Here is a 72,089-nt window from a genome sequence, read left to right as displayed (position 1 = left end):
TAGATACATTTAATTTTAGTAGGTTTTAGATCTCCATGTCACAAAATCTTACCTTCTATCCAGGATATATTGCATATAAACAGTATTAACCAGGCATGTAAAATACAAAGATTCTTTTTTAAATAAATAAGTACAATTGGGCATATAGTTTTTGTTATAAAAGTACCTTCATCTAGTCGAGAGAAAACCCAACCCATTTCCTTCTGCAGCTGTTACGGGTAGCTCCAGGTATCTTTAGTTTCCATTCTTCTTCACCTTCTTCGTAATGTAAGTGCAAAGTAGCAGGGGCTGCAAAGAACCTGGACGAACACCTAAGCACTAAAGCTGCTTTTAAAAGGCTTAGAATTTTACATGAAAAACAATGTTAGACAAGAATGCTGTTTGTGTGTTAGAAATAATTAGCTGACAAGACTGTCGTTTCTTTGAGGCGAGGCATGATTTCAGTTCTGCCTCAGCAACTCTTCAGTAGATTCTGCTTCACTGAGTAGAGCGGCAGCCTAGCAATCTGTCTGAAACTGTCTTCAGGAGAATATTAACATTCAAAAGTAGTGCAGGAAATAAATAAAAAAAGCATAGCGCATTCCCATATCTTTGCTAAAACAGAAGCCATAAATATACCAGTATTTCCCTTTTTACTGTAAGGATTGCTGTCAGTATTAGACAAATAGCATTCATCAGCCAATCTGATTACAGTTTGTGACCTTCAGGAAAACTCCTTAATTAGAAGACTTCTAAAAAACAATGTGTGAGAGTAATTCTCGACTACATTTACTATATAAAAATAACCTGCCAGCAACTTCATCTGGCATGCACCCGTCAATGTAGCTGTTGATTGTTTTTAAAAACTTATTTTGATTAATTTCTTTTTTCCTGGATGCCATATTTGTTTTCAAGCCATGTGCAAAAGCTTCCCTTAATAAAGTAGCTGCTTTATTTGAGGAAAAAACACTCTGTAAAGCAACATGGTTCTTATTTTCCCTTCCTGAAAGAAAACAACGCTAGTTTTAAAATGGTGTGCCAAGTAAATGACACTGATTTAAACACTGTTTTTCCCCTGGTTTCCACTTTTTCTGAAGGGGCTCAGGGGGGCAGGGGAAAGGATGAACAATTTATAGTTAGATAGGGCATTTGTGCTACAGTCCTGTGTAGGGGACAATGTGGAAACAATCCCTCCAGCAGCAGCATCATAGGACAATTTGTTTCCCATCTAAGGCACAATCCGTTTCCCAAAGTGCCTTGATGGTTATTGAGGGAGGCTCTTTGTGGTCCCCCTTCCATCCCTGCAGGCCCATGTGAGGACTACACGCACTCTGGCCTTTAACGCTTTGTCTGATTTCACCATAGTAAACAAAGAGGAATAATATCTTCACTCTTTCATCACACACACATGCAAAATTCCACATACATTGCTATAAGAGCCCAGTGGCTCCAGGTGGGGAGGAGCGGCAGCATGAATGCAGAAACAGGGGTTGTACTGAGCTTTAGTCCTGGTCTACGCACAGCTTTTTTACAGGTGTACCAATTTCAGTTATGGGTATGATTTTTTTTTTTAACTGAAAGAGTTATACCAGTACAAATCCTAGTGTGGATGCAGTTATACTGAAATAACAGTGTTATACCAGTGTAAACCTAATTATACCAGTATAACTGTGTACACACTAGGGTATTGTGCTGCTTTAATAATACTGGAAAGTGGTACAACTTATACGTGTAGCTAGCCAAGGCCTTACAGTGTTGGTAGCACAGAGATAGTACACTACTGCCTCACTAAAACTGAATTACTAAAAAGAGCCCAATTCAGGACAGCTTTGTGATCCCAGCAAAGTTATGTGGGTTATCGGGAGGTACTTTTGTGTTTTCAAAGAATAAACTGTTTCTGCTGAGCACTTCTTATTGAATTATTCCCTTTGTGACACCAACTTCAGCCTTTGTATACTAATCCACTCAGTTTCTCTCCCAGCTAGAGGATCAGCATGAATATACACAACAACCAAAAGATAAAGGCAGGATGGAAGAGGTTTGTTAGATCCAAGAGGAAACTGTATGTGAGAGGCTGTTTTACTATATTAAACAGAGTTGTAGATAGGTTCTAAATAATTGGAAAATGTCATTAATGAATGTTTTTTCTTTTGGTCTGCCCTTCTTTGCAGAGATTCACAACTCTGAAAGCTCCAATGAATGCACAGTTTGTGGCTAATAAACATGGGGACAGAGAGAATTGATGAAACAATGGGTTTAAAGATTCATTTTATCTTTTTTTGTTTTGTATTTTATAAAAGTCTTACAAACAGATGACAACAGTGACATTCATTTAAGGCCCAATAAAGTCCATGGGAGTCTTTCCAGTGAGTTTATTGGGCTTTAATGCAGTGGCCTTGCGTACTATTGATATCAGTAATAACATCACTGTGCTGTAGTTATCAAATTAACAATACCTCCTACAATTGTCCAATAGTATTTACTATGGGCTTAAATCCTTATGTCCTTACTCTATTGTGCTCACACTTTACTGCACTTTGGTTTGCCATAGCAAGGACCTCAAGCTTTCTCTTTGTAACTATGGCATGGCAGAGCTGTGCTTGTGAAGATTACATACATCACATTTGGTGAAAACACTGTGTAGGAACAGCAAGGTAAAAATCTATTATAGCCATTTTAGTCAATTGCTCTCCAGAGGTAACACTCAAACCATCCCACTAATTAATTCTCATTACAGTACTAAACTACAGCATCTCTATATCTGACTCTATTTGGTGTTCAAGGGATGTTCGTGGTGTGATTTTATTAATAGGTCTGAAGGTATCGTTTTAAGTTAGCTGGTTATTATTGCACAACCTTTCCAAAAGGCTATGAAAAAATAAAATGTCATCCAGAGATCCAATGAAACCTCTGCACCAATACTTACCATGAATCCGCCACATCACTGGAAGAATCCTACTCATTTTGATTCACTCTTCACCCTGCCATGTCACTCAAAATGAGCTGTGCAAAACTGACAGCTCTGAAAGTCACAGAATATTGCAAACATTCTGTAAGAACACATCTAGAGAAGTTTCTAAGATATGCAAGCAGGTCTGAGACTACCAATTCTTCTGTCTCCGACCGACTGAATCTCTGACAGTGAGCAAGAGAATGAAAGAAAAAAATCAATAGCCCATTCATCTCCAACTCTCTTTCTCAGATACACCTCTACCCCAATGTAACGCTGTCCTCGAGAGCCAAAAAAGATCTTACCACGTTATAGCTGAAACAGAGTTATATCGAACTTGCTTTGATCCACCAGAGTGCGCAGCCCCGCCCCCTTGGAGTGCTGCTTTCCTGCGTTATATCCGAATTCATGTTATATCGGGCCGCGTTATATCGGGGTAGAGGTGTATCTGGGGATTACAGACTTCTTTGCTGTTAGACTCTACACCTATGTGAATTGACCGAAGGGAAGCCAGAGGAACATGCCAATGGCTTGCTCTATTTCTCATTGTCATGTATCTTGTCAGACTGGCTGCTAGGCATGCATGTTCCAGCAGTGGCTGATCCTAAAGCAGGACTGAGCACTAACCTTGTAGCAGATAAACATGTTAACTCTGACATTCTGAAAATAGGCTGCGTGCCAGATTCACTGAAATGGATGCAGGGAGATGTTATACTTCCCTGAGCCAGCTTGGCCCCCTCTGTGCTCCAAGTCAGATCCATCTTAAATGAGGGCAGGAGCTAGCTTCACATCTACCTTTACCTCATTGTTTTCTTGGGGGAAAGGGAGATGGGGAAGAGAGAGAAACTATTTTTAAGAGGTGAAATCCACTGGAGCTCCCCTGGCAGATGCTGTGAGGGGCACAGTGTTCTAATGCATCCCTGATGACTCTCCCCATGGTACCCCTCAGGCCAAAATTTTCTACATGCCCCCTAAGAATGGCAACGTTTTTTTGACACTTGCATCATCCTGGTCTGGTGGACTTTCTGTTGTCATGAGTCTCTGAGACTGGTCTAGAACTCGAGCTAACCCTACAGTTCCATCTGGTAGCTTTTCTGGACACACTCCTCTTGCCCATCCATCCAGACTCTAAAACACTGAATCTCTTAATATTGAAGGGATTTGAGTGCAAGTTAAATAGAGCTGTAAATTATGGTTATAAAATGTCAAGTAAAATGCAATATAATTAACTTTAAAATAATTCATTATACTTACTCCTAGCATGCTTGTTATCTATTTGCAATGGTAGAAAAAGGATAAAAAATAATAGGTATAATTGGTCAACAATTTTCTGCAAGAATAGTTTTCAGATGATAAATGCAGTTTCTGCAAAAAATAAAAAATTTCCACAAGAAATTTGGATTGTGTTCAGTTGTGCTGAAATTTTTCAATTTTCTGTCAGGAAAATCAAAATGAAATATTTTGTTTCTGCTCAGTTCAGTCTGAACTGGAATATTTCATTTTATTGAACTAATCTGAAACCTTCCATTTTGAATCAGTTCAGAAAAAATTAAACGGTATTTCCCTAGTGCATTGTGCTTTTGTGTTCTTCACAGTTTTTCTAGGATAATACCATTGTCATATTTTCCATATTCTTAACTTGTTTGGATGTGAAGAGCTACACTACTCTTGACAACTCCTATAAAAAGTGGTTTAATTATAATTATGATCTATACTTATATGGGCATCATTTCTGAAATCAGTGTACATTCAAAGATAGACACAAGCATATTTTTAAATGTAACTATAAAAGCAATCTTTCATAGTCACTTCGATTTTGAGCAAAAACCCACAAGTGTGAGGATTTTAGCAAAAATGCCTCATTCACTGAGATTCAGTGACATTCCTGCCAGTTCCACCACAAGTGTAAAACTATGTTTTGCATAAGTAAATTAATTTTTTGTCTTTCATTGAAAGTTGGCCTTTAGGCCTCTGGCTGGCTCAGACACCTGTAAGAATCTATCCCCATTATGTATTTGTCTGGCACCATGAGAATATTCTGGCACATATATTATAAACATTGCGGATCACGTTTTGGTTCCAAAAACAAAGCTGGAATTGGGATGTTTATAGGTGCTTGGAGAACATGGTGTTTTCCCCCTACTCCTTCCTCCCAGGCCACAAAGCTCTAGTACTGGCACACCCTTAAGCCCTCTATAGAGCTGATTTTGAAAAGTAGATCTGTACAATCATAGATCTACTTTCTATACTTCTGCTTCTTCCCAATTATCCCCTCCATCCTGTTGCGTGTAGAGGTGTGTGTGCACACATGTGTGCGTATTTCCTCCTCATTACATTATGGCCCTGTAGCTCCAAAATAACAGGATAGTTTAGGCATTTTTAAAGAAACATTTTGATCACATAAGCAGCAGTGACTCAAAAGGATGTATTTATTCTCTCTACTTACATCTATCTAACTCAAACATTGTTCCCTTTGGAGTTGGGGAAATTGTACCTCTAAATGAAAATATTTATTCAGTGTTCTTTTCCTGTCCAGATATGGAAAACTTATCACAGTTTTACTAACACTCATGATTTTATCACAAGTATCACAATATTTGCTGTTTTAATTAAAGCCCCAATTCCTGGAATCAGGTGATTGTGAGTATTTCAACTTTAATTTTAAAAAAATATTTATGGTGGCAGAGAAAAGCTTCAAAGTGGGAACCCTTAAAGACTCAGAAAACACAAGACAAATAGAAAGAACCCAAATTTATTATTTTGGAAATCTCATGATTTTAAGCCATGTAGGGGATTGAGGGTGGGGGTGGGGACTGACTCTGGGGTTTTGAATGTGTGGAGTTGGCAGTACTGTATAAGTCCCAGTTATGGATGGATATAGGGCCTGAAGCAGCAATCACAGAATCATAAAAGTATAGGGCTGGAAGAGACCTCGTAAGGTCATGTAGTGCAACCCACTGCACTGAGGCAGGACCAAGTAAACTTAGGCCATTCCTGACAGGTGTTTGTCCAATTTATTCTTCCAAACCTACAATGACAGGGATTCCACAGCCTACCTTTGAAGCCTATTTCAGTGCTTAACTACCCTTAAAGTTAGGAAGTTTTTCCTAATATCCAGACTAAATCTGTTGCAGATTAAGTTGATTAATCCTTGTCCTGCATATGAACGACAGCTGATCACTGTCCTCTTTATTACAGCACTTAACATATTTGAAGACAGTTATCAGGTCCTTCCTCAGTCTTCTTTTCTCGAGGCTAACGCTTTTTAACATAGGTCAGGTTTTCTAAATAGTTTATCATTTTTGCTGCTCTTCTCTGGACTCTTTCCAATTTACCTACATCTTTCTTAAAGTATGACACCCAGAACTGGATACAGTACTCCAGCTGAGGCCGCACCAGTGCTGAATGGAATAGGACAATTACTACCCATAATTTGCATTAAGTCATAGAGTTTAAGGTCAGACGGGACCACCAGATCCTCTAGTCCAACCTCCTGTATATCACAGGCCACCAATACCACCCACACACTAAACACAGAAACTAAAATTAGACCAAAATATTACAATCTATAGAAGACTGGACTATTATGTGCCACAGGCAAAGAACAGGCGGGATGGAGATGCACCAGTGACAGAGGCCCCCACAATGGCAGAGAAATGATTAAGTTAGATATGTCTGATAATCTGACCAAGTTAAGTGAAGAGGGTAAAATGTCAACATGGCTTAGGGAAAAGCCACATTTTAAACTGAATTTATTCTGGATATTGTGCTTTTTCTCGTTTCTAGTTGACCTGCCCTGACCATTTTATAATAGCTTAAACAGTCACCACTTTTATACCAGCCGGCATACAGATACATCAATGAGACTAGTCTAAATCCTGTTTATACGGTCATCATCTACCAAGGATCTTAAAATTTGGTTCAGGTAGAGGAGGGAATCACATTTCATCTTTTCATTAAGCATTTCTGTATACAGAGAAAGTTGAGGAAGGGAGACGACAAGAATCACCACTGGGGTGAGGTGAGCATGACTGGAAGTTACCAAAGAGCTAAGATTTTCTAAGAGGTTATGAAGCACTCTCTTACATTTTTGTTTGTTCATTTTAAGTTTAAGCATGTATGGCCTAGGCGATAGTATTGCCAATTTCAAGCACTATTCATAAACAGTTCAATTATGGCACTTCTACAAAAATCAACAAAAATGTCTCCTGTTGCAAATCACATTGAGGTTACCATACCATTTTTAGAAAGTGCTATAGATGAGAACCTTAATCCAAAGGTGGTGTTTAATACACTAGCTCATTTCAACATGACAATTCAGAAGATGGACTTGCATATTATGCTGCACTACTGATTCATTTATTTTCAACTTGATTTGCACTCATTGTTTGTGCTGTAGGGGTATCAAACAAAAAGAGAGCTCCACAATATCATTTAAATAATTCATTATAAAATCAACATTTCAAACTGAATTTACTTTATTTGCATTCCTCTGTTTCTTTTAATGCAGCCTGGAAGTGTGGTCTAACATAACACAACACATTTCTGCTGCCAAAACAAAGATTATTGTAAAAAAAAAAATTAAACATTTCCGCTTTCCCCTCCCTCAAAAAACATAGTGTTTTATGTAAATTGCTGTGTAAAAATCTGAAAGCAATACAGCAGTGATAAATGCTGGTTGCATTTAAAAGGGTACTGGACAACTCATGACAGGCAGCTCTGGAAGAAAACAACTACTTAAAATTACAGCCCACGTGTCCATGGCAGAATAAAAGGGCATGAATAATTCCATTTTTTCATTAGTACATTTTATTAACCAATAACTAGCAATGTGAAATTTTACTGCTGTTGCTCTCATAATTAAAATACTGAATTAGGATCTATATCCTTAAAGAGAGCATTACAGCATATTAAATAAGAACCATGATACATTTCAATTATGTCAGCTAGTGTGCCTTCAAGCAGCATTTTATGTCCAAGTGACACACACACACACAAACTGTAACAGCACTGAACAGACTTTATTGTTTAAAAAAATATAATTCCTCCCTAACATTCCTAATTCCATTAGCTAATAGTCCCTGAAAGTCCTTTCAGAATAATATAAACAGCCTTGTAGCATCAAACAAGAATACAAGTGGGGGAGAGGTAAGGGACAAAACACTGACTTTTCTGCTAGATGATTTTTATTCTGATTTTCAATAACTCAGTAGAACAGACAGCTAAAGGTCAGAAATGAGATGGTATTGTCTTAGTAGCAATAGATATAGTAGATATAAGTGCTGGCACATGGAGAAATTTGAATGACAGTACGTTTTTCTCCTTCAAGATTTCCGTCTATGGTGCAAGAGTTGTCCCTTTTCACAACCATGTAACCTTTTCAGGATTGGGAGGGGGAGAGAGAAAGAAATGTCTCTAACAATAAACCCATTCTGTTGAAATTTTATGCAGTGCTCCACCTAGGTTTCAGCAGAGGATGCTGGTACCAGCCAAATAATTCTCCCCTGCTTTCTAAAAAACTATTATTATTATTATTTAAAATAAGCCACTTACTTTTGGGGGTGGGAATGGGATGAAAGCGTCCTCTTGCTGGCTCTTCCAGAAATGCAAAAGGCCAGCTCTGCCCACATTGCTTTTTCTAGTTAAAGAAGACAGTGTCAATTTGAAAATCAGATTTATTTGAACAATTTGTACTTGCTATATTTACAATAGCTGAGATTACCGTAGCTGAAAGAGAATAACTGGGAAATATTTTTCACAGCTCATATATTTCAGTTGCAGTACTCTTGTGTATGATTTATAACAATAGTAGGCGTAACCCTTCTGCCAGGCAGAGTTGACAGGAACAAGGGCCGTGTTCGATACATAGGGGTTCCCTTTCAACAATACAATGCAAAACCAGCTTGAGCCCCTGACCAGTGACCTGGGGAAATTACGCACACACCCCTGGGTGCCTCAAAGAGGCAATACTTCCCCTCTCGCAAGCACAGAGTCTTGGTGTAGCAAAAATCTTTAATAACAGGAGGTAAACAACTTAGCATTAAATTGGGAAAACACCACAACTAATGTCTGTAAACACAAACCATGAACCAGAAGACCCACTCACAAGTAGATTGGGCCATAACCTTTCCCTTTGGTTCTTGAGTCCAGCAACCCAAAAGTCACCTCACTCACAGTTTCTATCCATGGTCAGTGCAGCCCCAGAGTTCAAAAGTTCATCTGCAGAGTTTATCTCTCAGCCTGGGTGGAAGGGGAGAGGTATGGAGGCACTTTACATGCTCCGCTGCTCAGGCCCTCGACAGCTGATTGATACACTTCTCTGTAGGGTTCTGCTGCAGTCTTCACCGCCAGCCGCACCCCTCCACCAGCCGTTCTGCTAGTCACGCCTCACGGCCAGCCACTCAGCTGGCCACACCTCTCCACTAGCCACTCATCAATATGTCAAAATGCTGCTTGAAGGCACAGTAGCTGACATAATTGAAATTTATCATAGTTCTTATTTAATGTGCTGTAATGCTCTCTTTAAGGATATAGATCCTAATTCAGTATTTTAATTATGAGAGCAACAGCAGTAAAATTTCACATTGCTAGTTATTGGTTAATAAAATGTACTAATGAAAAAATGGAATTATTCATGCCCTTTTATTCTGCCATGGACACGTGAGCTGTCTTCAGCCTCCCCCTTAACATAGCTCTCAGTGATTTCAGCTGTTAGTAGGGGAGCCTCACTGCTGGTGCACCCAGCTAGTCTTCTGCATCAGAATCACTAGCCCAAAGAAGGTCTAATGCTTAGACCTAGGTATCAGTGATTTCAGCTCTGCAGCATAACACAACATTCCTAACTGAGTCAAACTTAGCTCTGTTATTACACAGTGGAGAGAGGAAGTGTCAAAGTGCTGTTTTGAGCCCTCAGAAGACACCCACATTATCAGATACAAATACCTATCCCCAACCTCTCTCAATTAACTGGGCTTTGGAACCCATGTCCCTTGCCTAGTGAGTGCTGCTTAGTCGAGGGCGAGTCCCTCAGTTATAAAATACCAAGTACAATTCTACTGTCCTTGATTCACATAACCTGGGTAACATTTTATTAATCTTGCCCCAATAACAAAGAGACTGGGGATCCCACAGCAGCCAAAGTGACCATTTAGGTAAGCAGTCCATCATGCTAGGCAGGGTGGGTGTGTCCATGCAAACGAGATCAGCCCCTGAAGTCCTTTTCCTCAGCTCACCACCGGATATCAGAGGAGAGCTCATTCTGACTCTGCTTACATAAGTAAAAAATGAAGACAGAAATTTGTGCCATTTTAATCCCTCAGAAATAATAGGCTGTAAACAGTTATTGAATAAATGTCATATGTGAACACAGTTAGCAGAGTTAACCTTAGGTGATAAAATATTCAGTTATCATCTTAGCTGGAAAAAAATATTTAAACCCCCAGTATTTCATAATTCTACATCTTCTTATGATCCAGTCTCATGGAATTTATGATTCTTTAAAACAGAATTAGTTCTATCAACTGAAGATGAAATTATATACATGAAAGAGATATTTAACACTATTGATTGTGTCAACACAAGAGAAACCTATGAACATTTGCCATAACTTGAGTAAAATGTTTGATTATATTTATTTATATTGATAAGCTTTTCTTTGAATGGTCCTTAATGTATTAATTAAAAATTAATTTGAAGAGTCCCATAAAGAAGCTGGATGTTCTATAATGACACAAACAAGGAAATGTATGCCAGCAAATGTATAAACAAATCTTAGATGGTACTGCACATAAGAAAGTTTATTTAGGCCTTACTCTGTTTTTTATATGCCAAAATAATTAATCCATTACAAGTTCATCTAAATATTTATATCCTTTGACCGGTGTTACATTATAACCACTAGCATGAAAGTGAAATTCATAAACATTTCTATTTTGAGCAGCAGTCATTTGTCCAGCCTTCTCCCATGTTAGCATATTCCACTTCACTCACCCTTGATGAAGTCAAGCTGCATCTTAGCTGAAGTCTGTCTTGCCCTGCTTTGAAGTGCAATGTATAATACAGAATCACCAGCAAAGAACCTAACAACATTTACATTGGATTTCAATAACCAAACTTTTACAAAGTTTTTTCTGTCACGACCATTGTTGTGAGCATGCCCGTCACCTCCCCAATTCTCTACCATAGCCTCCTCAGGCTCAGCCCCCATCACTGGCAGGCTTGTTAGTGGTGTTTTTTTTTTTTTTTTTAATCCTACTCTTCTAGCCTCCAGTCAGGAGGGGCTGTTGTGTTTCCTCTGTCTGCAGACAAGAAAAAACACCAAGGACAAACTCTCCGTCTTAAAGCCTTAGGAAGAAAGGTTTACATGGGCTATGACAATATGGTTGTGAAGATGGTTTGGGGTGGCTGGGTGGTACAGATACACAGGTAGCACATGGACTGGTGTTCATAGGGACTGGGTAACAGATAAAGTAGGGGTTGCAGATGGACCGTGGTCATAGGTGTTACAGATGAGATGAAGGTGCTAGAGTGCAGAAGAACTTTGGGTTGAAAGGACGAAGAGTGGTAAAGGAGGAGAATTGAGAAAGAAACCCAAACTGTAACTGAGGATGAGCAAGTGAGAGAGATGAGGAGACCATCATGGGAAGAATTAAAGAATATACGTTTTTAAAATGACAAAATGTTATCTCTTCTATACATAAAATGTTTGGGGAAATATTATATGAATTAAAAATATCAGTTACCATAACTCAGGAAGAGGACTTGAAGAAGATACTGGCTGCATAGGTTGACGTCTCACCTGGCCTACACACACTATATTTAACCCAAAACCTATTATCTTCCTGGCGTTTACTGTCAGTAATCAAAACAGCCTAAACTCTCTCCCCATGGCTAAAGTTTCCCTCCACCGACATCTCTGTCCTACTCCCTAGTTCCTTCTGTCTAAAGAGGCTACTCCCACCTCTCTCATCGTCCAGGTTGAGTTAATGGTGCTACATTTGCCATGATGGGTATGTCTACACTGCAATTAGAAACCTGTGGCTGTCCTATGCCAGCTGACTCAGGCTCAGGCTACAGGGTTGTTTAATTGCTATGTAGATTCCCGGTCTCGAGCTAGAGCCCAGGTTCTAGGACCCTGCAAAGTGGGAGGGTCCCAGAGCTCAGGCTGCAGCCTCAGTCGAAGTGTCTACACCACAACTATACAGCCACTTAGCCCAAGCCCTGCAAGCCTGAGTCAGATGGTACAGGACAGCCGTGGGCATCTAATTGCAGTGTAGACATATTCAATAAGTCAGCAGGAATCAATCTCCCTGCAGGATTCTAACACTTGCCAACGTGGTCAACAGAACAACCCTACCACTCTGTTAGGTTATGTCTTCACTGCAAAATTAATTCAAGTTATCTACTCTCCAGTTACATCTCTCAAGTGAAAGCAGCCATGCTGTGAAATAACACTTGAGCTGCTGTGTCCATAGTGGTGCTGCACTTACTTCTGAACAGCATTAAAACATATCCCTTGGTGCTGTGTGCTGCAGTAAAGCTCATCTTCCATATGAGTTTTTTCCCAGTGAGTTGTGGGAGAGCTTGTCCATCCTTTCTGGGCACATGGGGCAAACTGAGGGGAGGCATTAGAGGATAAGTGGCACTTGAGTGCAGTTAGCCTGCATCCACACTGCAAACTGGTTGTGTTAGCAGCTGGTGAGTTGTGCTCGCTCGAGCTTAGGTCTGTTCTACACTACAGAGTTAGCTCAATGCAAGGCAGCTTACGTTGACCTAACTAAAGAAGCGTCTATACTTAAATGTCACTCCTGCTAATGTAAGCATCCCACTACACTGACTTAATAACTCCATCTCCATGAGTAGCATAGAGTCAAGGTTGATGTAGTTAGTTTGGTACAGTGTTGGTGCAGATACTGCGTTGCCTATGTAGACTGTTACTGGCTTTCAGGTTCCACCTCACAATGACAGTACAATTGATACAAGCACTCCTGGTGAGGACATGCACTGCTGACACAAGGACCAAAGTCTAGACACACACAAATGATGTAATGCTGACGTAAGCTTCGTCAACTTAATTTTGTAATGTAGACATGGCCTTAGTCTATACCCTCTGAGCAGTCACCCAACTTGGGAGTTAACAGCACTACCACACTCAAGTTAAAGGATTTTTGTGTGTGGATGGACTTGAGTTAAGAGCAACACTTGAGGTATAACTCGAGTTAACTTTGCAATGAAGACAACCCCTTATAGAGATAACTAGCATTCAGATCCTGTGATTACCACAAATTTAAAATGTTTAAAACATGTTCCTGGCTGGACCAAACAGATTTGACAGAAGCATCATTCCTCAAAAAGATTATCTAACATGCATGGGTTGGGTCCAGATTTTAAATTTAACGTGGTCCAATCACAGTTACAGAAAGTGAAGGGTATGGTCAGACCCAGCCTAGATCCTTTAACAGACTCCATGCTAGCATTTTGATGAGCGTTGGTTTGTTTTGGAGGAGGGTGGGCACCATCGATCTTCTGTGCAAAGCAGTGTCTCAACCCATATACAATATATCACTTCCAGAATCCAGCATAAATACCTTAGTATTCAAGCTCACAGTTAGCTTTCAAGCTAAAGAAAGCAACCAGTGTAATTAAACCTGTATTTCAAGGCATAGGTTATTTCCTTGGATGATAGAAAAAAAATTCCCAACCTCATATTTCATAGGTCTCATTTACACTACAGACCTATATTGGTATAACTATGTCATTCAGGGGTGTGAAAAATCCACATGCCTGAGCGACCAACCTAATCTGCGCACCCCCCCCCATGTAGATAACACTATGTTGGCAGGAGAGCTTCTCCTGTCCACATCGTTGCTGCCTCTTGGGAAGGGTTAACTCCGCTGACAGGAGAGCGCTCTCCTGTCAGAGCAGTCTCTTCATTAAAAAGCTACAGCAGCTGCACCAGTGCATATGTGCTGATGCAACGTTTTAAGTGTAATAAGGCATAGTTCTCCAAGTGCAGTAGGGTGTGGTGGGGCAGGAGGGTGGCTCTTTGTTGTATTTTGATGCACCTGAGCAGCAGAGACCCATGCTGCATCTTCAGTACAGCCTCTCTGCCTCTGCTTCACTGTGCAGATAACATTTAAGTCAGCTACAAACATTCAGACTCTTTCCACACACTCAAAAGGAAATCACAGAATCCGTGACTCCCCTTGTGGCCAACCACTAGCACTGATTATGAGACTTCCTCCACATGGCCCAGTGTTTTAATGGCGACAGCCCTGGGGTTCACCAGGAAATCTGTCACCATCATCACACCCTCCCATGTGCCAGAGCTTCAAAATGTGAAAGTTATGGATATTTTATTTTAAACCATGAAAATCACAGGATCTGTGACTCTAGTGACAGTCATAACAAATATATAACCTTAGGGCCTTATCCTGCAACTGACATCAATCAGCCTTGAACAAGTAAATAATAATGAAAGGCTCAATGTTCACTCATGTGAGAAGTCCCATAACATGCCATTGCTTTTTAAGCAGACCCTCCCCCATTCGTTTCAGTGGCAGGAGTTAACCTAATGGGACTATTGACATGAGCTAAATTAATCACGTAAGTGTTTGTAGGATCAAGCCTAGAGAATTTCATCTCTTTTAGGGCCATCTTGCAATTTGCTACCAGGGGTATTAAAGTGCATTACAATGAGTCGTCCCTTTGAAGACAATGGGACTGCTCATGATTTTAAGTTCTACACTGAGGACTTGATGTTTGCAGGATCAGGACCCTAGACTGCAGTCTTTATTTTAATTTGTAGCATGTCAGTAATTGTGTCAATGATAAACACATATAAGTAAAATTACTTGCAGGAGTTTGCAGAATGGTGCAATTCATAAGCAATAATACATAAAAATAATAATCCAGAAAACCACATTATGGGCAATATATGCAAGCTATTATCGCTATGGCAATCTTCATTTTGCCTTTGCTGACTTATTTTGTTTCCTTATAATTATACTATAGTTCCACCTGCACCCCGGGGTTTTGAGGGGGGAACAAAAGGAGAAATGCTAGCTATCCCACTAAAGAATGAATCAACCATGCCTTATGCATAGATTTGAAACTACCTTGCTTGATATAGACTCTTGCCAAGACTTTAGGCCTCAGCCAAGCACTGACAAATTCATTGCTGGAAACCAGTCCAGCTCACCTGTGTGTTAGGATGGTTAAGATGGTTATTGGACTTATAACAATGCATGTAGTGTTCAGACTTTGTGAAATGCTCCTACGGTGCTACATGTATTAATCCTACTTATAATATCGTTATCACATGCTATAAGGTAATATTCAAGTTTTTGCTTTAAAAAATGTTTGCCCTGAAACTGTCAACCTGTCAGAAGGGATCATCTGCTCATTAAGAAGGCCTATCAAAACTAAGTGGGCCATCGTGGGACATCACAATGCAAATTCTTTAATTGCCTCTTCACACCCATGAATATGCTATGTGCAAAAGAGCTTGTCCCATCAGCTTAAATTTTGGAAGAAGGAAATTAAAGGTAGTGGACTAGAAAATTTTATCTCTCTTTTGCTGTCTGAACTCCCACTGGGCAGAAGCTACAAAACAGGGAGTAGAGATTTCTAGCGTCAACCTCAGTTATCCCTAGAAGACATCCATAGCTGACCTATTACTACAACTCTGTTTAAAGCCATAGACTAACTCACGTGTATATAAGTTTAACTTACACTGCCTGACCCTGTCATTCACCTAACTCCAATGACTGAATGGATTTCCTGCAAATTTTAAAAAAGAAGATGAAGTTTTGGGTGAAGCCAAACTAAATGAGTGAAATTAGGGGGTTATAAAAAAAGGCGAGTTGCAAACTTATTTATAATTCATGCCACTGCAAATATAATTATATCATAACATTGCATCAACATGCTTTAAAATTGAGAGAAAAGATTTCCCCTAGGTTTATATTGCTGTGATGCATTCTCAGGGCTCGAGAACTGGAGCGCATGATTGTTATCTGCAAGGCAAAGTGAGGCTAGCATTGGAGATTGTTTGGCTGGTTAATGCACTGGAGGTGTCAGGGAGCTAACACCCAGGTAAGCACAGATTATTCTTTCTCTAGCTGAAGGCAGGGAGATAATAAGGTGACATTGAGCCCTTGGCGCCCAAAGAAAGCATCACAAATGCCCATTACGTATTATCTAAAGAGTCTCTTTCTGTGTATGACTTCTCACCCCAAAAAAAGGATTTATACATTTTCATTATAATACTGAACTGGAAATGTGTATATCTCTTCCAAAAAGTTGACAGGCGGGGTGTTGGCTTGAAAGCAAGCACAAACATCATATATAAATATTCTTTTATATCTCTAATTGACATTTTATTTTAAAAGCATCTGAACACCTACTTTTACTTCAGCAGTATTTTCAATGTTAACCTTTCATGACCACTATCTCATTGTCCTCTTGCCTTTTATATTAAGCAGCATACCTAATTTTGTTTTCTATGATGTTTTTATTTGTTTTGTATATTAAATGGTGGATGCCTAATAGACAAAGGTATTATTATTTTTTAAGGATATGTATGCTTCATATTGCTCTGAGAAGGGTTACAGTCTTGTTTAATCACTGTTATAATTTAATCTAATCACTGTGAGATACAGTAAAAGTTCTGAAACTCTATTACAAAGCTGTTTCAGATATAAGTTTACTTTGAAGTACTCTGAACTTCACAACAAACAGCCTCCATAGCAGAACATGAAAAAGTCACGGAATTCCTTAAAGAGAAACTGAATGATACTTATCTTGAATTACTTTGTCTGACATGCTTTAAAGGATTGCTGCAAGGATCTCCATCAAAATAGCATGTCTTTTTACTGGGATTTTCAAAGCAGCCTAAGGAAATGAAGTGTTCAACTCTCACTGACTTAAAGCTCATAAAGTTAAACATGTGCATCAATCTTTGTAGAATTGGGGACTTGAAGGTTTATAGCTAGAAAATATTAAATGTTTTGAGTTTAACAGTCATAAAACTCTGCCCTTCTCTGTCCCCAGTATGCCTCCTCCAATCCCCTGCCCCATATCTCCATGCTTTGCCTGGATATTTGCACCCTGTGTCATGACCTCCAGCATCTTGCCACTCTTCCTTGACCTTTTTTGCATGTTCTCCATTCTTGTGCATCCCATTCAGTCACCATGCTTGACTCTCTAGCCTTTTGCTCCCTTTTTGTGTATCCCTCTTTTATATCTCCCCCAAGAACATGGGCTTCAAACACTACTTTGATGTCACCCCCTTCCCAGTATTGTCAACTGCAAGAGTGCAAAAATATGAGATTAAAAAAAAAAAAAAGATTTCGAGTGCTCCTCAGCTGTTCTACATCTCCCAGGGTGCAACACAGATATGAGCTTCCCAAGATACACCACACCACCTCACCAATAAATGAGACCATGGTGCATGTTGGGAGCAATAGGCTGGCCAGTGGGGCTGGCCCATATAGGATAATGGGGGCATGAAGCACCAGAACTACAATTATCATGAGACACCACAATTGCATTCCCCAATCAAAGTTTTTGGGTTTTCAGACAAAAATGTCCAGGTTTTGATTTTTTCCAAAATGGTAACATTTTCCCTGGAAAATTTTGATGAAAACAATTTTTTTAATTTTCAGAGACATTTTGCTTGGAGGACAAACCTATTTTCTGACCAACTCTAGATGGGAGAGAGAGATTTGGGTGGGTGGGAGCCGAAATCTGACACAGAAAAGTGTTGATAGTGAAGCTATTGCCAGAGCTGCTAAAGAAGAAGTTGGAGGAAAAGATTTAAGAGCAGAAAGTGCCAGGAATCCAAGGATGAGAGAGATTAATGAGGGAACAAATCAGCTGTCTCAGATGTTGGCTACACTGGAGAAATCCATCGTGTTAAGAAACATGTCAACTAATACCAAGTTAAACACGATTTTGTACTTTTTGTGGACAAGGACAGTCACGTTTAAAAAGGTCGTAGCTAAACATAGTTAACTCTGAGGTGGATTTAACCATGAGACGCTGACACATTTTTAAACACTTGTTTCATCTAGGGTAGGTGCAAAACTATAGGTTAAGAAATGTTAGTAAACATGATTATTATAAGCATCCCCTGAAATGCCATTCACCATAATCTCTAGAAACTTTTCACACCAGGAAACTATTTATATTGAAGCAAAATAAGTATTTGAATTTTTCGGTGAATTGTAAGTGTGCAAGTTGAAATTCATCTTATACTAAAATTTCTCCTGTGAAAAGAGTAAATTCACTAAAAGGTGAAGAAAGATAAGTATCTACTCCTTTATAAGATTGAATTAATGTCAGTACAGCCTCGAAAAAACCATAAAACTATAGAAAAGAGTGAGAATTTAAACTCTGTGAACTAATAAAAGGAGGAGATCACAATTTCTTTGTCAGGGATTTACAAAATCATAAATTATTGTTTTTCCTACCTCTTTGTCTTGTGTTTTCTTCACCAGAACATTCATTGGTTAGTATCAATCAAAATTATCTTTAAAAATCACCTGTGGATAAAATGTTATTTGATTCCTGAATTTATTTAACTGAAATATTTTGCTAAGTTTCACAGGACAAAATACCAGTTTCCAAACTGATAAGCTTTATATATTGTTGCATTTATGGCCTATAGTTGCAATTTCTGAATAGTGCGGTGTTTTTAAAAATGAGAATGCATTTTGGAATACGTGATTGCTCCCCCTTCCATTCTCACAATAAGCCTGTTAAAAATGTTTCATTTCAGGTTTGGTTGTTTGTTTCCTGTTTAAATGTTTTAAACCAAAGTTTTTATAATGTTATTCCTATGATTAGAGTTTATCTTATCCAGTTTAGTATTAAGTATTAAGCCACCAATATTTTATTTCTAATGATAAAATTGTGGAGAAATATCCACAGGGAATATGACTGTAGCCCTCATGCAAACATTTTCATAGCTTTAAAGAGAGAAATAAATTCTCTTTGACAGTTTATGTCCAGACTTTTTGATGTAGGACAGATGCATAGTCAATGTATTTCATCCTGATAGCATTGAGGGCATGAGGCAGAAATTCAGTAAAGCCACCAATGTAGCAACGGATGAAATAAAAAGTTATCCCAGGACAAGAGCACTTCACTGCCTTCACTGAAAAAACAGGCTTTAGATTACCATTTTATTTTTCTTCCACTGAATTTTGTATGCTATAGAAAGTTCTTCCTCTGTAAAAGCAGTTCTTAAGCATCTGACCATTTTGCAGTTTTCATTTAAAATAGATGTTAGCAAATGGTGTCCTAGATCAAACTGCCTTGGAATAGACAAGATGCACATGTTTCCTCACCAGCCACGTTTGGATACAGATGTTTCCTCTCTAACACTGCCATCACTGATTGTATCTGATTGTTTATTAACTGTACCTTGTGTTTCCATGGAACTGGCAGGACGGGAGTATTTGTCAGTGATAGTGGTGAAGTGGTCAGTTTTGCTTTGCTTCCTGAAAGCTTTATTCAGTGTTGAAGTAAACAGAAATGGTCATAATTGAATTTCAGATTTAACACCCTGTAGAAATCAGAGCTTGTGGACTGGATCCTTGACTAGTTTAAATCAGTATGGTGCCACTAAAATCAGTTGGAGTTCATGCTGATTTATACCAGCTGAGAATTTAGCTCATTGTTTCAGTTCATCTGTAGAAAATGTTGCCACAAATCCACTGGGAAGAGACAAAATCTTGGTGTCAGAGGTCACTTTCCATCTTCAGTTCAGTGAAGGCTGTGAAGTGCACATGTCCTGGGATAACTTTTTATTTCATCAGTTGCTACATTGTTGGCTTTACTGGGAGTAGTTACGCTGACATAGCTGCACTGGTGCAAACACATAGTGTAGACATACTGCATCCATACAGAATAGGAAACATTACAAAAAGGATAGGTAATAAGTCAGAAAATACCACAATGCTATTACATAAATCTGTTGTGCATCCGTACCTAGAATACTGCATGCAGTTCTGGCTGTCCCATCTCCAAAAAGATACATTAGAAGCTGGCACTGGATGATGGGGTGGATCACTTGTTGTGTTCATTCCCTCTGAAGAACCTAAGGTTGGCCACTGTCAGAAGGTAGGATACTGGGCTAGATGGACCAGTACGGCTGTTCTTACGTTATGTTATTATCCGTATAAACTGTGGCTTGCATGGCTTGCATCCATGGTCTTTTATCCTGGTTGGAAACAACATTGTAAGGTTAGAGAAAAAAAAACCCAACAAACTCACTGTGCTCTCTGGTGTTGCCCAGCCATCACTATTTCAATGACTTTCCCCAAGAGATGGAAGTTTGAGATTAGTGCATTCATTTGTTGAGATGAAGGGACAGCTTCATGGAGCCAAAGCAAGTTGCAGTTCATTGCTTTGTCAAGCTGTAACAAAATGAAATTAATAAAGCATTGGTCAGTTTCACTGCTCTTATCTGGAATTTGGCTGCAGGAAACTATGAATAATCATTTCAATTTCATTGCTGTGTTGCTCCTTGAGAAATCTCTAAGCAACAACAGACCTCTATTTCCTTCCGTCTTGTCTGTTTAGGCACTGGTGTTACTCAGAGGAAGCAGCTGTGAAGACTGAGGCTGGGAAAGGAGTAGAGCATAGGAAACCTTCTCTCCACACAGCAGACATGTGACAAAGGGAGAGACAGAGTAGCAAAGTCACTTTCTCTTTGCAGAAGCCAGAATGATACAAGCTTCACCTCTTTCAAGGGAGAGATCATGGAGTTACCTCTTCCTTATATAGTATTTACTGCCTTTAACAGACTTTGGGTGTGTCTACACTACGGGATTATTCCGATTTTACATAAACCGGTTTTGTAAAACAGATTGTATAAAGTCAAGTGCATGCGGCCACACTAAGCACATTAATTTGGCGCTGTGCGTCCATGTGCCAAGGCTAGCGTTGATTTCTGGAGCGTTGCACTGTGGGTAGCTATCCCGTAGCTATCCCATAGTTCCCGCAGTCTCCCCTGCCCCCATTGGAATTCTGGGTTGAGATCCCAATGTATGATGGTGCAAAAACAGTGTTGTGGGTGATTCTGGGTAAATGTCGTCACTCATTCCTTCCTCTGTGAAAGCAATGGCAGACAATCATTTCGCGCCCTTTTTCCCTGGATTGCCCTGGCAGACGCCATAGCATGGCAACCATGGAGCCCGTTTTGCCTTTTGTCACTGTTACCGTATGTGTACTGGATGCTGCTACAGATGTGGTACTGCAGCACTACACAGCAGTATTCATTTGCCGTTGCAAGGTAGCAGAGATGGTTACCAGTTGTTCTGTACCGTCTACCGCTGTCATGGGTGCTCCTGGCTGACCTTCGCTGAAGTCGGCCGGGGGGTGCAAAGACAAAAATGAGAATGACTCCCTGGGTCATTCCTTCCTTTATGTTGTATCTAAAAATAGAGTCAGTCCTGCCTAGAATATGGGGCAAGTGTACTACAGAACCAATGTACCAGAGAGCACAGCTGCTCCATGTCAGATCCCGCTGAAATGATGAGCTGCATGCCATTCTAGGGGATGCCCCTGCAAGAACCCGACCCGTTGCTTCCCTGCTCCCCCAACTCTCCTGGGCTACCTTTGCAGTGTCCCCCGCATTTGTGTGATGAAGTAATAAAGAATGCAGGAATAAGAAACACTGACTTTTTAGTGAGATAAAATGAAGGGGAGGCAGCCTCCAGCTGCTATGATAGCCCAGGCAGGATATTAAATGGTAGTGGGGAGAGGAGCCCAGCATCCCGCTGCTATGATAGTCCAGGCAGTACAGAATCTTTTCTTTAGACATGAAAGGGGGGGCGGGGCTGATGGAGCTCAGCCTCCAGTTGCTATGATGAAGATGGTTACCAGCCGTTCTGTACCATCTACCGGGAATGACCGGGAGTCATTCCTATTTTTACCCAGGCGCCCCGGCCAACCTCACCTGAGGCCAGCCAGGAGCACTCACGGGATGACGACGAGGACGGTTACCAGTACTTCTGCACTGTACCATCTGCCACCTGGGAAGGGTGGGGAGAGGATGTTGCTGTTCATTGCCGCAGCACCGCGTCTACCAGCAGCATGCAGTAGACATACGGTGACATTGAAAAAAGTCAAGAAATGATTTTTTTCCCTTTTCTTTCACGGGGGGAGAGGCAGAGTAAATTGACGAGATATACCCTGAACCACCCCGGACAATGTGTTTGACCCTACAGGCATTGGGAGCTCAGCCAAGAATGCAAATGCTTTTCGGAGACTGCGGGGACTGTGGGTCCTCGGTACCCTCTCCCTCCCTCCACGAGTGTCCATTTGATTCTTTAGCTTTCCATTACGCTTGTCACACAGCACTGTGCTGTGGACTCTGTATCATAGCCTGCAGATTTTTTTCAAATGCTTTGGCATTTCGTCTTCTGTAACGGAGCTCTGATAGAACAGATTTGTCTCCCCATACAGCATTCAGATCCAGTATCTCCCATATGGTCCATGCTGGAGCTCTTTTTGAATTTGGGACTGCATCGCCACCCGTGCTGATCAGAGCTCCACGCTGGGCAAGCAGGAAATGCAATTCAAAAGTTCGTGGGGCTTTTCCTGTCTACCTGGCCAGTGCATCCGAGTTCAGATTGCTTTCCAGAGCGGTCACAATGGTGCATTGTGGGATACCGCCCGGAGGCCAATACCGTCGATTTGCTGCCACACTAACCCTAATCCGATATGGTAATACTGATTTCAGTGCTACTCCTCTCGTCGGGGAGGAGTACATAAACCGGTTTAAAGAGCCCTTTATATCGATATAAAGGGCCTCGTTGTGTGGACAGGTGCAACGTTAAATCGGTTTAACACTGATAAATTCGGTTTAAACGCGTAATGTAGGCCAGGCCTTAGGGTAAAATCCTGACCTCATTGGGAGGCAGTGTAGCCTAATGGATAGCCTTGAGTTCTAGTCCCAGCTCTGCCACTGCCTCTAATGGGTGATCTTGGGCAAGCAACTTCAGCTCCCTGTGTCTCAGTTACCCCATCTGCAAAATGTGGATGAAAAAAACCTATATAAGGACTAGGTATTATTTTGTAGTCAATGGGAGTTTGGACATTGACTTCAATGGGGCCAGAATTTCACCTCTAACTTTATATAAATTATTTGATTATGACACTATACAAGGAAGAAGAGATGAAAATGAATAAATAACAATATTTAAGACTTATTGCCACCAAATTCTTGATGCAAATTGTTTGGTTAGCAAATTCTCCACACCTAGAAGAGAACACACTTGGACAGGTTCGTGAGCGGGTTAGAAAGGTCGGAGATTTACCAGTTAATGATGTGGATGAACTATATTTTCTGACCCACACGCTTTACAGTAGAGAATATATACGTTCTGGTTTGGGAGTGCAGGACATTTCCGAAGAGAAGTCAAAAGCAGTTCTATGGCCTGTGGCATGCAGGAGATCAAATTAGATGATTACAATGGTTCATTCTGGCCTTTGAATCTATGAACCTTCAAACAAACAAGTAATCAGTATTTCTAAAACTTGATTCAAAATAACTTTCCTTCTCCGAATGCATCACTGAGCACAACATGTAGTTCTATTCAAGAAGATGGCCTGTGGTTTGCATGCTTACTAGAGGTCCAGTAGGTGAGTGCTGCACTCAAGAAGTGTCTGAACACAAGTACCAGAAGTGCCATTGGACGCCATTCTGGCTCCTCAAGAAAGTTCTGGAACGGCATCCTAGAATTTTCCAGCAGGACTCAAGCACTGTATAGCTCAAACATTCAACCTGAAGATCTGAACTGAAAGGAATGAATGTTTATGCTTCATCAAATATCTTAAACTGAAGTCTGAAGACCCAAAAAATAGCCAAAATTTACTACATATAAAACAAACTTTGGGGGAAAGATTTGTCTCAAAAAAATAGTGGAGCAATGAATGTAAACATCTTTGTTGAATAGAGAAACAATATTTTGGATCATGAAATTCATCATATATAATTAACTGTCTAATTTTATGGTATACTCTAGTGTGTTTCATTAGGTGGATATACCACCAACCAGAATATTTATGGGAGTATCAAAGGGGTAGTTTTATATTTGTCCTCTCACTATATTGTTCCTGAGTTACGGAAATATTAACCATATCCTGCATGTTAGACATAATCAATGGCCAGTTAACAGCCCATTTAGCAAAGAGTCTTATGCAACCCACTATGACACACTCAGGACAAGTGCATCTGATGAAGTGGGTATTCACCCATGAAAGCTCATGCTCCAATACGTCTGTTAGTCTATAAGGTGCCACAGGACTCTTTGCTGCTTTTACAGATCCAGACTAACATGGCTACCCCTCTGATTCAGGACAAGTAATGTCTTCAGCACCAAAATACAATTGGTTTGTCTGTGCTAGCAACTCCACTTAGATATATTTACTGCAAGTTTTACTTTTATCTGTCTTTCTGATCACCAGAAAATGAATTTCTCTCAGAGCCAGGGGATCCTTGAAAGGTTCTAAGTTATTAGGCAGTATAAAACTCTTCAAAATGTTCTAATAGTTTGTGGGGGAAGAAAGCGCATTTCAAATGAAAGAGTTTGTTTTTTTCCCCTAGCACATATTGAACAAAATAAAAAAACAAAAAAGAGAGAGAGAGAGAAATGTTCTAGTTTTTTAGATTACAGGCCAGATCCTGCTCTGTGTTCAAGTTCCTCTCAGAGTTGGGTGGTGGTGGGTCATCAGGGAGCCAGTTACAGCTTCCTGTTAACCTATTTATGCCAGGCCCGGCCCTGGTGGGAGTTGAAGTAACCGTTTGCATAACCATTATTAATAAGAATCCCTTTTTTTAAAAAATTCAGCCATGAAAAGTATTTCCAGGACAATATAATTTCTCATACAAGCAGCAATTTTGTGTTACTTTCTACAAGTTATTATTTTTATAACTATTATTATATATTATAATAGGGAAGCACCGTTCAGGTTTCATGGGTGAATACCCACTTCATCCCGGGAGGTATGCTGCCTGCCAGGGGCCCGTATCCGAGATGTTACAGAGGCTTTGTCGAGGATTATCCGGCCTTCTGACTACTATCCCATGCTACTCATCCATGTGGGCACAAATGATACTGCGAGGTGTGACGCTGAGCAGATCAAGAGTGACTACAGGGCTCTGGGAGTACGGGTTAAGGAGTTTGGAGCGCAGGTGGTATTCTCTTCGATTCTTCCTGTTGAAGGTAGGGGTCCGGGCAGAGACAGATGCATCGTGGAGGTGAATGCCTGGCTGCGAAGATGGTGTCGCCAGGAGGGCTTTGGCTTCCTCGACCACGGGATCCTACTTGAGGAAGGACTGCTAGGAACAGATGGCGTTCACCTTTCGAAGAGGGGAAAGGCCTTATTTGCGCACAGACTGGCTAACCTGGTAAGGAGGGCTTTAAACTAGGTTCGACGGGGACAGGTGAGCAAAGCCCATAGGTAAGTGGGGAACAAGACCTGGGAGATGGGTTGGAAACAGGAGGGAGCACGGGCTATAATGGCAGAGAGGAAGGAGGGTCAGGGCAAAGCTGGGAGGCAAAATCAAACCAGTATCTTAGATGCCTTTATACAAATGCAAGAAGTATGGGTAATAAGCAGGAAGAACTGGAAGTGCTAATAAATAAATACAACTATGACATTATTGGCATTACTGAAACTTGGTGGGATAATACACACGACTGGAATGTTGGTGTGGATGGGTATAGTTTGCTCAGGAAGGATAGACAGGGGAAAAAGGGAGGAGGTGTTGCCTTATATATTAAAAATGTACACACTTGGACTGAGGTGGAGATGGACATAGGAGACGGAAGGGTGGAGAGTCTCTGGGTTAGGCTAAAAGGGGTAAAAAACACAGGTGATGTCGTGCTGGGAGTCTACTACAGGCCACCTAATCAGGCGGAAGAGGTGGATGAGGCTTTTTTCAAACAACTAACAAAATCATCCAAAGCCCAAGATTTGGTGGTGATGGGGGACTTCAACTATCCAGATATATGTTGGGACAATAACACCGCGGGGCACAGACTATCCAATAAGTTCCTGGACTGCATTGCAGACAACTTTTTGTTTCAGAAAGTTGAAAAAGCTACTAGGGGGGAAGCTGTTCTAGACTTGATTTTAACAAATAGGGAGGAACTTGTTGAGAATTTGAAAGTAGAAGGAAGCTTGGGTGAAAGTGATCATGAAATCATAGAATTTGCAATTCTAAGGAAGGGTAGAAGGGAGTACAGCAGAATAGAGACAATGGATTTCAGGAAGGCGGATTTTGGTAAGCTCAGAGAGCTGATAGGCAAGGTCCCATGGGAATTAAGACTGAGCGGAAAAACAACTGAGGAAAGTTGGTAGTTTTTCAAAGGGACGCTATTAAGGGCCCAAAAGCAAGTTATTCCGATGGTTAGGAAAGATAGAAAATGTGGCAAAAGACCACCTTGGCTTACCCTTGAGATCTTGCGTGACCTACAAAATAAAAAGGCGTCATATAAAAAATGGAAACTAGTTCAGATCACGAAGGATGAATATAGGCAAATAACACAGGAATGCAGAGGCAAGATTAGAAAAGCAAAGGCACAAAATGAACTCAAACTAGCTATGGGAATAAAGGGAAACAAGAAGACTTTTTATCAATACATTAGAAGCAAGAGGAAGATTAAGGACAGGGTAGGCCCACTGCTCAATGAGGAGGGGGTAACAGTAACGGGAGACTTGGAAATGGCAGAGATGCTTAATGACTTCTTTGTTTCGGTCTTCACTGAGAAGTCTGAAGGAATGTCTAGTATAGTGAATGCTTACGGGAAGAGGGTAGATTTAGAAGAGAAAATAAGGAAAGAGCAAGTTAAATATCACTTAGAAAAGTTAGATGCCTGCAAGTCACCAGGGCCTGATGAAATGCATCCTAGAATACTCAAGGAGTTAATAGAAGAGGTATCTGAGCCTCTAGCTATTATCTTTGGGAAATCATGGGAGACGGGGGAGATTCCAGAAGACTGGAAGGGGGCAAATATAGTGCCGATCTATAAAAAGGGAAATAAAAACAACCCAGGAAACTACAGGCCAGTTAGTTTAACTTCTGTGCCAGGGAAGATAATGGAGCAGGTAATCAAAGAAATCATCTGCAAACACTTGGAAGGTGGTAAGGTGATAGGGAATAGCCAGCATGGATTTGTAAAGAACAAATCGTGTCAAACTAATCTGATAACGTTCTTTGATAGGATAACGAGCCTTGTGGATAAGGGAGAAGCGGTGGATGTGATATATCTAGACTTCAGTAAGGCATTTGATACGGTCTCGCATGATATTCTTATAGATAAGCTAGGAAAGTACAATTTAGATGGGGCTACTATAAGGTGGGTGCATAACTGGCTGGATAACCGTACTCAGAGAGTAGTTGTTAATGGCTCCCAATCCTGCTGGAAAGGTATAACAAGTGGGGTTCCGCAGGGTTCTGTTTTGGGACCGGTTCTGTTCAATATCTTCATCAACGATTTAGATGTTGGCATAGAAAGTACGCTTATTAAGTTTGCGGACGATACCAAACTGGAAGGGATTGCAACTGCTTTGGAGGACAGGGTCAAAATTCAAAATGATCTGGACAAGTTGGAGAAATGGTCTGAGGTAAACAGGATGAAGTTCAATAAAGATAAATGCAAAGTGCTCCACTTAGGAAGGAACAATCAGTTTCACACATACAGAATGGGAAGAGACTGTCTAGGAAGGAGTATGGCAGAAAGAGATCTAGGGGTCGTAGTGGACCACAAGCTTAATATGAGTCAACAGTGTGATACTGTTGCAAAAAAAGCAAACGTGATTCTGGGATGCATTAACAGCTGTGTTGTAAACAAGACACGAGAAGTCATTCTTCCGCTTTACTCTGCGCTGGTTAGGCCTCAACTGGAGTATTGTGTCCAGTTCTGGGCACTGCATTTCAAGAAAGATGTGGAGAAATTGGAGAGGGTCCAGAGAAGAGCAACAAGAATGATTAAAGGTCTTGAGAACATGACCTATGAAGGAAGGCTGAAGGAATTGGGTTTGTTTAGTTTGGAAAAGAGAAGACTGAGAGGGGACATGATAGCAGTTTTCAGGTATCTAAAAGGGTGTCATCAGGAGGAGGGAGAAAACTTGTTCACCTTAGCCTCCAATGATAGAACAAGAAGCAATGGGCTTAAACTGCAGCAAGGGAGATTTAGGTTGGACATTAGGAAAAAGTTCCTAACTGTCAGGGTAGTTAAACACTGGAATAGATTGCCTAGGGAAGTTGTGGAATCTCCATCTCTGGAGATATTTAAGAGTAGGTTAGATAAATGTCTATCAAGGATGGTCTAGACAGTATTTGGTCCTGCCATGATGGCAGGGGACTGGACTCGATGACCTCTCGAGGTCCCTTCCAGTCCTAGAGTCTATGAGTCTATAAACAAAATATACAAGACCATCAATACAGTTTCCATCTCTCTTGGTCTCAGATTTACAAAGAAATGAATCCTTTCATGGGGTTCATGCAATCATATGCCCAAGCTAACAAAATGCCTGAGTGAATTCCCTCACTCAGTGCCATCAGCTCTCAAGAAACTTCTGTAGTAAAAGGAGAGAAAAGAGAAAGACCAAGTTCAGCTCAAATAGTAGGCTAGAAAGAGGTACCCTTTACAATAAGGGTATATCATAAATTAAACAGTCTTTAATCTGAGTGGCTCCAGAGTCTATAGCCTAGTTACAGCACTCACCTGGGATTCAGGAGACTGGAGTTCAAGTTCCTACTCAGAATCAGGCAGAGCACTGACTTGAAGAGCTAAGTCTCTCACTTCAAAAGAGCCCTGTTTGTCCCCGTGTGGAATAGGAAAACCCTGCCAATTTTTGAAGGCAGTGCTACATGTCAAGCTAGAGAAATGTTCTGTGAAGACCCCTCTAGCCATTAGTCATCAAGGTCAGTACGATGGCCACTAAGATTAATTGGCTCTGAAATGCCCACTGGAAATATCTGCAAATATATTTAGGAGTCCAGCCATGCCTATACATAAATTTCACCATTCAAACATCTGAGATTTTTGTGCTAGGCAAAACAGGTAGTTTCCTTTTATAAAAAAGCTGAGCTGTATAATTACATCCCCTGGGGTGCTGCACAGATACGCCCTAATGCTTCTACAGTGCAGATGAGCTTCTACAATGCAGAGGCACAACATGCCAATCATGGTAATCAGGTAGTGCATTCCTCCTACGCCAGGCCTTTGATAACTAATGCATATTCAACAGTTCTGTTTAAATAAATACAACAACTCCTCTTAGAAACATCATTCTGTCAGAAATTCCCCATATGAAAATGGTCTAATCAGCAGTGAAATGGTATCCATGCAGTGATTGTCTGTCGATTGGACAGGCACTCCTCCAATATTATCCTCCCACTGATGAATCATCTTAGTCAACCCCGCTGTTAAAAGTGCATAGACACCATTCAGGAAAACATAAAAGCTCCCCTGCTATAGGGACTTCACCAATGTGTCAGATGCTGGCTCTTTGAAGCAATCAATCTTTTCTTGTAATTATCCTCAGTGAGGGTACTAAGCATGGTACCTTGTCCTGCATTCATACATTTTCTAAATAAGAGGTTTGCTAAAACTCCCAACTCCCTGCTGGATCCCTGACACAACCGATTAAATACCACATCCACTCCAGCAACAGACTACCAAGCTAAAATCCTCCTCCCCTCAAAATGTGAACCAGGAGTTACACTCATGAATGGCACTAGCCATTTCAAGTCTGGGAAACAACTGCTTTATTTCCTATTGCCGATTTTCAGTCAAATACTAATACTGGCAAAAAAGCTGGTATTTATATGTGAACTGAATAAAAAGTTTTAATAACTAGAGGCTGAGCAGTGAAGGAGACAGTAGAATTTTCACCTCCATCAGAAAAACATTTTTAAAGAGGCTTGCATTTAAATCAGTTTAGCTACATTTTAGCGGCATTAAGGCTATTTCCTAGTGCCTTTTTTCTTGTCCTCCAGTAACAAAAGTAGACTCTAAAAAAGGAGTCATGGAAAGATTCCCATGACCTCAGCAGAAGTTGGATCAAACCCATACAGCAATGCTTCCATGGGCTCCTCAGGAGGGAAAAGAGCATCCCACTGGCTGAATTCCCAAAGGTAGATAATAAAAATACTTAGCCCATAGAGTATGGAGATCTCAGAGGGTTTCACAAAAGAGGACACATATTATGCTCTCCATTTTGCAGGTGGGAAAACTAAGGCACAGAGGTGTGAAGTGATTTGCCCAAGATATCGTAGAGCAGGCCAGTAACACTACTGAGGACAGAACCAAGGTCTCCTAACTCAGTCCCATGGCCTAGTCACTGGAGTGGGATCTCTCCTTTACTTTGTGATTCCTTTGCTCCCCTCCACACTATACAAACAGAGGAGAGCATAAAGATGTTGGTGAAAGAAAGTAAATTAAGACTCAGGCTGCAAGTTCCTCTTCAGCAATCTACTGCTCCTGAAATTCTATTCATCTGCAATCAATGATGTGCCACATTTATCATAGATTTCAGACTAGTGCAAAATAGTATTTAATGAGATCCTGTCAGGTACTAGCATTTTATAAAGATTAGCAGCTGTCAGCACATTCTCAATAAAACATGCAACACTTTGTACCCTGATGTTTCCCTTTAAGGGCTATCATCTGTGATGCTCCTCATAAATTGGATAAAATACATGTGAAACTACTTTAAAAATCATATAAGTAGAATTTGACTTTTGTGACAAACACTTTTCTGAGAGGAGACAAATGGCAGTGCTATAAAGAGGGGTTCACTGCAATTGGGCTCATAATTCTGCTGGCTTATTAGACAGGCTGTAACTTGAAGAACATTAGACATTCTGTACTCACTTCACTTCCCACAGTAAAAGCATGTTATGGTAGCAAAGGGAGCAAGTCAAAAAATTACAAAGTTATGGTTGCCTGCTTATGCCTACAGTGACTAATAAAGAATATAAAATTATTTGTGATTAAAAAAATTTGCATGATGATGCACACCTGGGGGCCCTAGAAACCCCAAGACTGTCCATCAGTTTTTGTGTATAGTAGTTCACATGACAGATTTAGAAGCCAGCAGCCAATCACACACAATTGAAAAATGAGATTTCAAAGGAACAAAGAATTTTCTAAATGAGCATCTCATTCTATTCGTTAATACTGTAATGAATTGGTTAGTGTGTGTGTGTGTATATATATGTTATAACATTGCCACCTTCTGGATACAATTAGAAATGCTTAATGAGGGCCATAGATAATTTATTATTATTTATATTATTGCAGTGTCTCAAAACAGCTGAAAAAGACTTCTCAATCGTTTTATGTGGAAAGGGCCTGTGTTTTTTAGAGCATGAATCCTAGCTTCTCTGGCACTGCAAAATGCTAAACAATCAAAAAGTCTGTAGCATTAATGACAACCATAAAGTTCTGGGCAGCCATGGATTTGTTACACTTAAACATTGCAAATAAGTTTTAATACATGTAAGCGAGACAATCTGAGATTAAATTATTAAAAATTGCTTTTTTAAAAGACGTATGTTAGAAGCAGAGGGTGCATCCTTTTGTCTAAGTCTTTAATTCACTGAAAACTTCATAAATGTGAAAATATCCCAGACTGCAGTCCCTTCTACAGTAAAATTACACCATAAATACTCCTTTGAATTATGGCTCCAAATGTTTGGGAGCATTAAATAGGAGTAGGTAGCATTCACTAGAAGTGTAAGTGGTTCCTTTCTGCCCTTGAATACCTTTTCAAATACATAATAAAAAGAATCAGAGGTGAAAAAACAAACCAGGCAAGATAGGAAACATTTAATATCTTGCTTTGAATGCTACATCCACATACATTGATGTTAAATGCTGAATGCAAAAACACAAAGGGGAGGGGCAACTTGCCTTCTCAGTTGATACACAGAGCCCCTGCTTCAAAGAGTAAGTGCAATGACTGGGTTTATGTCAACAGTAGGCGGAAGAGATGGAATCAGAAAGTTCAGAATGGCAGCCTGAGGGAATATGAAAGGTCTGAGGAAGATATAGTGACAGCAGCAGGACTTCCATTGAATGGAGAATGGTATGATCACTTTTATAAAGAAAAGTTTAAAGAAGAACCAAGTAAGAGAAGTGACTGTTTGGGAGGAAATGGGGAGAAAAAATATAGACAAAACGGAATGATGGAAGTACTGGAAAGCAAAAAAGGAAAGCTAAAAACAGAGCAAATCAGATGTCATCAGAACAGAGGCAATGACTTTAATCTCATGTTGTGCTGCCTGCTAAAGAAGTTTGAAGAAAATTAGGGTCAAAGCAGGGGAATCCAACTGTGGTACAGAGAAAATCCCTACAAAGAATCTTAGCAATAACAAGAACTGTTTCATTTTGAGACAGCATAACTAGTATGAGAGAGCTAGGAGTTGCAAAGTGATAGTCACGTTTTCACAAGCACCACACACTTTGTTTTTGTCTTTGATTTCAAGTTTTCATTATAAATTAATTGTACCAGCAGGATAATGGCAGCATAGTAGAAGTGACAGATGGCAGTTTCCTAAAATGTTGTTAGAAGACGTGATTGATTTAAGTATCTTTGGGGTCCATGGTATTAAATGAATAGTTTATGTATTACTATGAACCAGCGTCGTATATAGTCTCTCAAGGGAGAAGATGTGACAGTTGAGACACTGAGGAAGGGGTTCAAAGGACTCTGTTAAAACAGTGTGACAGACACTAATGGACTTTTGGAACAAAATGGTTTTTTCCAGGGGAATATCTGAAGGGAGGTGAATGCAACCTTTTGAAGCTATACCTGCAGTGGGGATCACTGTTGATCACCTATCACATGAGGCCAGGATCAAAGGCCCAAGCTGTATAAAGTCAAGACTGAACTATTCATGGTTGATCTGGTTCTGAACCTAAGACAGTTATGAACTTTTAACCACAAAGAAAACCCAGTTTAGGTTTTTAAGGACTGACATCTACTAGAACCTGAGGCTAGAATTGGGGTGACCTGGGGTAAGCTTTTTAGCATGGGTGTAGGTTCTTTTGTTGTTAATGTTTTCTCTGTAATGCTTTTACCTTATAAGCAAGCACATTTATTCTTAAAGAACTGTGTTAATTTATAATTGTGGGCCATCATATTGTTCACCTGAGAGACCAACCCTCTTCCCCCATGACACAGTCCCTATTACCATCAGCAGAAGAGCTGATGACAGATCTGAGGAATTGGAGCAGTTAGCAAGGTGTTTCTTATAAGGGCTCAGACTCTGCAATGGGCTTCCATGCTGGTCCAATATAGCCTAATTTGTCAGGTTTCAGAGCACAGTGCAGGGAGCTTGAGGTAGTGACTCATGTATGGGGGCATTACTATTTGTTTGAAGAGCTGCTGCTAGATATGAGTGAACTGATTGAAAATCAATAAAAATCAAACATTTCAATGTATTTGTACAGTGTTCAGCTATCATTTAAATCAAAATAAAATTTTAAAAAAATAAACCTTACACAGAACACCTTTCCCAACTTCATCGGGAAGTCTGCTGCATGCAAGTCTTCCACGGGCCCACTTCCACCATGCCGCCTACGAGAAACTCTCTCACTTACACTAACAAGTGTTAGGAGTAATTGGGAACAATTTGTATCAGGAAAATACAGAGTTGGCTTTACCTTATAGTATCAGGATGCAAAGTGGAATTCAAGCCCTACCTACTTGCCTTACAGACAAGCAGTTTCAGTGCTTCCTTTTTCTAGCAGCAGTCAAGAATGTGTTTGATCTTGCTGTGGAACTACTTGCATTCCACAGAGTAGATATGCTCGTGCCTCATACACTCTAACTGTTCAGATTTAATACCCCATTTCAGAAGAAATTGTTAGTGGTTTGACTTTTTGTCCAGAACACAAGTAATAGGGAATTCCTAGTCTGAACAAGTGGCATCCTTTCAAAAAATTACTATCTATCCAGAATTTTGGAGCCATGCTCCTGGAACATTTGAAGAACTGACACTGGGGATTCAGAGACCACACTGGCATAGCAGACTCTTTGTATGGTGGTGAACTCTCTGAGGTAAAGAGTTATAACAGTGCTATACACTACACAAATAACCTGGGTCAGGCAGTCGGGCAACTTCAATGCTACCAAGTAGTATCATAGGAAGTAGACGTCACAGCCACCCATTCTTGAGCAGCTGTCATTGTGAGCAAGGTGCTGAAAAATTAGCAGCGGTTCACTTCATCATGGTGACAACTGTCAGGAGAGAGGACAAAAAGGTCCAGGAGAAAAACAAGGTAGCCTATTAAAATTGAAATAGGCTGTCCGATTCATGCCTGGACATGTAACCCCATTGAGTATTAGAAACCTTTTACCTCTACCTTGGGGAAAAAGAGCAACTAACATTTTTCACAACATGTATTCAAGAAAAAAAAATCCATGAGTTGAAAGGGCAAAGATGCCCTTACTGAAGGCTGGCAGACAAGAGGTTTCTGTACCATTTTTTTTGGATTATGATGGAAAATGCCAGGCTGCTCTTACAGACAGGATTAGACATAGCAGCAGCTTACCATCTTTGCTGAAAATATTTTCCAGGTAGCATGTTGCCTGCCACAGTTATACTACAAATAAAATTGACTGGAGACACACTCATTCTGTAATTGTTTCTGGAGTGATTTTCATTTGCTTGATTTTCTTCTCCTGATACTATCTCAGATTCTTGATTTACTTTTATTATTCAGTTATTTTCAAAAGATTCACAAGGAGGGAAGAGACATGACTCCACAAGAAAAGTCTTTCTACATACCTCTGTGGTCTTCATCATTATATTATCCAAACCTCACTTTTCCTGGGGAAGAGGTCAAATATTGTAAATTTGAGAAAGAAAAGAAGGCCTGAGATCGAATGGTTTAGAGACTCAGAGCAGCGAAGCAAATAAAGAGCTTGTTCGTGCCCACTTCTCTCTTATTTTGAGCTCTTGGTCCAAAAATATTGAACTAGTAGGTTTCTGTTTTCAGATAACAAGCTATGCTGTGTCACTACACACCAGTTATACAAATGGCCTGTTTAAGAGGCAGTAAAAGTTACACTCATTCAAGCAAACTATTTTAAAAAAAATCTTAAATGAAAAACGTTTAATTCTGTAGGAAAAATGTTTATTTAATATTAATTTACACTGAGCCAATTATGGCAAAATATATTACTTGGAAAAAGGACAGGTTTTCACTGGGTACAAATATAAGAAGTTGGCTAGACACTATATGGCATATAAAAATGTTCTTTGAAAGCATCTACAAAAGATAAAGGCAGAGCAGTTCAAGCTGAAAAGCTAGTGTTTAAGGCAAACAAAGAATTCATTATTTGTTTTTAAAACAAACCTATTATCAAAATATTCTTTTACAATAACTTCTTTATTTCTGAATAGAGATTTAGAATGATCTTTGAGCACAGATATGGGGTATCTTAGCTATGAAGGGCAGATATCAAAGATATATAGGAGAAGCAGTGAATCAACAACACCTATCACACCATGCAGAAGTCTATTCCTGCTTTGGAAAATACAGAATGTTTGCTATATTCACTTGTTGTAGATGAAAACTGATAAAGAAAATTACATAAGAGCTTGTGTTATGTACCCTGGATGACAGTATGTCAATAAATGCTGGAGTAAGTGAATTGTGTTATACTGAGTTGTTGACACATTTTCATGTGTATGAAGTGCCTAATTCTTTGGTTTCTAGGGGAGTTGGCTTGGACCATACTTCAGAAAAAGTATTTTTTTTAAAAAGAGGTATGGAAGATGAACATTCAAAGTTATTTTGGCCCACACCTTGGATACATTTGAGCGTGGACTTATGCCCTTCCTCGGCTGTTCACTTTTAAGATGTTTTAGAACTATTCAGCAACAGTTCTGAGATCATGCACATCTAGGGCCAACCCTATGAAGTGCTAAATACTTCCAAAATTTAGGCATCTAGAAAATACAGGGTAATGCCTCGACTGAAATGCAAAAGATAATATTTGTACCCTTACCCTCTTTTAAAAAGTTAACTTAATATTTTATTTACTCAAGTATAAGTGTCTCAGCAAATACCTATTGTCTGAAATGAAAATGCACTCCACCTTACAAATGTTAATGCTAGTTGGCCCTGCTACAAATGTATCTGTTTGCATCTAATTCCCTTCTCATTAATTATACTGGATTATTAAAAAATTGAGTTGTTCATTTCCATAATTGGAACAGTACTCATTTTTTAAAAAAAATTACAGTTGACAGGTAGATTACAAAATTGTGCTGTATCCACAGAGGACTTGTATATTGGCAGAAGCTGCAATCTTTTCCTTCATATCAAACTGAACAGAAAAACAGTACTCAGTGTGATGAGTCAAGCTTCTTTCAAATGGTCCTGGGTGGTAAGTGTTGTTTGTACATTCCTGCTATAGCCTTGGCTGCACTGTAGATCATTTGTCGACGGGACATACCAGTGAATGCCACATGCCAATCAGTCCTGTTGATATTCAGTAAATTCTTCTCCAGCACTTCACCAACTGTCACCAAAAGACCTGACCATCTTAGATTGTAGTCCTGGGGAGTGAGACTCTGAGCCTGTGTAATAATTTGAGGAGATGTTATTAAATGAATGAGATAAAGGGCCAGGTTCTAATATCCATAGTCCCATGGATTAACACTTTATTTGGTCAGTAGTCTCAGTGATTTTAATAAAACATCCTGCATAAGAATATACAAGGAGAAAGGGTATTAGAATCTGACCCTAAAAGTTTGTCCCACAATAACTGGTTACCACTCTGCCCTCCCCAACAGTTTTTCATAGTTCTACATATTACAGTCTTAGACAACCATTAGACATTCCCAGAGCTGGAGTACAGCATGACTATTAAAATAAAGTCACTTTGTCATTACCAGAATGTTATATAAAAAAGCTGCCAAACAGATGTGATCAATAAAGTTACTTATATATCTACTGATTTTCATCTTTCAATGGGCTTTAAAAATATTATAATCCTTATAACAACCCTGTGAAACAAGTAAGTATCCCATCTCAAAGTGGAAAATTCATGCAGAGACTCCAAGCAATTTGCTCAAAATTAGAGGGAGTTCATATCAGAACTGGGTGTCAACTACTTACATCACCATATCATGCTAATTTCATTAAAATTACAATGGGTTACAGTCATAGCTCCTTGCTGTGGCAACATTCTCACTGACTCAATCAGATCCAGCGTGTCCACTGTCTACCTAAGTTGAAATACCCATATTGTGTGCACAGCCTCACTAGATCCTACTGTCCTGTAGAAGCAATATACCATTAGATGACAATAACTGCCAGTACATTTGCTAGAATATAACCAAATTCTGCCCTAACATTGTTTTCATTGACAAGAATATACAACACTTTTGATGCAAGACCAAAGTTTCCTCTCCAGAGAATTAAATCAGCAGCAAAAGAATTGTTTAATAAGGGGATAGATAATCGTGACAGATGGTAATACATGAGAAGCAGGCCTCAATGGCTGAGAAAGAGGAGCCACCTGCGCCCAAAGCTAGTATGCTTACGGCCAGCCCCAGCCCCAAAAAGGCAGTGCAGAATGTTGGTGGTCAGGGATTCCCTTTCGAGGGGAATGAAGGAATCCAACTGCCAACCTGACATGATATTTCAGGAGGTGTTCTGCTAGCCTAGAGCCTACACCTGCGATGTTACAGAAAAGTTGCTAAGGCTCCTCTCTCCCTCCAACCACTACTTCATGCTGCTCATCCATATGGGCACGAATGACACTCCAGATATGACCCTGAGCAGCTCAGCAATGAGCACAGGGCTCTGGCAGTGAGGGTGAAGGAGTCAGGGGGGTGCATGTTGTATTCCTGTCCACTCACTTGGTTGAGGGTAAAGTCTGGGGGGGGGAGGGGCAGGAGGGGAGAAGAGAGCTACTAACAGATGATCAAGAAGGCTGAGGTATTTCTTATCTATTTTGCTTCAGTCTTCACCAAAATGATCGATGGGTGACAAGATACTAACACCATTAATATGAACAACAAGGGAGAAGGAATGCAAGCCAAAACAGGCAAAGAACAGGTTAAAGAATATTTAGATAAGTTAGATGTATTCAGGTCAGTAGGGTACTTAAGGAACTAGTTTCAGCAATCTTAAAACCATTAGCAGTTATCTTTGAGAACTCAGGGAGAAGAGGTAAGGAAAAGGATAAAAGTAGTACTTATCTTTAAAAACAAGAACAAACAAAACCCAGGAAACTACATAACAGATCCCTGGCAAGTTACTGGTACAAATTACTATACAATCAATTTGTAAGCACCTAGTGAATAACAGGGTTATAGGGAATAGCCAGCTTGGCTTTGTCAAGGACAAATCATACCAAACAAACCTACTTTCCGTTTTTTACAGAGTTATTTGCTACTGACTAAGAGGGAAGCAGTAGATATGACATCTTTGTTTTAGTAAAACTTCTTATACAGTCTGACATTCTCATAAGCAAACTAAGGAAATTACTATAAGGTGGATGCACAACTAGTTGAAAGATTGTACTCAAAGAGTAGTTATCTATAGTTTGCTGTCAAACTGGGAGGGCTTATCTAGTTGGCTCCCACAGGAGTCACTCCTGGGCCTGGTACTATTCAACATTTTCATTAATGACTTAGGTAATGGAGTGGAGTGTATGCTGTAACACAGAGACCCATTGGTGGTTTACTACTCTGTGTCAGCAACTCTTATCAGGCCTGACATGCTCACCACATCTGACACACCATCATGATACATACCCAAAAGATGGCACGTAATATGTCACTGGAAAGCAATAGATAAGGCCAGTCTGACCTAAACAAAGAAATATGTATTTGCTGGTCAGGCAGGCCATGAAGGCACAGTTCTATAGAAAGGTAAACAAAGATATCAATCCATCGAGTAGGGGAGAGAGCCTCTGGAGGGGATTTGAACCTCAAACAATAAGTAATGGAATTAACTGATTGTATATAATTTTTTTTATAAACGTGTATCAAGTAAGGCCTTTTATGAAAGCTAGTACCACACCGTTGATTAATATCATTATGAAACGTATGTATTAACACTATATGAGGAAATTTGGATACTCAGTGATATTATGCTTTAAAGTCTGTGACCAAACACAGAGAGAAACACGTTTTTCCCTAGACAGGAGGGAAGGTAGCACTGTTGAATCAAAACAAAAAGTCATTTTACATGTGAATCAGCATAGGGATAGAAAGTCCACAGAAAGGGAAGAACAGCCAGAGGTCCATCCTGAGTCTGGGGACAAAACAGTGAGATTGGGAAGATATAAGGAGAGAGAAAAAGCCATCCTGGTGTTCACCACTGGACAGAGACAAGGGGCCAGAGCTCTTGCAAGCTGAGAAAGACAGATAATTCAGCCAAGGGGGCTGAAGTCTCTGGGACCTGAATGTAAGTAAAAAACCTGCTTAGCAAAGATCTTTGACAGAAAGGCAGCCATGGCTGGAAAGATTGGTAAGAAATTTGCCTTGAACAAAGGTTGTGGCTTATTGAGTTAGGTCTTAGCCACTAACAATTGTATTTTTACTTTTGTATGCAATTTAGTAAAGACAATGCCAAGTACTACACTTAGGAAGGAAAAATTAAATGCACAACTACAAAATGGTGAATAACTGGTTATGTGATAGTACTGCTGAAAAACGATCTCAGGGTTACAGTGGATCACAAATTGAATACAAGTCAACAAGGCTCACGAGACCAAAAAAAGTTACATTTTTCCTTTTGGAAAAGTTGGACAAAGTTCTGAAAAATTAAAGTGAAAAAAGATTCAAGCAGTCTTCCATTGGATTCAGTAGCAAGACAGATAAACAATCACATCTGGGTGTTTTGGGTTTTCAAAAACTGAAACTGAGGTTAGTTTTTGTTCTGAATATAGTTTTGATTAGCAATTTTTCATGGGAAAGTTCCTACAGAAAAATGTTGGGAAACAATAGGAAAATATTTTTATTGGTTATGTTTTGCAAAAGCTAGATGATGTTAGGTTATATTTGATTTGTGTCCTTTAAAGTGGATGAGATAAACTAACTTGCATGAAGTGTAGCTGTAGCCAGGCAGACCCCAGGATACTGGAGAGACAAAGTGGATAAGGTAATATCTTTTATTGGACCAACTTCAATTGGCAAGGAAGAGAAGCTTTGGAGCTTTTACAGATGTCTTCTTCAGGGCCCATCTCTCTCACCAACAGAAGTTAGGCTATTAAAAGATATTACCTCACCTATCTTGCATCTCTGACATGAGCTCAGACATTCTGAAGTTTAAACCTTCAAAGGGCATTCTGATTGGAGAGTCAGTTCTGAAATTCCCTCTCTTTGTTGGAGTGCCACAGGCCAAAGAGGAAAGATCACAGCCTACATCTTCTAAGGTCACAGCCTCAGAACAAAGAATCTGTTTATGCAGGGTTTTAACTCATACACAGGTTTGTATAGGAGATACCTCCCGCTCATTAAGAAATAACAGGGCAGTTGTTTGTTTATTCTTATTTCCTCCATAGTGGTTGCTGCTACTGAATTTTGGGATTGTCTGTTTGCTGCTAACTGTTGGCAGTTTAAATCATATTTGTGAACTCAACTTTTTAAAAAGTCATTAAACTTTGCCTCAAGTCTTATGTGATAGCTACATATTTTATAAATGAAGATCTCAATGGAGTCTAGGTCACATTGTTAAAATGCTAACATTTATGTATACAAACAATTTGCACTCGCACAGCTCATCTCAGCCAAACCTCTCAAATAGTTTTACTATTAATTGAAACTCTCAATACTTCTCTGGAGATGGCAAGTAAAGAAGGGCAAGTTAAAGAACAAGGTGGCTAAGGCCCTTAGAAAAGGTGATACTGAGTCTGTGGTAATGCCAGGAATTGAATCCAGTAGTGGTGAATACCAAGTCCCCCAGACCAAGGCTACACTTCACTTAAAGTGACAAGACAACTTAAAACAATAAAACTGATCCTTATTTGCAAAATAACCTAAGACCAAGATTAAATATGCTAAACAGAAGGTTTTAGCCCAGCAAAACACCATGCACGGGAAGACCCTTGCATATAGGTTCACTGAAGGCAATAGGACTCCATGCTGGCTCACCATTTTGGCCCTCAAATATTGTGGGATGGGGCAATAGCTTGTAGTGTCATTAAGTCACACTTAATACAAATGTAAGCATTATGATTCAGAAACTGCCATCTTTTCACTGATGGAAAAATATATTGACTCAGCAGTAACCTGCAGAGTGTGTTTTAATAATTCATTATTTTCAAACATTCCATTATTCTTTATTGAAAGCAATTTAAAAATTAAATTTCTTTCCGGGGCACAATCTAGATCTTTATGACATGGCTTTTCCCAACTGTCATCTTGGATTTAAATGACTACCTATGAAAAATCGTGTTTGCAAACTGAAATGTGTCTACACAAGTTGTTTTGGATTTTCTAACTAAAAAAAGTAATGAGACTTGTACAGTGTTTATCTGCAAAAAGCCACTACACTATTGACTAACTTTCACAACAACTTTCAGGTAGACTGTAGCCTCATTTTATAAATGGAAAGGTAACTGCCCAGAGAATCAGTGTCAGTGATGAGACTAGTTCTCATGAGTTCTGAATCCTAATGCTCAGGCCATAAGTCTACCCCCTGATAAAAGATGAAAAAAACCTCACCTGTTGAATGTATTCCAGAGGCACTGGTGTCGCTTGGGTAAAAGTTTCTAGATGAATTCCATGGACTGGATCTTCAACAATCAGACATCCAATGTCAAACCACCTGCAATGGCACACAAGTTACCCAAACCTTTAAACAGTAAAGAACATCAACCAATTGAAGAATGGAATTCTGGCAATGATGCAACTCTGGCAGGGTTAAAATCCAAGCTCCATCTTATACATAAGGTATTAAAGGTAGCTTTGAAAAGTATAACTGAATGGAGCAGAGTAGGTTCAAAAAAATAAATAAATCAAAGTCCAGCACATCGGCAAGGCTGTGGAGGGGTTCTTGTTTTTTTTTCCCCCCTTAAGAAGTATTTTCTGAAGAAATCATATAAGACAAACAAGAAATGGGCCCTAATACTTCTCAAATTGTATTATGAAACGAATTACCTCAACAATTACTTGTCAGTTCCATCTTTTCTTAGGAAAATAGTTTGTTTAGAAAACACGTTAATGTAAACTCCAAAACAAAAGCCTGTCAACTGCTGAGAGCAGTGCTGGGAAGTACATTTTGTGTGAACAGTAAAGGAAAACTGACCAGACTTGAGAATATAATGTTATTAGATGAAGGTACTACCTCAGCATAACATTACTAGAATCTCAGTACCTACCCAGTATACTCTCCAAATCAGTTGTCATTTCAGAACAGAACTAGTAACCAATTCCAACTCTTACTTTATTATAAGTCTCTCACTTCTGCAGATTTAAGTGCAACTGTGGCATGTTTTTCAACTTTGAGTCTCAAAAACCTGACAGAATTTAGCTATTAAGCTCTCAAGATTTTTTGGACAAGAAGCTGAACAATTTCATCAAAGCAGAGCCTGCTAAGAGAATACCGTACACTGACAGATTCTCTCCTTTCATCTCCCAAGTAGAATACTGCTAACAAATCTTTACGGGGCACCTGGACCTGATACAGAACGATTTTTCTTCCAAATAATATGTTTATGCCTCTCACTTGTCAGGAAGCAATTCTGCGATGAAATTTTCTACAGATACAGCAGGCTGTTTCTCATGTATCACTCCAGTCCGACGCAAGCTGTCTATCCTTTCCTGAGCTCCCTAGATGACAACGTAACAAGTTGTTAGAAAATATTCTCCTCACGTCACAACACAGCATAAAACTGATGGATGAATATAACTTTTATCATTAAGATACACAACAGATACTGTTCAAAAAGCCTTTCATGTTGCATAATAAACAACATTTTGAAATAAAAAATGATTCCTTTAGAATCCCAAAAGTTACAGGAACTGTGATAAAACTTTGACAGTTTCAAATTTGCTTTAGTTCATTACAAATCAAATTACTGACTTCCTGTGAAAAATAACTAGCTTTACATTGAAAGAAAGTTAAGACACCTTTACTTGTAATGGTGCCGAGTTTCGCCATGGTTAAAGATTGTAAATGTTTCTATTACTCTCACCTATATTCTCTAGCATAATGCTCTGGTTGTGTTAAAACTTTGTCAAGTTGGTAACATCATAGGAGAGACTCTCCTTTAAAACTAGTGTAATGTATTTAAAACGGTACTGAAAAGTAGACAGTGGACCAAGCATTGATACACCGTGAAACTCTTATGATCTGACACAATATGCTAGGTACATTTGCAGTCAGTGACCTTGTAGAAAATTGACAAAATATTTATGCCCTTTAACTGTCTTTGCAACACGACACAAATGCCTGAGACCACTTTCTAATGACTGACGTGGCATAGATGACACTTATACACAAGGATAGTAATGAACAAGAAAGCTTCCCCATTTAATTTTTCTGGGGAGACAAAGGTATCTCTCAGAGGATGGGATTGTTCTAGGCAAATTGCTCCACTCATGATCACTGATCTGCACAAAACTTTCAACATTGCTATTAACCCCTTACTTTTAATCCAGCTGCATAGCCCACAGGTTGTGGTGCAATGTTAGACAGTCCAGCTTCTCCTGTAACTGTGGCCATTCCAAAGACTTCTTGGAAAGCATCTCGAATGGCAGCAACTTTTACTTCTTTATTGGAGGTAACCACAATGTCCAGTTCTCCCCCAGATTCTACAAAGACAAAATATTTTAATAGAAGCTAATTCAGAATACACTCACATCTCAGAGTAGGCCTCAATAAAAATCAGTAGTCTCTTTCCCTATCTTCCTCATGTACTGTACATATACAACGCACTATCCATTGGTACATGTCAAGCTGAGTTTCTTGTAATGGGTACAAGAAACAGGAGTGTTGGTTAGAAGGAAATTGTTCCCACAAGCCATCTCTTATGAAGTAACCTCTACTTAGGAAATCTTTTAGGTGAAGGAGTTAAAATTAAGATCTTTTAAAATGAATTTTGCATTCAGGGAAGTCAATGGGAGCTGATGATACTCAGTCCTTTTTAAAGATCAGACAACTTTTAGAAGCCAGCATATGAATTTAGAAGCCTAACTTTGGTTAACACTTTTTTTTTTTTTTTTTTTTTTAAATCCTGGCCATAGGTATAAAGTCTGATATGTTTTGGTGATGTGGAAACTTGCTCACAAGCAAATGAACTGACACCTCATACTTGTTAACACTTATAAGACTGTAAAAGCTCAAAAGAAAGGGTTTTTTCCAAGTATATTCTTGAACCATGGGCTTCAATATAGATTGTTTAAATTGTGTCTGCTTCTTTGCAGCTCTAATGGTTCCACATTTTTATAGTTCATGTTTTCCTTAGACAGATAACATCTATGAAATGTGGGTTTTATTTTTACTCAAGAAAATAATTTTTAAGGAAAGAATTTAAAAAAACGTTTTATAGTAAACAATTCATACTTTTGGAAGAAGCCTAAAAATGACATTTTCACCACCTCTGCACAACTGTTTTTTAACTGCTTCTAAGACTATTTTTGATATTACATTCCCTTTATTTTCACTAGCCAATCTTGGATAAGCTTTAATCCATCACAGCACCTTCCAAAAGTCCTTCCTGCTACATGCTTCACTTCTTAAGAACAGCTTAAAACCCCCCTCAATATAACATGTTGGTATTTTCAAGCAAACAAACAATGCTGAACTTCAAGTAGTTTAGTTGGATGTTAATTTTCCCTTGCAAAGTATCAAATATGAATACTTTGTACAGACAGAGACCACTGGAAAGTTGTTAGTCTGTTAAGTTGCCATTTCTGAAAATCCTCAGAGCAGGAACAAACAGAAAATTAAAGCAGCCTCTTTAAAAAAGGCCAAGATAAAAAACAAACAGATGCTACAAACATCAAACACTGCACCTAGAAAACCTGCTGCTGAAGTCTGCAGTACTTACCCCCAATACGTCATCAACAGTAGCATTTACCACAATCAACATGAAACTTCAATATTGGAAAAAGAAGAGTTTTCACCTTAGCCCATATTGATTTGTCAACCCTCAATTACGGGAAACAGTTTCTCTGTATTAGAAGTCACTGAAGGTTTGCCACGATGGTGACAACAGGACATTCTACCCAAGTCTTTCGTAACCATATTGCTCGATGGAATTTTATGTATATATCACTAAACATTAACAATTGCATTAAGCCTTAAGGTACAGAAAGACAGAAAACTGAAAACATCTTGATATGAATAAGGAATCAGACACTATAGTTTAACAGATGTTTGAAGAGTCATGTAGGACTCATGCAGGAGTAAACGCTAGTGGAATGCCCTGACAGCATAAAAATCTTCCAGGAGGTTGGTGCTAATGCTAATCCGTTGTATGTCCAATAAACTATTCTACATATGGTACACTCTTTATTGTAGTACACACTACTTGAGCTAGAAACATACTGCAGCTTGTCAAATCAAAGCTATCAGGATTCAAGGACACACTCAGAAATGTAACTAGGTGGAAAAGAAAGCGATTAATTCCCAACATTATACTCACTGAATTCAGCAGCAGTTTTGCCATTAACTTTATTAAGAGCAGGACTCGGCCCTGGGTTTATGATCATTATTTTTCTGTAATGAGTGTGTGAGAGCATAAGTTCACTCATCTTATATGCTGTACAATGCTACAATATAGAAATAAAGGTATTATGTGAGGGGTTGGCAACCTTTCAGAAGTGGTGTGCCAAGTCTTCATTTATTCACTCTAAGTTAAGGTTTCGCGTGCCAATAATACATTTTAATGTTTTTAGAAGGTCTCTTTCTAGGTCTATAATGTATAATTAAACTATTGTTGTCTGTAAAGTAAAAAAGGTTTTTAAAATGTTTAAGAAGCTTCACTTAAAATTAAATTAAAATGCAGAGCCCCCTGGACTGGTGGCCAGGACTCGGGCAGTGTGAGTGCAGCTGAAAATTATAAGTTGCCTATCCCTGTATTATGTGCTAAAAGCTATGTTAAATTTGAGGTTTTAACCACAAGTAAGGAAATTCAGAGTTAAGGTTAGCATGTCAAGTTTAGCTCTCCTCCTCTAATGTACAGATTACAACAGAGGCTTTCATTACATGATTACAAAACTGGTAACACATGCTTCACATGATAAGCGGAGCTGGCAGCACCACCAATAATAAAGCTTGCTCAATGCCTTCCATTATAAGGCCCCATTTTCAGCAGCTCATAATTTAGCCAAACTCCAGACTGAAATTTTCCATGCTAGGTGCCTGCCTTAGGCTAAATTCTTTTTAGAACAGGTCAGTTAAAACAGTTCAGCTCTTTCCAAGAATGACATAAGGGAAAATATATTGTTTTTGCCCATGTTAAAAAAAAACTTCTTACAACCTTTCCACGGAGCAACTCTAGCACCCCCAGATTTGGAGCCGGGATTTGAAGTTCTGCAAAGAAGGGGGAAATCACCCTGATGCCAGGGATGAGCCTTTTGCTATTTTCATGACAACAGGAAGGTTGCAGATTTATGTCATGATCCTGCGACATACAGGGTTCCTCAAATACAAAAAATGGCAGTATACAGAAGTTAAAGTTCCAAGAACTACCTTACCCTTTGACACAATTTGTGTTTTTCAGACAATTTGATATAACTTGCAACGTGGGCAAGTTCATTTGGTTAACGGAATCTTAAGTTTCCAAGTTTATTACTGCATTAGATAATATTGTATTGTTTGCTGAATATCACATAAAATTGCCTAGAGTTACATGATCAGATCTTCTGAAAGACGAGAGAGTTAATATTGCAGTAAGAACCTTTAACTCTAGATTTACTAGAGCTTTGGGGTTCCCTGCCCCCAAAGCCACTCTCTCCACTGTCTGGTTGGCCTTATAAGTGATTTCATACCACACATAGTAACTCCTACTTAATGAGCAGCTAAGCCTTTGTTACTTAAATATGAGGGTCTCAATGCTATTGAATAACTACCATCCTTAAGTATTTTAGCAACAAAGAGTCTATAGGTTTGCATCCACTCAACAACTCCACCTAGGTTCCTGTAGTTTTCAAGATGAATTGGGACGAAACAGCTCTCAAATCCATTATAAGTAACATATTATGTATTTCAACACCTCCAAAGTGCTGAGTACTATGAAGTCTCTCTGACTTCTGCTGCCAGCGATTCTCAAGCAGCAATGCAAATACTGTGTTTTTACTCTCAGCCCACCTCACCATACTCAACAGTGCTTCAGAACTGGCTGGGCAGCTTTAAAGTTTAACTTTGAAACAACTCCCAAGTCAGCTATGAGTAAAGATCCCAAATCAGTTTCTTAAATGAAATATAAAAAAAACTTTTGCCAACCCAGAAGAGCTGCACTTCTTGAAGAGAGGAGAAACATTCAAGTATTAGCATTTCCTCTCCATGCCTCTACAAACCCTCAAGTTGTGTTTTGTGGCCTTTTAGTGACTTTCATTCTCACTTTCTGGTATCAGAACTATGCTGGATGATATTTAAGTACCCCATTAGGTAGGTTTTACTACAGAAAGTTGAAAGTGACATTGTTGCATGAATACGCAACACATTTAAATGGCAGTATACTGGATGGAAGATTCAAATAAGCAGTTTACACAACCTTAAATAAAAATCTTAAACTTTAATTAAAATGTAAGTGGCACACAAGAGAACTTTATCTTCTTGTTGTTTTTCATACTAGAAAGGTGTGGTTAGTGAAATTCCCTCAAACATAGTTAAAAATGAAATCCAGTGGACTTTACTGCAAAGCACAGTTGCCAAATTTCACACAGTAAATAAAGCACTCTTGACTTTCACAATAAGCCAAAAATCAAGCAAATTCCATTTCAAAAACAAGCCTAAAACAAGCCAATTCCTAAGAACCCCAACACTCTACGTGACAACATCGCCCCAGCGTGCAGTCTGAGACTGTGGTGGGACTGCTGTGCAACCCGACTCTCTCCCCCCCTTGCCAGGAGCCGATCAAAAAGAAGTGACAAGCTACAAGCCAAACAATCAACTTACAAGCCAATTAAACCAAAAACAAGCACAATTTCTGCATTTTTTTTTCATGGGTTTAGCATGTCTGCCACAAAGGCACCATTTTATAGTAGAAATAAGCCACTAGCTGGGTGAGTATTCCTTGGCCATTAGCATACTTACTGGACTACTAAAGGGACAAAAACAAATTCCAACACACTTGAGGCATGCAACATATTTTAGCACTAAACTACAACATTACATTTTTTTCCTTTTAGCCAAGAATAACTCTGTAATTAAAATATTTTAAAGTTGCTGTACAGTCCGTTCTAAGATTCCAGGATGCTCACTGTGTGTCATTCTGAAGTCTAGAATGTCTGTTTAGCCCACATGAAGCAATGAAAACAGCTACAAGCAAGGCTGAGAACTCTTTCTTCAGCATATCACCAGGTTCAACCATCACTGGGCTTCAGAGTTTATTGCCATCCAATTTAAGTTCTCAGCCATTGTGACTTTACAAATTACATCCATGCAGTGAACAGCTACAATAAAGGTATGCATCTATGCCATGCAAAGTCTTACATCATTGTGACAATAGAGGTAACGCAACAAATCACCACTCTTACGCTACAGCTAATTTGCATGCAACAATTTCATTAGTTGCATGAAGGAGACTGCAGAGATGGTGAATTATTTGACCCAAATATCATACCCGTGGGTGGGCACGGACTTTCAGTTACTAGTTATTAAATAAGATTCCAAGCTCTTCCCTCTCCCTCCTCTCAGTTTTTGTATTTTCCTATGCATCTATGCAGACGACTACAGCAGACAGAGAACTGCACCATAAAGAGATAGCTGTAGGTGCCCAGATAACTGTTCACCTTCAAAAGTTTGCACCTGCAAATATGTAGAGACACCATGAGTGATCTTTCTGAAGTTAACATATTGTGCAGACATAGCAACCTATACATTAGAAATCCAACCAACGCTGGTATAAGGCACTGGCCTATCCCCTGGACTACACGTAGACTTGTGTTCTATTCCCAGATCTGCCACTAACCTGCTTCATCATGTCACTTTACATACCTCTATTTCCCATCCCATTCTTGTCTGTCCTGGCTATTTAGACTGTGAGCTCTTTAGTGAAGGGACTGTCTCTTATTGTGTGTTTATGCCACAGTTGGGGACCAATCTCAGGTAGGACTTCTAGGTACTAGTGTAATACAAAGAGACAGTCCCTGCACTGAAGAGCTTACAGTCTAATGAGAGGGACAAAGGGATATAACATACAAGCAGAAGATTAAAGGAGAGAGAGATTAAGGCTACATCTACACTGTGAGTTAGGGGTGTGATTCCCCTGCTTGTGTAAACATGCTCATCCCAGCTCTTATTGAGCTACCCAAGCATAAAAAGCAGTGCAGATGCAGTAACATGGGTAGTGGCAGCAGATGCACGGTTGAGCACAAACCCACCTGAAACCAGTGGATATGTACTCAACACAGCTCAGCCATGTGTCCACTACCACCACCTATGCTCCCACAGCTACACTGCTATTTATACTCACACTAGCTTGACATTAGTTAACGTAAGTATGCATACATGAGCAGGGGAATCACACCCGTGACTCATAGTGTAGATGTAGCTGTGTGACTTGAAGATCACACAAAGTCTGTGACAAACTGACTAGAATCCAGGCCCCTCAAGTCTCAGTCCAGCGCTTTACCACAAGACCATCCTGACAAAACGTCCAATTAAGGTGGCAGAATGGGTTTTTATACATCTTTCCAAAAAGTGCCTATTTTTGGAAATTATGGCATACTTCCTGAGCCAAATTAGAGACATTTCAACCCCAAGTTTAATAGGGGAAGTTACAAATTGATTGCAAAGTGGGGCATAGAAAGATAGCAGTATTCCAGATGTAATGATTCCATCACTACCACACCACTAAAAGTCAGTGTTGTGTAACTTGAACCATGGCCCAACATTAAAAAACAACAACAAAAACCCCTGTCTTACGTACAAAATTTGGTGTACACCACACTCCAGTACTGCTTTTAAATGATCAGTTTCATTGTAAACCGGTACAGTACCTAAAAGTTCTTCTAAAGAGTATAAGATCCACTTTAAGTTTATAAGTTCTGTATGATTCACACTTACTACCCTATGGAAGTTTGCCTCAAATACTTACTGATATATGGAGCCATGCCAGGATCCAGCGTGGTGATCATGGACTCTACCGAGTGTTTTGTTTTATCAAGCACCGACTTTACCATAGGATTTCCAGCTACACCCTACAAAATTAACAAATAAATATGTAAATACTGTATATTGAGTTTATTCTCAAACCTTTAGGCCTTTTCTTAAACTTTGAAATATTACACTCGAAACAAACCGGGGACAGTAAGTTGCTTCAGATTTTCCATTCAAATAAAACAGTGGTTCTCAAACTATTCTACTAGTGACCCCTTTCACATAGTAAGCCTCTGAGTGAGACACCCCCCCTTCTTATAAATTAAAAACACATATTTTACACCATTATAAAAAGCTGGCGGCAAAGCAGGGTTTGGGGTGGAGGCTGACAGCACATGACCACCCATGTAATACCCTTGTGACCCCCTCGAGGGGTCTCAACCCCCAGTTTGAGAACTCCTGAAATAAAAGTCAAGACACTCAGTAGGCATCTATGGAAAATAAATCCACACTTTTTGACATTATGCATCTCAGGGCAGAAACCAGACTGAAATGATTTAAAATCAGTTTGAGGCTTTGTAAAACTGATGCAAAAATTTGTGCCACTGCAATTTCAGATTAAAATTTACAAAGAACTAATGGTTTTTTTTTAAATGCTCATATGCAGAATAAGTGCTTTTTTGAAATGCACTTATTGGTGGTGTCTCTTAGTTGAATTTTACACAAATGCTATATGCAAAAAACTAAATATTGAAAATTAAGGTCCTGATCTCATAAGCTCTTGAATTCAATGGGACTACCCTGTGCTTGCTAAGCACGTGCATAATTGCTTCCAGAATTAAAAGCTAAAATGTTTATTAAAAATCTTAGTGGCATGAAATCTTTCTCGCTTCAAAATGAGAGTTACCTCAGTTTTAACAATTAAATATTATTTAAACTTTCAATTGAAGGTACGGTGAACTCAAAAATAAAAAAAAAAATTAAAAAACAGGCCAAAGTACAGAAATAGAAATCTTAAGTTAGATTTTTAGGCCTGAATTTAGGCTCTTAATGTTGACATTTTCAAAAGCACCTTTGTGATTTAGGCACACAGCTCCCACTGACTTCAAACCCTGATGAAAGAGGACAGTATGATCAAAGCATTTCAAGCTTTCTTGAAACGCAGAAATTCAATATATTGAAAAGTAACATTGTTTGCAAACACAGCTCAGGCTCTTTTGCTTATCAATTTTGGGTTTGAGTTTGTGGTGTTGTGCATTAAGGCTATTAATGAGGCCCTGGATTTGTTTCAGCACAAATGAGCAATTTAAGTGTGATTTTTTTCCTATTGAATTTCAGATCTCAGTTGGGGGAAAGGAGATTGAACCATTAAACTAAGAAACAAGACTATAAAATGAAAAGTAAAAAAACAAAACCAAAAACACATGTAAAAATATGATCTAAGTTTCTTTTAAATCGTGATTTTTAGCCACTGAACAGAGACTGAGATTTACCTTTTCTTTTGGCTAACAGACACATACACGAGAGAAAGAGAGAGAACGAGAACGCACATGTATGCATGCACCGTGTAAATACGTTAATGAATTCTCTTCCACCACAAGAATTTTGGAGTCTCACTATTGCAGTATGACTCTTTTCAACTAGGGTACACTTTTTTGACCTTACCACTAATGCTACTCCATAAATTCATTACTGAAAGGCTTTATTGAGATGTACATTAAACAACCCCTCTCTCTCAGTGACCAAGAGCATTACATACTGTAGCTTGTCTAGTACCACTACCTTGAGACCAGAAATCCTAGGGCTGTATTTATGTATAGGTCCCTAGTATTGACTACAGATGCTTTCACACCATGTAATTGGACTGCCTGAAACAATTTTAAATGAACATTAAGAGGGAGGGTTTCTTTTTTTACCTTCTGGAAAAGCCAATGTGATCTATTTTATATATAGGTTCCAGGCAATATGGGCAATGTGCCCAATGTTCCTCTGCCAAATGATCATATGTGGAACTGTTTTCTACTGCATTCAAACTGTATTCTTCAATATGAATGCAAATACTCCCCCAAATCACAGTGAATGCCAATGTCACTTCAGAGCAGCTTAATCAGACTTATTTAGTTTAGTGAAGGCACCAATGAAAAGTCAGCTCAATAACACTTTGACAAAAAGCATTTCACAAGCACAAAAATTAGCAAAAAAAATACAATAAAGTATAAAACCAGACTTGAAAGTCATTCACATTTATATACCTACATTTTTGCTTTAGAAAGGCATCTTATAGCCCAGGAAATTTTCTCTTGGTGTACAGTGCTTGTTATTTACGTTGTTCAGTATATTTACAATATTTTGAGGAAATGTGCAATACTTAGAAAAGTTATCGAAGTATTTTAAATTGCTGTCCACCAAAGCACTTTCCACAAAATACTGATATTTTCCATTTCTTTGTTGCAGATGCAGCATATAAATAAATCCACATAATTTATAAACAATAGCAATGACTGCTACATGTTAACAATAATAGTCAATTCTCATTCATCAGGTCACAAGATATTTGATACAGGAATCAGGATAAAATCTGTCCCTCCGCCACCCTGTGCAGCACTGCAGAAGTAACCATGTGCATTAATTTGGGGATCAGGGAGATGGGGGAGGAAAGGCATCCTCCACTTTCCTATGAACCATCACACTGGTCATTGCTAGAAACAGGTGTAAGGTTTGATGAGCTAACTGTCTGATTAGATACAGCAAATAAAACAGTTACTTACCCTACAGTAACTGTGGCTCTTTGAGCTGTTGTAGTCAGTATAGTTTCCATTGTAGGTGTGCATGAATGAGAAAGGTTGTTTTTTTTTTTTAATACTTATATCAGTCGTGAATGCACATGTTCCCTGACTTACCTTGCGCTTGTGCTCACATTCCCCGCATTACCCTGTGCTCCCACCATGACCTTCTGTCAGTTCCTTGTAATTCAAAGTTTGCATTGCTGAGGACTCCAAAAAGAGGGAAAGAGGGCAAGACATGGGATCCACACTGATTACAACAGATCAAAGAACCAGTGACTACAGGGTAAGTAACTGTTCTCTCTTCTTCAAGTATGTGTCAGTGTAGATCCTGCTGCAGGTTACTGGCAAGCAGTATCCTCCCGGGATGGTAGGACTGAGGAGTTTTCGCTGTCTCAGTCAGACAGTGAAGTATTGTTCTCCCAAAATTTGATGTCTGGCTTTGCTGCCATGTCAAGTGCATAATGTTTGTGTGATGCAGTCAACCGTTACTGGGTATGAAAATAAGAAATCAAAATTCCTGGAGAAGCAGCTGTATGTAGTGGGCTACACCAGGAATTCAGAACTTGAGTTGTGATCCAGCCTGTGCTAAGCAATCACTAATCTTCACAGAAACTGCTAGGAGTGGGAGGGAGCCCCGCTCACTCCAGTAGATAATAGTCAATTCCAAGAAGGGTGTTCTATTGCTTCCAGAAGTATTGCCTAGTGAAAACTGGGAGTCGGGAGGCTGACAAGTAACCCAGGAAAACTAAAATGGAACCCAAGAGATTCTGGAACATGACAGACCTTCAGAAAGGAAAGGAAAGTATCAAATCAGGAACAGGAGGCATGGGCTGGGCCTGCTTCCTTTAAAGCAGGGGTCTCAAAGTCCTGGCCCGCGGGCCATCTGCAGTCCGAGAACCTCCCCACTGCCTAGAACCACAGTGCTCTATGCATGACAACTACAGTGGCCAAAGACCGATCTGCAATGTCTAAAGCATCCATTGCTGCCTGCAACACTGTCTTGGCCACCATTGGTGCTGGCCTTTCTAAATTATGTCCTGAAGATCCTCTGCTGTCATAAAGGGAATTCCATGTTGAACAGGATGACATCCTTTCTTGTAAGTATCATACTTCGGCAGAAAGGCTGGCTGCTAGCCTCACACAGCTGGAACGAAGCTGAACAGCATGACTTCCTCTCAAATAAATTGAGTATTTTAGGGTCTTCATCCTTAGATGTGCTTTAGCTCAATTTCTACCTCTCTTGTACAAGTCACATAATTAAGGAGCCCAGCTTGGGGACAGCGCAAAGGTCCTCAAATCCTGTGGCAGGCACCTGGCACTTCTCAGCTTGTTTTGTCATTGGCGTTACTATGGATGGAGTCTGCCACAGAGCTTTAGCGAGGTCAAGCAGTCCTTCATTATGGGAAGGGTGATCCTGACAAGACCAAAAGCTGACAGGTTTTCAAACAGCTTGTGAGATTTCTTTGTTCTGAGGACTGCTGAGACTGGAAATTGACAAAAGGAGTGTCTGGAACACCTTGAAGTCATCTGGTGCCAGTACTGATATCAAGGATACAGTTTCATCTGGCAACAAAGAGAAGAGATTCATTTGCGATGAGTTGGGGTACTGATGTTGTTCTGACCCTAAATCTGGTTATTTCTGGTATTCAGGTATTAGTGATCTGGCCATGCATACTGCTAGCAAGAGAGAGCTTTTTTTTTTCCCCTCAGTTATGGAAAATGGCTTCTCAATGCCTGTGATACTGGCTGTACAACACAGTACAGCAGATTTTGTTGCACGTTGGTCAATCTAATGCCAGTCTTGATGGGCCGGTGGTATTTGAGATCTTTAAGAGAAGCCCATAGGGCTCCCAATAGCACTGATCACAGAGGGAAGTTCTCTACTCAGTGATGGGAAAACATATGCCCCAGGGACGGTGAGAAGCAGTAATTCTCTTCTGGGCAGCAGCAACATGTAAGGTGCTTGCAGTACCAGAGTCTGTACCAGTGCCAGTAGGTGTCTCAGCATCAATGATGGATCCAGTTCTGCCCCAGTCTCATCCCCCAAGACCAGGATTAACAATGGGTGGTGAATTATTGGAGCTAGGACTAGGGCCAGCAGAATCTGCGGCATAGTAGCCTGCCCTCTCTCAGTTCTTGAGTCTGTACAGGGCTTGAACTTCTCTGTGAATGCTTTGCAGCAGTCTGTGCTTGTGGGATGACAGTGAGCTTCTTCTTGAGTGTCCTCCTCTATATTTGGAGCAGCTCTTAGGGGTACTTGACTTCAAAATCTGAGGTTTTGGTGCTAAATTCAAAATTGTTGAGGGCAGCTTCAGTGCCAGGAATGCCTGTACCAGATCTTCCCATGGAGCAGTCTTCTCTGCACTTGTCTCAGGTGTCACCTATCTGGCTTGACAGAGCCAATGTAGGATGCAGACTTGTTCACTGGTGGGATTCTGGAGCTTGTTTCCTTGAGGTCTGATAAGACCTATATGGACTGTTCCAGAAGATGGAGTTTCAGGCCTTGCAACTTGTGCATTATAGCAGAGAAGGACAAGCAAACCAAGAATCTGCTCAGAATATGCCATTCCCCAAGCAGAAGACAAATACCGTGTCTGACCTTCAGGGGGATTAGTCCGTCGCAGGACAGACACAGCTTAAAGCCTGAAGGTTTCAAATCTGCCATGTTAAGAAGCTTTCTACAGAGGGGGTCTGACCAGTAAAGCTCAGCCTACGTTGGTTCATGGTAGTTGAACATAAAAGATAAGTAGTAGTGCTGAAGACTTTGTAAGGTTTTGAAGTTTAGCCTGAGTTACGAACTAATGGTCTGACAAATGACAGGCTCTATCTTGTTGCCACAGGCAGTAAGAGGGAACTGAGGGAGGGATGCAGCCTTCCTGCCATTAATGCCTTCTGGTCTCACATGCATGAAGTTCATGTGTACCCACAGAGCGATCCACATTAACACATACTTGAAGAACCTATGGTACATTTCAGTTTGTTAAAAGACTTAATCCACAAATGGTAAAAGAAAAAAAATTACTTTTATAAATCCCCAGAGGCCTCCAGCAGATGCTTCATTATGTATGCCAGCTCCTCTGGGGTCTTCATGCTCCTCTGGGAAAGTTATTGCAGAGCCACTTCCAGTTCCGGGCACCAGAGAGGATGGGAAAGTTGTTTGTTGAGTAACAGGATTTGTCAAGACACCTGATAAGCAAAAGCAAGACACATACAAACATTCATGTATCCTACCACAATTAATTTGCTATAGCAATATTCTTTTAGCTGTCAAAGCAAGAGAGAGGCTGGAAATAAGAAAGCGGAAGCCAGCATCACATGACCAGCCAGCTCTCTGTATATCACCAGCTGGTTTAGAAACTACTGCATTAGAGTATAATTTATGGATTCAAAATGTTACACTATATTATTATTGTACAGCAAGTGGAGTTTCCACCCTGTTCTGAACAGAGCCCACATACATTACATACAGTGGAGTTTTGCTACACAGGTTATCCTGAGTAACTTTTTGTTTTAGTTACATTTTTTCCCCTAAACTTGTATGTTCCTAGGGTTTCCCTGAAATGACACATCTATACTAGACCATGATTACTACTCCTCAAAAAGCCACTCCCATCTCTTTATACACAGAATGAGATAGATACACCCAGCACAATACAGAAGTCAGCCAGCATTTCTCTACAGGGAGGCAGGTTGAATAGAAGAATGCTGACACCCTACTACCCCTTATGTTACACATAAGATCACTAATGAAAACTTGCCTCATCTTACAAAAACAGAACAAAATACTACCTGTGACTGAAGGTGCAGAAAACGATGGCATCAGCGGGGTCTGTGGTGCTCGCCCAGCATGACCTTTGGTAATGTCATAGGATGAAGCAATGGAAAATCCTGAAATGGGGGGTGCCGTGGGAGGTGCAGAAAGGTTAGGGCTAGGAATACAGCTTAGGGGAGGAGGTGTTGAGAAATGGGACATGGCACCGCTAAAAGCTGAAGCAGTTGGAGGGGTAATAGGAGGTGGGGCAGGAATTAAAGGGGGTGCAATAGTTGAAACTGTTGCAGAAGGCACAAATGGCAAAGGCGCTGACGACCTCATAGGAGAAAGTGAAGACACTAGGGGTGGTAGAGGTGTGGAGAATGATTGAGGAGGAAAAGATGGGAGAGGTGATATGTCTGGAGCAGTGAGAGAACTGGACAAAGCTAGGAGGGGAAAAAACAGAAAAAAGAAAAGGCACTTTAATAACAAGTTATCATAGCTTTAAAATTGTTTACAAAATATCTGAATAAGATACGTAAAGATTCCCCCTCACCCAAATAAGTTTGAGTTCAAAACCTAGTTGTATGAAGTAATGATTCTAGTGACAGTAAACTTTCACCAAAAAAGTAAGTGATGCCCCATCTTCCACTGTGACCCCATCAGATATCAAGCTAGGCAGCAGCAGGATGGGTCAGAATTTGAATGGAGACTTCCAAAAGCGGCCTCACATGTTGCCAGTTCAATAGGTGACAATCTTCTTTCTGAGTCACTACTCAGTTAACACTCCAAAACGATATGAGGAGGAATTGTGCTACTGGAAGAAGTGTTCATTAAAGTTTTTGTAAGACTTTAATAACTCAAGGTGGAATCTAGCTAAATCCCAACTACCTTAATTTCACCTAAGTTTTAACTAGACAAATATGATGTATTCTGCTGTACTTCCTGTGCTAAACTCTTGGGTAGTACTGCTGTAAACTGTTAACAGCTTTCACATTTCACCTCAGTAGCGATTACCTTTCGGTACTGTGAAATGATTGCTGTGTGTGATGGCAGTATAAAGTGCAGAGAGTACTTTGAGTTTAAGATACATAATAATGCAAATTAACAAGAAAAGAATAATGATATAAGGTGGCGGGAGGCAGTGAAGGGAAGAGTTAGGAAATGTTTAAATTAAGGTTCTCACGTCAACATTAGTGCATACCCCACAGCACCAACTGCTATTAAGAGAAGAGTGCCTATGTAAAAATGATATCATCTTTCTCAACAGTTCTGATCCCTGTGTGACTTCGAAATCGTAACAAAAACAACTCATTACTTTTTATGCCTTTTAGTAATTCAGAGGCAAAACAACTACTGGAAAGGACACTAGATTCTAAGTATCAACTGGAAGGTCAGATGTTACTCTGAGGTTGCACAATTGTGACTGCATATGCACCCAAAAGGGGGGAAATACAGAAAATGGTGCGCACACTAGAAAATCAGGCCAAGTGAGCAGGTAATTTCCCCACATGATCCTGCCAAATCTTCTCATTTACTACAGTACTAGCCAACTCTATTAGTAGAACCTACACAGCAGTCAAAGCCTCTATCTTCTCCACCCACTCCTCCATAAAAACCCTAGACACATACCCACATAATTTCTTATAGAAGTGTATGTTTAAAAAGCCATATTCTTAAAAGATGCAGCAAGTCATTTAAGGAGCACGCTACTAGGATTAAGGAAGAAATTACGTTCTTCAATTTAGTCTGGAGAAGTGCACTGCAATTATACTGATTATAATATTGCTTTCACTTGGACTAATCGCTATGCTTCAAACACATGAACAAGCAAAACCCAGTTGCATGGAAGTCTCTTATACCTAATGAGACAGGTGTGGTGGTGGTGGTGATACCAGCAGCTATTGTCCCTGCTGTGCTTGGTGGGGGAGTGCCAGGTGGGGTCACCTCTATTCCACTCTCTTCCATCATTCTTCTTCAGCTACAACAAACTGCAGAGAAACAAAATCTGTATTGAGAAATAAGACACAACTATTTCAAACTGAATTACAAAGAAAGGAGCATTCTACAGCAGACTAGATGCTGGTTTAGGAGCCCAGGACAATTCAAATACCAGTTCCAAAATAAGTCTTTTGAGGAGCCCTAGACAAACCATTTACTCAGTGTCCCGCAAATCTGTACAGTAATATTTCTTTCCCAGCTTCTACTATAGAGACAATGTTTCAAATTCAAAACCTCTCTGAAATCCTTACTTCTAAAACACCTTTCATGTAAGGATATGAAATATTTTACAAACACTAAACCTCACAAAATCCACACAAAGCAGATAAGTACGTATCGCCATTTTACAGATTGATAAACTAAAGCACTCAGACTGTGCACCTGTTTTCAACACGGTGCTGAGCACATCAACTTATTTCCAAAGAAGTTGTGGTAGAAATTCTGTAAATTCATGTGACTTGCCAAAGGTCTCAAAGGAAACCACTGGCATATCTGGGAACAAAACCCAGGAAATCCTGAGTCCTTGTTCTCTGCTTTAACTATGACCTTGTTTATATTCGAAAACTTGTGCTGATCTAACTAATTGAATATAAAAATCTATGTTGTTATTCCAGTGCAAGTCCCTAATACTGACACAATGGAAAACCATTTTAAATTGCACTTAAAGTGACTTACTGCATTAAGCTTAAACACAACTTAAAACAGATTCAGTGTGTCTACATTAGGGGGTTACCCCCAGTGTAACCAGATGGATTTTTATAATGATTTAGCTACAGCAGTTGATGTTTACTAAGACAGACAAGCCCTATGAGACCACACTCTCTTCTCACTAACCTAATGAGAGCATTAAAGTTTAAGACTGAATGACAAACTGGTTTTCTTTCACCATCAGGATCAGTAGAGGATAGGAGTGTCTTTCATCATGCTAAAACACTGGAAAATCCATTTTACCCCAAGAAACATTAAATCATACCCTTGCTTAAAAACAAATTACTACTACAAAGGTAGCACAAAATGTGTGGGAAGCAGGAGAGAGAGATGGGAGAAAAACATGCAAATGAATTCTCAACTTTCCTTTCCTCCCATTTCTGATTTGTATTCTACAGTACAAAGGTAATTAAAAAAAACTAACAACTAATAAATAATAATAATAATGTCTTGCCTCTCAAGTCTGGTCAACCAGGTACCAGTAGTAGTTATTTGCTTCTTGGAAAAACATTTCCTAAGGTAGCTATAATGAAATACAAATCCCATGTGAACTAATTATATGTATAACAAATAGACTGAGTCTTGATAAGAACTGTCCACACTATCCATTACGTCAGGAGCTATCAAGCTCTCCCGGCATATTCCTTTAACGAGGCACACTGGGAAGGTCTTATAAAATGTGCTAAAAATGCAATATAATACACATATAGAGATTTCCACTTAGAAAATTACAGATTTTTTTCCTTGCTAATAAAAAGTCATATTCCATGTAAAAAATAGTCAGGTACTGTTTAACACTAAAAATGTTCACATTTTTGTTACCTTGTTATTCTTGAGGAAGGTAAAATATATACATTCAAATACACACACAAATATACAGATAAGAGGGGGCAATTTGGGGATTGGTCCTGCTTTGAGCAGGGGGTTGGACTAGATGATCTCCTGAGGTCCCTTCCAACCCTAATAATCTATGTTTCTATGTTAAGAGAAGGTATAGCAACAGTCAATTCTGACATACGCTCACAGGTGAACTGTAAAGTTCCTGAAAATAAATGAAAGTTTATATTATACAAAGAACAGTTCTGCTGCCCCTGGAAAACACAAACAGAAGGCTTTGCACAAAAGGTTCAGGTGACAAGGAGGGAGATGGAATACTTGAGCAAAGTTACAGAGAGGTAACAGATCCATTCCATGTCCACTATACAGTACCCTTCATGGCTGAGGTCCCCCAACATGGGGGGAATTCCCCATATACCATTAGATCTACTGCCTACAAGCCAGCCTGTCTCCCCCAGCTCAAAACCTCTCTCCATTCAAGAACAAATGAAGGACCTCGGAAGCAGCATTCTGCAGCCTGTAGTGGCTATGGATCCTGTCTGCAGAATCTCTGCATCCACCCCAGTCCCCTGCAGTGGAACTGCACTGGGTAGGGTTTTCCATTAAACTTACCTGGGCAGAAGGATTTGTTTTTAATAGCATGTTTTTAAAAAGCTAATAGCACAAGTTTATATTTCACAATAAAAACATTCCTAAAGCTCCTCCTCCTTCAATTACCTGCCAAAAATCTAATGTTGTTTTTACGGCTGTGAAGACTGTTTGTGACATGTAAGGTTCGAGTGATTTTTTCTTTTTAATGGGGAACGAATAGGCCGATGACTTGAGCAAAGGCTTAGGGTTGCAACAAAGAGATTAGTTATTCTTGAACAAACAAGAAATTCTCAATTCAGGTTCCAGCAGACAAGTTTACTCCTAAGGGAATTCTGCACCCCCCCCAAACAAAATTAAAAACTGAGCACACTTTAAAATTCTGCATACGTTATTTGTCAAAATAACACACTATCATACCAGTTTCAATTATTTTTGTAATTTATTTCAAAATACTTGTCAGCAAGTATGTCTGTAACAATACAGACAACAAAAAAGATTTACCCAGGAGTAGAGAATTAAAGAAACTCCTAAGACAATCCAGTTTCTGTTTCTCTGTTATGCTTTTGCTGGGTGTCTCAGTCTGGGTATGTCTCACGTGCCAGCTGGGAACATCTTGGGAAGAAAACTCTACCCTTCCGGTCTTTTAGTTTATTGTCATTTTTTTACTCTACCCCCCATAGACTTACCATATTTCCAGTTTCCAAATAGAGGACACTGCCTCTCACTATGGGTGAGAGGAGAGTTGGGGGGGTACACTTTGTGGGGTGCTGAAGGGGTGTTTGTACTGGGAGGGTGGATCTGGTGGGTGCTGGAGCAGGTACCTGGGGCCTCAATCTTGAGATGGAGGGGCAATGTCACCCCGTCACAGTGGCAGGGAGGAGAGTGCAGACTCAGAACATAGAGCAAGCCTGTCAGCCACTGCCTCCGTGCAGGGCCCTCCCCCTGCCCAGGGCTGGCAGCCAGGGCCTGGGTGGGCAGGATCCAGCAGCTGCAAGGGACCAATCAAATGTGAATGCAGGGGAGGGACCAATTGCAAAGCAGACCAATCAGGGCTCTTTCTGAGCTGCAACATCTGCTCTGCAAGAAATCCGGACATTGTCTCACTAGAAAAATCTGCCCAGACAGAGGGTGGAGGATCAAAAACAAAGTGGATAAAAATCAATGATTTTAAAAATAAACAAACAGGATTTTTTTGAATTTAAAATTGAATATTTTTGATAAAATGCTTTTTGAGGAAAAAGCAATCTAAAGATAGTTTAAACTAAGATACATTATAGCTCAAAAATATCTTATCATGGAATAGGGATTATAAATTCTAATTCTATAGTATGAGACAATATATACATGGAATGCTGAAAAAAAGTTTTGTAAATGAGTTCCAATACTTCATGGATTAAGGACCCAATCTTATGGGGTTCCACAGGTTTCTGTATAGATTATTTAGGTTAATCTTTCCATCTACTCAACGGGACTCAGTGCTCAGTCTAGAAGATGCCATCAGAGATGCTTAGTTTTGCAGTTCTCAAACTGTGGATTTGTGTCTCACGAGGTAAGAGGCTTGTAAACAGCAAAAGTGTTTTAAAATAAATAAATATATAGAGATGAGAAATAATAGACTTCAACCACATTGTGCCTCGCAAATTTGCGTTCACAGAATCAATTCCTCACCTCTCTCTAAAAGTGCAAAGTTTCAAAAAGTTCAATGAATAGAAGATTGTTGGGGGCATAATACAGTGGTTCTCAAACTGGAGCTGCCACTTGTGTAGGGAAAGACCTGGCGGGCTGGGCTGGTTTGTTTATCTGCCAGGTCTGCAGGTTCGGCCGATGGCGGCTCCCACTGGCTGTGGTTCGCCGCTCCAGGCGAATGGGGGCTGTGGGAAGTGGCGCAGAACAAGGGATTTGCTGGCCACCGCGATCGGCCGAACCTGTGGGCCTGACAGGTAAACAAACCGGCCCGATCCGCCAGGAACTTTCCCTACACAAGTGGCGGCCCCAGTTTGAGAACCCCTGGGGTAATAGAACTGGACAAGGAGAAGAGGTCTGGGGATAAACATGAGAAGTGAGGGATATGCTTGTTTTGTTAAAATACTGTATGTTTGCTGCTGAAGAAAAAAATCCAGAGTACTTAACATTGTTGTATTAGTTAAATAAAACAATTTAAATGTCTGTCTGGTAATGTTCTCCTCCTAATACAGCCTAGCAAGAAAATCCTCCAAATATCAACGATTAACTTGTTGAATTTGAGATATTTATGAAGTTATTGGGAGGTGTACTACCTGCTTCAATTACCTTTGGTAAATGAAATAACCAAACAATCTTTCATTTTCTGATATAGCTGTAAAACTAGTCTGAAAAGTTTACAAAATAAATCACTGTTTAAAAATGTATAGTGTATACTTTCTAAAAATGAAATCTACACCTATCTCTGAGTTGTGGAGAGTATGTATTAAGGTTATAACAACCAACAAGAACGTACTTTTATATAGAAAACCATGATTAAATCAAGTCTTCCTGATTAATGATTTAAATCAAATCCACCCCGATCAAAAAAAAAAAAAAGGCAATGTCTGCGAAAACCTGGACCTACTAACCCATGTCACCTAGTCCCCCTGCAAGACCTTCCCCTTTTACTCTCAGCCTCCCCTTCCAGAAAGCAGCAGCCCCTCCCTGCAACTCCCAGCTGTTGCTCCTGCCTCCCCGTGGGGTGCAGTTTGCCAGCTCTGGCAACTGCTGCACAGGGAGGGGACCCAGCCACACCAGGTGGCCAAATGGGACCAGCAAACCTGGGAACCATAGTCCACTCGTGCCTCTCATGCAGGTGCACTGTGAGCTAGGCTCTGCCGGGGCAGCCAGTAGCAAAAATTCTGCAGTAAAAAATGAAATTCTGCCCAGAACATGAATTCCTGCAAATTCTACACTGTGTAGTGGCACAGAATTTCCCCAGGAGTAAGACAAGTAAAGAAATCATTGGTCAAAAAGACTAAAACACATAAGCTATTTGATCAACTCTCCATAACACAGATGCATCTGAAGAAGTGGGTTTTTTACCCAAGAAAGCTTATGCCAAATAAATCTGTTAGTCTTTAAGGTGACACCGGACTCCTCTCCATAACACTTTCATTAAACAACAGTATTTCAGATAACGCTGTGAGTAAATGCTGTTGATAGGTTGTTGTTTTTTTAAACACACACACACACGTATAATGAATGAACAGCTTCCACACAGAACTTTCTCAGTAGTTTACTACATATATTTTCCAGACTAATTATAGGCTCAAGAGCTAAGGAACAAACAACCTAATCTAGAAAATAAGGTGTAAACAGGATACTTAAATAGAAATCCATCATCCTGATTCTCCACTACTATGCATTCTATTTACTTATTTACATTTATGTGGAATGAGTGCTAAGCAGGCAACAACACTGCCTACCCGAAGTGTTCACATATCACAGGTATGCCCCTAAAAATCATGACTTTAAAATATATTTTGTGATTTTAAGTTTGCCTTCTAGTTCTTGAGTCATTGAGGGGAAGCTGCCTGCCCCAAAGTGTGTAAGAGCATTTCAAGTTAACATATAACACACACACACACACATATATATATATATATGCGCTTTACCACTGGCAGTTTGGAGGGGAACTTCTCCCTACTCCTCCTCCATTCCCCAACCCCCACTATCAGTAGCCTGTATCCTTCACCACTCCATCCTGCTGGCCTCCTAATCCACACAGTCTTCCCCTCACCCTTCCATGCTCACCTACAGTCTCCAAACCTTAAGTTCACCTACCTCAACTTTTTCACCTCTTATTCCTTCATAGTATCCTACCCCTCACGTTTTTCCTCTGCCAACCTCTATTCCAGTGGTCCCCAATGCGGTGCCCGTGGGTGCCATGGCGCTCGCCGGGGCATCTACCTGCGCCCGTGAACTGACCCACGGACAAGCATCCGCCGAAATGCTGCCACAAAGCATCAAGAGGTGTTGCCTCTGAAATGCCGCTGATTTTCAGCAACATTTGAGCGGCGACGCCTCTTGACGTTACTGCTTCTCAGTGGCATTTCGGTGAATGCTTGTCCGCCAGTCACGGTCCTCAGTGGCTTGTCGTCCAGCGCCCGCCAGATGAAAAAAGTTGGGGACTACTGCCCTCACCTCCCTCAGTCTGCCTCCTGCACAAACATATTACCCATCAAACCATTGTGAATAAGGGAAATGTCATGAATTTTGAAGCCAGGAACTGTGAGATCACAGGAAACTTAAACACACCCAAATATCACAAAGCTCATGGTAAAGAAACCCCAGAAAAATTGGCAACACTGCAAATATAACATGCTTCCAAATTAAAAGTATCCACTCTCAGTTTGCACAGGTGTAAGTGATTATGAATGGAGCAAGACAGTGGAGAATGAGGCCCTTAGATATAATTCTAGAGAATTACTAGAGAGCAGGTATGGAAGAGTAAGAGAAACCAACTGAGGGCAAATAAGTTTTGAAGACTAGTCACCACACAGCTAAGCTGCTGAAAAATGTCCTGAAGAAAAATGCAGAGGCAAAGTGCCTATCAGGATCAGGCCCCAAATCCTTAGTCTCTACCAGCTTTGGCAATGGCCTTTGTCTTTACTATTACTCCCAACCTCATATTAAAGTTATTTAGGTACAGAAAAACCTCTCTTTCTCCTCGCGGCTCCAATCCACAAACCCATAATTCTCAGCAAGTAATCCTGGAAGGTAAAACCCCACTTCCAAGCAAAGATTTAGTTTTACATATTTATAGAGCCCTACAGTGAAGTCTCTCTTCCTAAGATGTCACTGCTTCTAGACAACATACTACACTATAACCTACCAAAAATAAAATGATTATCCAAATATACTAGCAACGTGCATTGTGATATTTTATTGTTATTTACCACAAGAACATTCAATCAGCAGTGGATTACCCAGTCCTTAATGCAACTTAGTAAAGTCTGTTTTAGGGTATGTCTACATTGCAATTAGATACCCACGACTGGCCTATGCCAGCTGACTTAACCTCACATATCTCAGGCTAAGGGGCTGTTTCGCTGCCATTTAGATTTCCAGGTTTGGGCCTGAGGGTAGGCCTGGAAATCTACACTACAGCCCTGCATCCCAAGCCTGGGGAGCCCGAATCAGCTGGTATGGGTTAGCTGCAGGGTGGATGGGTATTTGCAGTGTAGAAATGCCTCTAGTCACCTCCTCCACACACCTACTGCTGCCTTTTCTCAGATGATTAAAAAAATGTCTGAACATAACCCACAAAACTGATACTTCCTATGTCAAAGTTGACCTAATACAAGCCTCACAAACCAGTTCAAAAACATAAAATCCAGGAGACAAAGAATTACAACCAGAGTCAAACAAATGTGTAATTAGCCCAAAAGAAACTGTGCTCCTGCCATCTAGTGGTTTGTGACTAAAAGTTCATTTCATGAGTCTGGTCATGTCACTGAATTTGGAAAAAACCCAAACTTGAGTGCATTCTGTATGATTACATTAAAGTGTTTATTAAACTAAATTAGTATCATAAAAGTAGCACATTCCTAACAGTTCCTTGCCCTGTGGCTTTGTTAACACAAAGATTTTTTTTTGTAAATTTGCCACTAAAAAAGTTTCATTAATATAGATCAAGTTTTCAGGAGGGTTTAGTATAAAATTCAGCAGGGTTAAGTTACTAAAAGAGAAGGGGGTGGGGGGTGAGAAAAAAAAACTGGTCTGTGCTAATGCTACCACTGTGTGCAGCAATGTTAGAGCTGCACGAGTACTGGAGCAATCATGGGAGCTTTTAACAAGAAGCATACTTAGTACAGACAAGGTCTGTGCCTCTTTGAGGTGTAACTATTTACTTTATTCTGAGTGCAGAGCCAATATAGCCAAGGAAGAGGGAGCTGAATTCGAGTCAGTTGTTAGTCTTTTCCCCCAAATAGTCAGTTAACAGCTTGATTTTCCAAGGTGTCAAGCACTCACAACCCTCATTTGCTTCAGCAGGTGTAGGGGTATTTGGCTTTTGAGAAAAATCAGATCATAAATTCTGACTGCACAACTTTTTTTTTTAAACTGGTGAGTATGTTAGAAGAAGAACAGTTTCATTTTAGAGATCAAAGACTGAGCTTCCTGAGTTGGCAATCAGAAAAAGTTTACTTTTAAAAATCAAAAGCTTACGTGAAGTAACTGAAAAAATATGAAACCAAATAATTTATATATTTGTTTTCTGACTATAATCTTAATTTAAAATCATTTTCACATTATGTCCCAAAAATATGGAAACTGACAGTTAAGAATGAACTACTTACAAATGAAGACAACCCAAAATTGACAAGGATAAAGTCAATTTCTAGAACTGAATCACAGTTTGCAGTGGTGCTGTTTAACAGTTAACCCTTAACATGGATGTCTACTCAACTGTGGAAATCTGCTTGTTAATAGACAAAGCACAGTAGAATTATCTTGAGAGGCTCAGGTTTAACCTGAGAAGTGAGTAAGTTCAGTAATCAATTAAAATACCAGACTCAAATGTTATTTAATACATTTTCAAATATGTAACAGGCAATGTTTCTATAACTAGGTGTGAAAAGGTAATATTGGGTTAACACCTAAAGCACTGGTTAGGCTCATTAAGTAGAATTTTTGTTAATATTCTCCTGATTAAGCAGCAGTTGTCCTCATGCATGGCCAATTAACTGCTAGGAGGCTTCCCCAAATGAGCAGCCATCCTGAAATACACACATCCTAATTAAGGGATATATAGGCACAGATATAAACAGTATTCATTTACAAACTGTAGCCCCTTTCACCTTCTAAGGCTTTGGCTACAATAGAGAGCTTACAGCAGTTGCACTATATCAAGGAGAGAAGCTCTCCCATCAGTATAGTGCTGTCCACTCCACTGCTTAGGTCAGTATAACTTTTGTCCCTCAGAGTTGGCTTTATTCATAAGTGGTAGTGCAGACATAGCCTATGCCTTTTACAGATATTAAACCATTATTTCCCAGGCAAGATGGGCACCAGGTTAGTTTGGGGGTGGGAGTGTATGGGGAGAGGAAAGGATCAGCATCGCTAGGGAAAGCTGAAGGACATCAGATTCATATCACCCTATACATACTGTAAACATATTGTTTCATCTGCTTATAAAGTGGGGAACTGACTCAATAAAATCCATCCTATTTACTTCAGACAGCCAACCTCATTAAAGGCCACAGAACAGAAACAGCTCACATATACTGGGGTAAAGACTTAAGCTCTGCCACCCTATGTTTCTCTTTTGTGCCCCTGTGGCACTTAGCTCATTCTTGGGCAACACAAAAAAGAAAACAAGAGACACAGCAACTATCAGAACATGCTGCAATCCCAATCTGCCAATCAATGGGGTGGCTTCTTCAACAAAAGCTCAGGGATTATAATTGAGTAATTAATCTTGACAAGCCTCCTGAAGAAGCTAAGCAAATGATATTAGTTCCATTTGACAGAAGAGGATCCCACACATTTTTAAATGCAGATGGGCAGGCTCCTCAGGTAACAGAGCCTTGCTGATGTAAATGAAGTGCCACGTGGGCACAGGAAAGACCATGTACATGGAGTCAACAGCAAGAATGGATGCTCGCTGACATGCTCAAAGCTAAAGAGTTAAGCCAAAATCAGAACTTCTTGAGTTTTTCTATACCAGCCCTTTCTCGCTTTTCTAGCAGGGATGGTATTGATCAGATTACCCCAAGGCCCAGCTGTTTTCTAAACATTTGCTTCCTAAACTATGAGTATTTAACCTTTAATCATCATCACTGTAGCAACAAGACTTCAGATACTAGAGACACAGGCAGGAAATATCAGACCGAAGAGCTGGCCTCTGTCCCAATGAGTTTACAATCTAGATTAGAGACACTATGACCCCGTAGTTCATTAATCATTTGTGCTAATCTTCATAAAAATCCCTCCAATTTTAAAAAAGCTACCCAACTTTGGGATTTAGGATACTAGGTTACTCTCTGTGACAGTACGTTACACCAGTTACACGGTAAAAACAAGGCTGCAAACGTCCATCTGCAAAGTTTGCAGTGAATTCCACGCCCTGCCAGAAAAGGCCCTTCAGACGCCAAGCTTGCACTGCAGGAAAGAAACAACGCCTGCCACGGCAAGCCGAGTGCAAACCCACCTAGCGAGACCTTCCTGGGCCGGCCACCACCGCTCCCAGGGCGGGACGAGCTCTCGGGGCCTCGCACACGCTATTCAAACAGCAGCACCGAGTGTTTCACTTCGGTTCATTTCGCAGAAGCGGCCCCCGTGTCCAGGCCGCGACCCCGCTGCCAGACTCGCTAGCGCAGCTCCGCCCTGCGGCGGGAAGGACCCATAGAACAAGCCCCCCGTAACGGTAGCAACGGGCAGCGGCGCTGCGTGACCCCGCAGCCGCCTCTGACGCGGCCGCCGGAGGAGAAGCACCGCCCCCAGCCCTGCGCGAGGAATGGGGCGCAGACTCAGTGCAGGCCATACAGCTCCCATGAGACTTGGGGCGGCACCGCACATGCGCAATGCCGTTCGCCGCCGGTCTGGGCTGCCACGTCTCTCTCGCCAGCCGGCGGCTCTGCTCACACTCCTCGGGGCCGGGCCGGGCCGCTCTCGCGCGAGCTGTCCGGCCTGGCGGGGGCATCTCCCACCCGTCCTCACCTCGCTGCGGGGTCCTCCTTGGCCGGGCCTCGGGCGCCACGTCCCTGGCACTGTCTGCTCCGGGCCGCCGCTCGCTCCCCGCATCCGAAATGGCCGCGCCTGGGAGCGAGACGCCACCTCCTGCTGCCACGTTGGCCTGCGGCGGGTGGGGTGGGGCCGGGCGGAGCCGCCTGCGGCGCGTGACCTGGGGAGGGGGCGGAAGGGCCCGGCCACGTACTACCAGGTTCTTGGTGTGCCGCCCGCCGCGGGGTCTGCGCGCTGCCTGGTCGGTACCCCCGCCGCGGGGCGGGCACGTCAGGGTCTCTTCCTCTCCGCCTGCTCAGAGCCCTGCGTAGTGGAGCCGTGTCATGTCCCAGCTGCCCCTGTGGGGGCATATTCGCAAAGCAGGGCACAGACGTGTGTACGCTCCCCGCCTCCAGCAAGCACCACAACAAAGGCTGCTCGTGAACGCGGTGCAAAGCGTGGTACAAGCGGTGTAACAGGATGACGGTAGGGAAGAGGAGGCTGTGCTCTGCGGACAGACCTGGTGCCAGTTTATACTAAGGCTGCTGGGCAACTAGCTTTTCCAGGCATCCGGTTTTCAAGCAGAACACCTGGTCGAAAAGGGACTCTTGATGGCTCTGGTCAGCACTGCTAACCGGGCCACTAAAAGTCCAGTCACTGGGCTTAAGGAAGCCTCCCTGTCTGCCCAGCCTCCGTGCAGCAGCCAACCTCTCCGGCTCCTGGGTGCAAGGGCAGCAACCCTGAGCAGCGGAGTGGGCCCCACAGCTCCCATTGGCCAGGAGCCACAGCCAATGGGAGCTGCAGGGACCGTGCCTGCGGGCAGCGCTCAGACCCTGTACCTAGGAGCTGCAGAGATGTGTAAGTTGCTTCTGGTAGCTGCCTGAGATAAGTGCTGCCCAGCTGCACCCCAAGCCCTTTCCTGCACCCTAACTCATTCCCAGAGCCTGCACCCCTCACCCTCTCGTGCATTCCAAGCCCATGCTCCAGATCAGAACCCACTCCCACACCTGAACTCCCTCCCAGAGCTGGCACCACACTCCCTAATCCCCTGAGCCCCTTCATGCACTCAAGCTCCTTCCTAGAGCCTGCATCCATCACCCTTGCCTGCACTCCAACCCCCTGCCCCAGCCTGAGCCCCCTCCCACACTCCAAACTCCTCATCCCCATCTCAGAGCTTGCACCCTGTCCCTCCTGTACCCCAATCCCCTGCCCCATCCCAGAGCTCCCTCCTGTACCCTGAACTCATTTCTAGCACCATCCCAGAGCCCATAACCCCAGCTGAAGTTCTCATGCTCCCCCAAACCTCTGCCCCAGCCCGGTGAAAGTGAGTGATGAAAGGAGGGAGGATGGGGTAGGAGACAGAGCAGGGGTGGGTTGGTTTTTTTTTTGCAATTAGAAGATGGGCAACAAGTGGGAGCTTGCAGCTGATTGAACCTGACAAACAGCTATATTTCTCTCACTTCGAAAGCTGTTGTTTGCATCTCACAGACATATCTTGCAGTGATTAGTTTCATATACAAAGTTACCTTATGGTGTTATTTTTTCATTAGTCAGGACTACAAAAAAAGCTATATACATTTTTGGCTGTTCTGGATATCAAGCATTTTAAAAAAATTTTTTTTAGTCTGCTAGTTAAGCCAGAAAATGTATTCTGAATTATAGGTCGTGCAGGTAGCAATGCCTATAGTGAAGATTGCCTGATACTTGTTACCACAGGGTGACTGACCCCTTTAAGCATTTGGGTCTAGAGGACTACTTGCACACTGAGCATGTGAAAGACTCCTAGTAGCGAAAATTTGCACACTGCTGTGGGGATAAGTAGACTTTGTTTTAAAATGGAGCTGTTACTTTGCAGCTGTAAGTAGTCCTGTCTTTGCAGTTTTATAAAAGTTTACTGGAATGATCACTTGGGGGAAAGAAAAGTTTAAATGTACTCTTACAGAGCAAAGTACAAAGGTTCACAATCTTCTAAACTCTTTTCCCCCAAGCATGTGGAGTGTGATATTGTTAAGTCTCATCACCTGAGGAGCTATAGCTCTCAACTCCCACCTAAAACAACAGAGTCAAAAATCATCAACATCAGAGACAAATGGGGGGAAAAAATCAGAGGAGGCCTCTGGAAAGTGAAATAAAGCTTTAGAGAGCTCTGTATTAAAGTGACTTTGAAGAAAAAAAGAAATGACTATTTTAGGCAATCACAGCTGGTAATGCCTTGCACTCCAGAATTTATTCTGCTTCTGGTTTCCAATCCTTTTAATCAGTTACTCCAGATGTAGCTTTATGGGCCAGTCACACACAAACCAATCCTCTCCTCCCTTTGCACCAGTGCTACACCATCCTAATCCCTGCCTTTAGGCGGTGTATTGGGGAAGGAGGCAGCATGTCACAGATGGAGCATAACTGTGCTCTGCTAGTTCTCAACTGGTAGATGACCCCTTGACCTTTGGGGTCCATAGTCAACAAATTTGGCTGGGGCCCACAGAATCGAGTCATAACCAATTCCCTGATGGTCCCCTCCCATTCGCCTCTGCTGAGCACAG

General features: G+C 40.6%; 2 protein-coding genes across 3 annotated transcripts in view; both read right to left on the bottom strand.

Annotated features, from left to right (window-relative positions):
* Positions 1 to 438, bottom strand: part of CTXN3 (cortexin 3) — a 9,125-nt gene extending 8,687 nt beyond the window's left edge. The window contains 1 exon segment of the mRNA XM_050946055.1: positions 167 to 438. Coding sequence (XP_050802012.1) covers positions 167 to 172 — 6 coding nt within the window. The 5' untranslated portion in view covers positions 173 to 438.
* A 34,643-nt stretch (positions 439 to 35,081) lies between these two features.
* PRRC1 (proline rich coiled-coil 1) lies at positions 35,082 to 69,685 on the bottom strand. 2 transcript variants are annotated; one of them, XM_050945886.1, is made up of 9 exons: positions 69,547 to 69,685; positions 58,605 to 58,750; positions 56,781 to 57,188; positions 56,014 to 56,177; positions 50,204 to 50,306; positions 43,585 to 43,748; positions 42,661 to 42,764; positions 41,658 to 41,760; positions 35,082 to 36,554 (listed from the first exon to the last, which is right to left on the bottom strand). In XM_050945886.1, exons 2-9 carry the CDS (start codon positions 58,711 to 58,713, stop codon positions 36,345 to 36,347), a joined length of 1,365 nt encoding a protein of 454 aa, XP_050801843.1. In that variant the 5' UTR covers positions 58,714 to 58,750; positions 69,547 to 69,685; the 3' UTR covers positions 35,082 to 36,344. The 2 variants fall into 2 exon arrangements, with proteins under 2 accessions (XP_050801843.1, XP_050801844.1); XM_050945887.1 differs by having other exon boundaries at positions 58,605 to 58,733.
* Between the last annotated feature and the right edge of the window lie 2,404 nt (positions 69,686 to 72,089).

Source organism: Gopherus flavomarginatus, chromosome 3 (genome assembly GCF_025201925.1).
Source record: "Gopherus flavomarginatus isolate rGopFla2 chromosome 3, rGopFla2.mat.asm, whole genome shotgun sequence".
Classification (NCBI taxonomy): domain Eukaryota; kingdom Metazoa; phylum Chordata; order Testudines; family Testudinidae; genus Gopherus; species Gopherus flavomarginatus.
The sequence above is the reverse complement of the archived record's forward strand: the minus strand, read 5'-3'. Positions and strand labels throughout refer to the sequence as shown.

Coding starts and splice junctions, on each gene's coding strand:
- PRRC1 (XM_050945886.1), bottom strand. CDS start 58,713: ATGATGGAAGAGAGTGGAATAGAGGTGACCCCACCTGGCACTCCCCCA. Junction 43,749..50,203: donor TGGCATGGCTCCATATATCA/GTAAGTATTTGA, acceptor TTGTCTTTGTAG/AATCTGGGGGAGAACTGGAC. Junction 36,555..41,657: donor CTCTGGAATACATTCAACAG/GTGAGGTTTTTT, acceptor ATTATTACACAG/GCTCAGAGTCTCACTCCCCA.